General features: G+C 38.8%; 4 protein-coding genes across 4 annotated transcripts in view; 2 read left to right on the top strand and 2 right to left on the bottom strand.

Moving 5' to 3' along the window:
* The window catches only part of LOC139722782 (protein KTI12 homolog), a 10,141-nt gene extending 4,921 nt beyond the window's left edge, over positions 1-5,220 (top strand). Inside the window, exons 5-9 of the mRNA XM_071634072.1 lie at positions 325-404; positions 1,400-1,559; positions 1,962-2,024; positions 3,869-3,937; positions 5,075-5,220. Coding sequence (XP_071490173.1) covers positions 325-404; positions 1,400-1,559; positions 1,962-2,024; positions 3,869-3,937; positions 5,075-5,218 — 516 coding nt within the window. The 3' untranslated portion in view covers positions 5,219-5,220. The remainder of the gene's footprint in view (positions 1-324; positions 405-1,399; positions 1,560-1,961; positions 2,025-3,868; positions 3,938-5,074) is intronic.
* Positions 5,221-12,871: 7,651 nt separating this feature from the next.
* LOC139722781 (U4/U6 small nuclear ribonucleoprotein Prp3-like) lies at positions 12,872-25,268 on the bottom strand. Its single transcript, XM_071634071.1, has 12 exons — positions 24,968-25,268; positions 23,972-24,159; positions 23,409-23,647; positions 21,295-21,385; positions 20,083-20,274; positions 19,314-19,415; positions 18,382-18,550; positions 17,350-17,493; positions 16,647-16,746; positions 15,461-15,693; positions 13,486-13,566; positions 12,872-13,080 (listed from the first exon to the last, which is right to left on the bottom strand). Exons 1-12 carry the CDS (start codon positions 25,116-25,118, stop codon positions 12,872-12,874), a joined length of 1,899 nt encoding a protein of 632 aa, XP_071490172.1. The 5' UTR covers positions 25,119-25,268.
* Positions 25,269-28,840: 3,572 nt separating this feature from the next.
* On the top strand, positions 28,841-30,800 carry LOC139722780 (uncharacterized). The gene is made up of 2 exons (XM_071634070.1): positions 28,841-28,994; positions 30,501-30,800. The coding sequence occupies exons 1-2, from the start codon at positions 28,849-28,851 to the stop codon at positions 30,715-30,717; spliced, it is 363 nt and encodes a 120-aa protein (XP_071490171.1). The 5' UTR covers positions 28,841-28,848; the 3' UTR covers positions 30,718-30,800.
* Positions 30,801-49,118: 18,318 nt separating this feature from the next.
* LOC139722779 (isochorismatase domain-containing protein 1-like) lies at positions 49,119-60,503 on the bottom strand. The gene is made up of 5 exons (XM_071634068.1): positions 60,375-60,503; positions 59,285-59,332; positions 57,034-57,192; positions 52,928-53,044; positions 49,119-49,946 (listed from the first exon to the last, which is right to left on the bottom strand). Exons 1-5 carry the CDS (start codon positions 60,501-60,503, stop codon positions 49,800-49,802), a joined length of 600 nt encoding a protein of 199 aa, XP_071490169.1. The 3' UTR covers positions 49,119-49,799.
* Positions 60,504-72,089: the final 11,586 nt, after the last annotated feature.

Here is a 72,089-nt window from a genome sequence, read left to right as displayed (position 1 = left end):
TACTCATAATATTTCCATAGAAACTTCTGCTTGTATTAGACAATGACTAGGAGGGCAACAAAATTGACTTATTAACTTATATCATTGTTGTTTGTCAAAGTCATTATCCTTTTAATGTCACAGTGTAAAGGATTTAAAAGAAAAAAATGTGGGTTACATGGTAAATACCAGTTGTACATATTTAAGGGACCTTCCGATTTTACATTCATGTCAGTAATTATTTGAGTTTGAGTCAATTTTACACTTCCAGGTGTGTAAGAGATCCAAATTTTCATTGTTTGGGGGTGTAACCTGTGTAATTGCACTTTTACAATGTGCTGGCAGATTTTCTGCAACACTCCAGCGGAGATGACGTCAGACTGGAATGGAAGGAGACCCGAGGAAGAGAAATATTCCCAAGAGATGTAAGACTAATCACTCTTTACTTCTCTAGAGCATGGGTACTTGTTTAACCCGTTGAAGACGAGTCCCGAGTATACTCGGGCAGGTGTCTATGGGAAATGTGTGTTGTAGCAAAATCAGTCCGTCCTGAACGGGTTAATTTGACGAATGAAATTAGCGGCAACTGTATCCAGACAGCTTGTTTTGCTGTCTTTGAAGTGGCAGAATTGAGGATTATAATGTACAAGTATTCTCTTTATGTATTAGTGTGAAGTGTTCTTTTCTTCTGAATGCAGAGCAACTGTTCATCAGTGACTGAAGCCACAAAATCTTGAAACAAAGAGGCAGGATTCTTATTTACGGAATAATTGTTTTTTGGACTTATTTCAGTCCAGTCTATAATGCTAGCAGAGTGAGGGTTAGGCAGAGTTAGTATGCTGTATTTGAAACTGTTTATATTGTCTCTGTTTTGAGTGTAGCGCAGCTAGATTAGTATACAGTGTTTGTTATGAATTGTGTCAAAGTGTTCACTTGATGAGATGGGAAAGACTGTGTGATTAACCTGTTGAGGACAAGTCCTGAGTATACTCGGGCAGGGTCTATGGCAAATGGGTGTTGTAGCAAAATCAGCCTGTCCTCAACAGGTTAAGTTATATCAATATCAATGCTGCTAACTTTTTACAAATTTGTGACCTATGAATGTTTAACTCTTTTTCCTCAATGCTGCATCTGCTGATGACATTTAGATTAATATCTGCATCTGTTTATAATTGAATAACTCTGAAGGTTTCTTTCTCTTTTTCCTAAAACAGTTAACACACATGCAAGGGCTGTATTTCATATAACAGTACAGTAGCACACAGGAGGAAGTGCAGTACATCTCGTAAACCCAGTTAAATGCATTAACTGTCTGAGTTATAAGCCTGTATAATAGATTAATTTCACCTCTCTGTATAGGCTGTTCTATTCCTGGCAATGGTGTTATTATAATTATGTTCATTTTGGTTTTTATCTCTAGATTAGATGCCCTGGTAATGAGATTTGAACCTCCGGAGTCCAAAAATCGATGGGACTCCCCACTCTTCACGGTCTTGCCGACAGATGAGCTCCCTTGCTCTGCAATATGTGACGCACTCTTCCACAGAAAGGCCCCTCCCCCAAATCTATCCACAGTTTCAGTGAGTATACATCCATTGGAAAACAATATTCTGTGTGGTAATTAGAACACACAGTCATGAACTATTATCATGCTTTGTTTGCCAGTTGACATGCTTCATGTCGATGCGATGACTTGCTTTTCTTCATTGGTCACTAACCCGTTGAACACTGGTCTCAAGCATACCCGGGCAGGTGTCAATGGGAAATGAGTGTTACAGCAAAGTCAGCTCGTCCTCAACGGGGTAAGAAAGTATTATCCCAAAGGTAAGATTGTATTGAAAGCTATGAAGTAAAATGGAGCAATATGGAGGAACTAAGAGCACTCTCAATGGAGATATGATATCTCGGGAAGGGATTAAAATGCTACATATGAATGCCAATTTTGTTTCAAAAACACTTTGCTGTCTTGCCTTTTATTGCAGCAACCACTTTCAGCTACCAACTTCCTCTATGAACTCGACAAGAGGACGCAGGAGGCAGTGACGGTAAGATTTAAGCTCTTTTATCTCCAGAAGCTTATGTTGCAATTACACCATGTTCCCACCAGCCACGGCAGTCATGTTTCAGGCCACTGTGGACAGACCAAGATGGACATGAGACAACGCAGTGAGACGGGATAGGCAAACATGACAGGCCATGATTGCTGTGGATGCCAGGTCAGATTTTTAAACTGTCAAAAATGTGCCATGCCAGTCTTGGTGCTCATGAGAAACCTTGTATGTTCTAATAAAATGGGGCGAACGCAACAAAACATGGCGGCACGTAATAGACTGTAACAGAACTTCGAGGCAGTCCGTAGCAGGTGACGGAAATTATTGATAGTCTAGCCTGACCACACGCCGTGAGAACAGCATCTGATAGTTATTTGTTCACCGGGGTTTTTCTTCTTCTTGCGTATGAGGCAGTGGCAGCTAGGTAACGTCTCTCAGTTGTTCTAGCCAAGTTGCAGTCTCGGGAGTAGGGTGTGTGAGGTCCATGTTGTCGGGTGGTCGGTGATCAGGGCACTCACTCAAGATGTGTTGAGCAGTCTGTTCTGGTGCACCACACTGGCAGGCTGCTGGCGGGCATAGCCCCCACCGATGCATGGCTGCGTTGAAAGGCCCAATTCCCGTTCAAATCTGATTTAATGACACCCACTCCCTCCTTGGGAGGTTCGCACCTGGGGGGCAGATGTATTGGGCGTGATAACGAGTTGGGCAGGTCGTTGGGTGTCTTGCCAGCTTGCTCTCCATGTCTGGCAGATGTTGAAGTCTGATCCTCTCAGCATTGCGACTGCATGGTGGGAGAAAGGGCGGCGAGACTTCAGTCGCTGATGCTGACCCAGAGATAGAGAGCCCTCAACTACATCATGGAGGTTGTTCGGGTTGCTGGAGGCCTTGGTGACCAGCCTGTGGGTATGGAGTTCTCAGCGCATGGGGATGGGAGCAATGCCCGAGGACTGGGATGAACACTTTTCTGCCCTTTCTCTTGTGAGGAAGCGTAATAAAGTCTCCTGTATCGTTACAAGTCTCCTGAAAAATGTACTTGCATGTCGGTCTCTCACGCCCTGGACAGTCACTAAAAGTTCCATTTTAGGGAGCAGCACTATATCCAGAGACTCCAACCCCAAGCACCTTCTGATCTGGAGATTCTCCCGCCTGAAACCCCTTGCAAACGGGAGACTCCAAGTTGATGTGTGCGAAGTGCGAAGTTCCTAGGGTACTAGATGCTCTCTGGTGCTATCTAAGGCTTATTTTTTTAACATACGATATCAATAAGTAAGAAATCCTTTCCAACGGGAGACACAGAGCCAGGGCAGGAAAAATTAAATCTCAAGCGGGAGAATGGGATATTTTGCAAAAATGGGTTTTCGGTGGGAGATCTCCTGTTGAAAACGGGAGAGTTAGAGTCTCTGTATATCACTGAACATCACTTTCAAGTCAATGCCAACAGAGGAGCAGATGTTCTCCAATGAAACACATTATTTTATTAGCAGGGTACCCTCAGAGCATGGAGTTTTGATGGTCTTTCTCCGTTGGTGGCAGACACGTTATCATCTGCACAGTTACTTGATGGTTACTCAGTGCTAGCAATAAAAGAAAAACATTACAGAAATGGGTGATTCAATTTCCCGACAAGTCATTGTCAGTGACCATCTGAATCAATTCTTGTTGGAATATTGGACGTGTTCTAGAATTTGGTGAAATGAATATGGAGAATGAATGGGACTTGTTTTCATATATTCATGGAGTACTTTAGACTGTTTTACAGATACAATGTACTGACATGATTTCGTGTAACAGTGGATGATCTTGTTGTGTTAAATTGGATTAACTACTTTCCTCCATAGACTCTTGTGGCTGCACAGAAGACAAGTGTTCCTGGAGATGAGGTTGCTATACCTGGGGCAAAGGACCGAATATCCTTGCACATTTCAAATACCTTACTATGACGCGAGTTGTTTTGAGAGTTGCTTATTTTTCTTGGTACAAGTAATCCAGATTTATGTTGATGTTTGTAATTGTGGTGAATTGTTTTCTGGATTTTATTTGAGGACCCACAAATCTCAAATTTATAGTACCGGTATACAAAGTGTATATGAATATCGTGTGAGTGTGTGCAATAATGTGTGCTGTATAAATGTTATTACAATGATGACAATGATGAAGATGATTATGATGATGATGATGATGATGGTGATGATGATGAAGAACAGTATTTATATAGTGCCGTCTGTCTGTAGAAACATTCATAAGCCCCCAGCTCCCGCATTGTGTCACACGTCATTCACAAAGTAGTATGCATGGATGGTTGTATGTGTGTGTGTAGGAATGGGTGTATGTATGCATACCGATGGTATGTTTCTCCTGTCTTTTTATCTACCTACAACTGTATATTATTGAACATTTTCCCTTCCTGCCTATCCTGTCTCCATTGTCTTTCTTCTTTTGTCTGCATCCCTTGTTTAAAGAATCATTTGTTGTGCAAGTCCACTTTGTACCCAACACATTACCTCCATAATACGTGATGAGAATACCTGGTACATTCATATTGTACTGTGTATTTTCCAACTGTTCTCGCACTGGAATGGAACGACATCATACAGTGGAACCTCCTTATAACGAGGTCAGATGTAGTGAGATACCTGATACATGTGTATAATGCAAGGCAATTTTGCAGGTCCCATCCCTTTTATGTTCTTGTGATTTTATCCCTGATATCGCAAAATACTTGATACAGCGCACTCCTGTTAAAGCAAACATGGCTATTACAAGTATCTTGTGACATCAATGTAAAAGTTCAGGTCCAAAAATTATCATCTATATCTCTTTACATACATTACTGTTCGGCTATAACACAATTTTGATGCAATGTAAAGAAACTGCTAGTCCCAAGGACTTAGTTATGAAAGGAGTCACCTGTGTAAAGAGGCAAAATTAGTGTTGCCAAGCAGCTTGTTATAAGGAGGATCCCCTGTGTGTGCTTCCCTTTACCTTGTGCTTGCTAGAGATCAGAAAATTTGTAGTGATGTTACATCCTTAACTCTCTTTATCACGTTCATCTAGCCAGGACCATCAACAATGCTGAGCTGCAGCGGCTACGACGACAGTTTATATCATACACCAAGCTTCACCCCGTTGAGGACATCTCCCTACTGGCCAACATGTTTGTTCAGTACATCAACAACAGTATAAAATGAGACCTACCGAAGCTGTAGCTAGATATTTTATGAATATTTATTGCAGTACAGCACAAAGTATATGGTATGAAACTTCATGTTGTGTATGCAAGAAGCTGGGTTACAGAGGTCGGTTCTCACAGCGGTGGAAATAGGGAGCTATAGATTTTTGCGACGGAGACGTACAGTGGAAAAAAACATGTTCTGAGCATGCCCAAAAGCGCGCATCAAGTCGATCTATTTGTAGCTTGCATCGACTAAGTTTTTCCCTATGCGTTCTGGGCTATTTTTACGTCCGCTCAATTCACGACGTAGAGAGCTACTTCATGCACCGATCATATGGGGGCGCCATTTTATTTTTATACATTGCATCCCAGCGTAATCTAAAGCTACCTTTCAGCACGACCCAGGGGGAGAGGAGAACGTCCAACGCACTTGTTGTCTCAAACGTCCGCGCCGCAAATCTAAAGCTCCCTAATATTGTTTGGTTGGAAGACTGCTGTGGTGTTGAGAATATTATACAGTAGTTCACAAACGTGAGTACGTACTGCTAGGTGTCTTTACACAACATTCTTAATGTTCTCCATTTGCTTATGTGGCTTATGCTATTTGGTCCAGCCTTCCAGAAAGGTATTAATGTAACAATGTTAAGTCAGCATTTTGCTTCGTGTGATAATGTATGAGGGGAATGAGGCCCCAGGAGTCAATTAGGTGTCAGTATCGAATAAACATCAACTAAAGATCATCAAGTTTTAACGAAAGGAAACAAATGAGGATAGAAGTCGCTCATTTTACGTGGTGGATTCCTCAGAGTCAATTACACGATGATGCCCTTCCTTCCATGACATATGTATCCATTTTTAAATTTTTCTTTTAGTCATTGAATATCAGTAATTTTATATGTCATTGCAAATAATAAATTCAAATCATCAGGTCTCTAGATGCAATCTAACATCCTCCATTGGAAACCGATTTCTTCATTGAACTTCTGTTATTTTGAGGGGCGACACAACATTTGCTCCTGCGACAATTGCTCCGGTCTTATTTTCTCCAAAGACTTACAGTGACAGGGTTGTGATACGGTTTTAGGTTTAGTTTGATATGATGATTAGGGGTAGGCATATATTTATGGGTAGAATTTATGATTGGCTTAGCGTGAAGAAATTTCATGGGAGCAATAATTGTCGCAGGAGCAAATGTCATGGAACCATTTTGAGGAGGGGGTATTTTGGTGTAAAACTCAACCAAATGAGATATGCAGTATTGCCACAAGATCTATTTCATGATCCCAGAAAATGTCATATAAAATGTATGTGTAGAACTGTCAAAAGTATGTGTAACATCCTGTACAGATCAAAATAAAAATCACTAACATTAAAGATGTTTTTTATAATGTTTAATATGAATAAAGTCAGAAAATGTTAACATTTGGAGTAGTAAGTTTGAACATTTTGTCAGAGTTCTCACTTTCTCGCCCCCCCTCTCTCTTTGCCACACACACATATACCCCCCCCCCATGCATGCGCGCGCACACACACACACACACACACACACACACACACTCGGAAAACAAATCTCTTGGAGGTTTGTTATTGACTTCTGCCTCCAGTCAAAGGCCATCACTTGGGAAATTTAGTTCCACAAGTCAAAATAGTACTTGTATTTGTGTTACTGTCACAAAGTCATATTAGGGGCCTACATAACATACAGCAGAACTAGCCAGACTAAGTAAAGTGCATTCCCGCTATAATGAGCATGGCTGTGCTGATATTCTCGTTACAACCAAGTACGGAAATTCAGGATCCCAAAATAACTGTATCTACATATCTTTATATACTTTATTATGTGGCTGCGATGAAATTTCAATGTAGCGAAAGAAAATTACCGGTCCAAAAGACTTCGATATTATGGGAATTGCCTGTAAATACCTTTATTCATTGTTTATCTACAAAAAAAAATCGATATAATGACAGAAAATTGCTGGTTCCAAGGACTTCGTTACAACAGGAGTCGCCTGAAATGGAATTTGCTGTGTATGTTTTTGGTCATTTTTCATCACTGTCATTCAAAAAATTATACAACTACGCACCATAAAGTTTGAAATGAAGTGTGGCATCCACTGTATACGCCATATATTTCGCGAGTTTAAATTTTCGCGAATCAGAACTTCCCGATATTTCGCGAGTGGTTAAATTCGTGATTGTGGAGTCTTATACCGAACGGAAAAATGTATACGCGAACGTCACATTCATAGCGTGATTATAGAGTCAATATTTTTGCGTGTCTTTAATTTCGCAAATAGCACCTGATTTGCGAAATTCACAAAAATAAAGACCTCGCAAAATATTCGGCGTATACAGTATGTTGCAATATTGTAGCTAGAGACAGGCCTGTCTAGAGACCAGAGGACATCATCGCTTTCAATTCGGTGGAAATGGAGCTTCAAATCTTCCATGTTCAGCCTGTGAAATGAAGTGAAATTTTAAACTGATGAAATTTCTGCATCAAGTTTTTATTACATCTCACATCTGATAGACAAAGTGCCCCACATCGAAGTGAATAGTAAGTAGGCACTGTATTGATCAGCCTTTTAGTAGTAGCCATGACAAAACAAAACACGGGCATGCATACCCCACCAAGATTCAAACCCATGACCTCCTGATCACCGGACAGGTGTCTTGTTTTATTCATTTACGTTGATGTAACGCAATTTGTCAATCAGCGGAAGTGAAATTCACCAGTTTTGGAAACAATGTTTCAGGTACAATGTACAAATACACATGAGAGGTGGAGGAATTTTGTTTTGTTTTCAGTGAACATAAGTAGCATGTTTATTGCCATACTGTGATAGACACATAAATGACAAAGCAATTATATACATGTCTAAAGTTAACATTAAACAGAATTAAAGTTGTATACGTTTGTATACACTTATAAACAACAGATAACAAAGTCAAATCCTGTACAAAACAAAAGAGCAGGGCAAAAGATGTGCAATAAAAAAGTAGGTACTTGTACTGCTAGTAGCTCCAATGACAATGAACAATCCTTGATTTCTTTTCGGCACTGCTCAAAAAAAAAATATATATATACCTACATACGACTCTTCCAACAGATAGTTTATAAAGATTTGATACACTGTACGAACATACACTGTACGAACATACCTTGTAATAACTTTTCTTTTTTTTCAATGTGTCAGTTTTACAGCCTGGAAGAACATATGAAATCTGTGCTTATGTCCTGCTCCACTAAAATGCACACAATTCATCACTACCACATTTAAAGGCAGAAGTGTAACACTTCACTGAAATCATAGCAAATCACAAGTGTGTGAAAGGCTTGCAATGAAATACAGTCAATCTTGCTGAAGACGACCTCGCACAAGTCGAATATTCGCCCAAGTCGAAGGTCTTTTCAAGTCCTCTTCACTTTATATTCTATTAATTTTAAGCCCTCAGAAGTCAAATTTTCTCATAAGTCGAATCTATTTCTTCAGTCCAAATAGATTCGACTTTGGCAAAGTTGACTGTACTACAGGAAAAATGTCCAGTATCTGTAAAATTTACTCAGAAAAGTAGTCAATTTGAATATGACAACATATAAACTGCACACAAGATAGAAAAGGTAAAACTTACCACTGTATTACATAGTACAGTGTATCTTCAAATTTCAAAGTCAGTGGGTTGTGGAATCGGTAATCAAAAGAGTTGGCTAGTCTTACGATATGTCTCTGTTCTTCATTTAAAAAGAGATAATTCGTTTGCTACAGACAACGAAGGGCATGTAAATGTTCCACACACTAATGAATGGCCTTGTACTGTCAGTGGACGGTTGGCCTGCTTAATTGACCTCAATTTAAAGTGGGTCTTTCCACCTTTTGGCTGTGAGCTCATGACAAGCCTGTTGGCTCTTTCACTACCAACTGACAGACGTATTTGGGAGCAATATCACTTGTCATTCGTTATTTTGACAGATTAATTGGGACTAACTGGGCTATTGAACCATTTCCCACAGGGTTCTATTCCCTCCTCTTGCATGCATCTGGGGTTCTAATGTTTTTTTTCAAATTTGCGCTTCTCAGCCACTTTTCAACCCAAGGCCCACTTTGGCTTCTATTAATATTTTTTGGGCTAGATCAAATAAGATAAATTTAATTTTTGACCAACATCGTACCAACTATGAGAGCTTTGCAGCCCACTGGCTGACGAGCGTAGTTTTAAAACATTATTTTGAATGACATTTCAAAATGCTTAATTATTCTTCAATGCATAATATGCATATTACATGATTTTGACGACAGCCCCCCCCCCCCCAAAAAAAAAAAAAAAAAAAATCAATACAATCTCTTTTCTAGTTGATACTCGTGCAAAGATGGGTTTGTTTTGCTTTGTTCTAACGAAAGTGCTGACTTTTGGAACCATATATTCAGCATTCAACTAATCGGATCAAACATTTCCAAACTTTGCTACCCACTTTATGATACTGTGGGATACGGAGTACTCCCCCACCCCAAAAAAGTAGAATAATATAAATAATAATATGAAATACCTATACAAAAGCTGATAAAATCAAGAGTATCTATGACATCACAGCCAGCTCACCTGACAAAAATCACTTTCTGCCAAAGCAGTTTGTGCATTCAGTTAACTGTACAAGCAAGTGCTCATTGGCACTGTACACATGCAACAATGTCATAGCATCATACACTATAACAGTCGGACTTGATAGCGTCGCTCGCCCTCTTCCCCACCCCCAAAACAAAACAGAAGATTGCTGTCGCTGCAAGCACTGGCTGAATGGACGCATGCCAAACCTACCTCTGTCCTCGGGGTGTCTAGTGAGAGAGCGGCTGCAAGATATTCAGGATGGACTGGTATGCAGCACCCTGACAAAAAAGGAAGCAACCAGAGAGAAACAAAGACTTCAAAGCACACCACGTCCCAAGGAGCGTACATACACAACTTCAAACTGGCTGGCAAGTCTTCTTAAATCCAAAGGCTTCCTGCTTGCACCTTGGTACATCAGCAGTGACATACAGTTGTCAAAATGGTACAGATTATGCTTCAGCCTCATCGCCATGAAATCTTTACAATTACATGATAGACTATTATTTTCTATTAAATTTTGGAAGCATTACAGAACATCAGATATCTAGTACATGTATGATATCAGACCGTCTAACTGAGTGGTTCACACTCAAGAACAAGTACAAAATGTATGACCACTGATCACAGTATTTTTCCAGTGTGGAGATGTGAAGTACTTGCCAGTTGTTTGAAGTGGTGTACAATCTTAGCTACAAGTCCCCTCTCTCTAAATGGTTTTGTTCAGTAGTTTTCTTCGTATATTTTCAGAACAGAGATCCTTCAACATTAATTTCTATTAGGATTAACAAAGCCAGTTTGTGTACATGCTTTGCTTCTCATAGCAGGCAGACCCTTAGCCTTCCCTGGACTTTTGACTTTGAGATAAATTTGCTGAGAATAAAAATCAAAATATTAGACACTCTTCCAAAATGAAGCTGATGACAACTGGGTACTTCCAGCTATCTTCAACAAGAACTACCATGGTACATCAATACTGTGAACATTTTTTGTTTTTCCTTTTGGTTTGGTGGTTTCAATCTATATTAAATGTTCTCTGGGGGGTGTGAGCTTAAACAGCTAGTTACAACAATACTTTCATTTAACGAAGTGATGTCATTGGTCCCAAGGAATTTGTTAGAACAAAGAGCCAACTGGTATCAAACCCTTTTCATTTTCTTCACAAAACTTGTGCCTGTTCTATCATCCAAAACATGACAGCATCCAAATTTCTCTCCCATCTTTGCATGCATAGTAATATCTAAGCTACACTGATAACCCAGGAGTAGATTTGTCAATATCAGAGCAAGTTGTGGCCATGAAATGATACAGTGTACTACGTTCTCTTACCCTACATTTTAGGAGGAAATACACATTATATCACAGTCTCATGCCATATTCATATGCTTTGCTCCTAAAGTTCTATCTTTACCAATACCTTGAAACATCATCAGCTTGTACCTGACAGAAATTATGAAGAAATCATCTCACATTGCATTTAAAAGGACATTTTCTGGAGCTCTCATGGCTGAGATTAATTGCCACTGAGTTCCTTCTTTTCTCGGAGGAAAGCAATTACACAAATAATAATAATGCCACTTGGATTCTGATGTCAGAAAATAAAAGAAAACGAGAAATCACTCTTTTAAAGGACCATAAGAGATACTAGACACTTTGAGAAGTAACAGATACCACTGTCACATGCACAGGTTTGGTGATTATAGAAAAACTTGCATATTTCTTTTCATTTGACAGATGTAATCTGCATGATGTCAAAACAGTTACAATTCTTGCTTAGAACTGACTTCATACTGGATACACTGCCATCTCGCATTCATACACACATTGCAAGACACACTTCGCATATTGCCATGACAACCATAAAACTCCTTTAAATCTCAGAAATACACTCTGCAACATTGAGTGACAAGGTCACGAAAAAAAAAAAGGCTTCATACTTATTCACTGTATCTGAAGAATGGATGGGTAATGTTACCGGAGACTGTCGGACATAATCCTCAATTTTGTCTGGTTCGCCGATGCCATGTTTACGCAATCCCGTTAACAGGCTTGGGAGATACAAACAAAACAGCAATACAGCGTGAAAGAAGCTTCAAATTGGCAACTTTCAAACAAGGAATAAAAAACAGAGGGTCACTTCATGTTACATTTTTAAAAATGTGGTCAGTTGATCATTAAAACAGTTGTCACAATACACATTCAAAATCAATGAAACATCTTGCCAAAGGTATAAAGAAAAGTATACAATGCTTTTAAGACTTTTTTGTGTCTTATTGGAAATCCAATTCATCTTTCCAGCAATTATACTATGTTAAATCTGCAGAATGTGACTGGGTTGTTTTCTTTGAGTTTATCACGCCTTCAGTTTTTGTAAACAAATCCAGATAAAATGATTTTATAAAGCTGTGCACAGCGCTCTTGCTGGATTAAGGTTCCACTTTGTGACCCGACAGTTTCTTAGTCCTTGTTTTAATCATATAACATACAAATCCTAACACTTTGCTGTAAGTCTTGTGCAGAGATGCTTCTCATGGACAGAATTCCTCAGAAAATTTGGGTCATTATTTTCTGTACAAAGATGATCTCTCTGTGAAATCATTTGTCAAAATGCCTCAAGTTGTGAAGAGATCAGTTATAGTATTTGGATGGCTAATGATGGCTGGTCTTTGTAAATGGCTTTGAAACCACTTTATGCATTTGCTAAGTGCCAAAAGGTCATAACATATAGTAATGACAAGAAAAAGAAGATGCTACAATGAAAATATGGTCAAGCCACCACATGCAAATGTGGAAAAATAAAACATGATACAAATTTCCTTCCTTCCTAGTACCAAGGAAAATGCATCTTGATGAAGAAGGAGCGAGATACTTTAAAAGGTAAATGAAACAGAACCGACATTTTCTCAGCCAAGCAATGTAGCGGATAAGGTCTCTACAAGCAGTTGATGTACATGTCGTGAATGGTACATCTCCAGCTCAGTAAGGGGGGCAGAGATAGGGCCGAGTCCACAGTGTGAGGTGGTTCCAGGGTGTGAGGGGGGCCCAGACAGTCAGGCCGTCACACCCATCACGTGTCCGTTGACTCCAGAATGCTGGTGCTGTGGACTAGTGACCAGTAGTGCTCCACGTTGTGCTTCTTGAACTGCTCTCGGGCCACGGACTCTGTCGGGCACATCTTGAAGTAGAGGTCACTAAAGTTGCGCTGCTTGACCATGCCGGACCACACCAGCTGGCAGTGGTTGGATTTCTGCTCAGACTCATCACCAGAGTCTTCATCTGTAGTGGTGGAGAAGGGGGGATGGGAAGGAGGAGGGGAACAGTAGATTGCAAGAATTGACGAGGTCAATGCTATTTCGATCATGATATGTAATAGCGCGCTTTACATCTGTGACGAAAAAGCTAAGACAACGCTAATACCGCAAAAACAAGCCCCCCTCGACATGTCTTTTTGGTGATAATTTAAAAATGCAAATTTCCTTTCTGGTAAAATTTCATTACTTTTTTTCTTTTACATCTTGCCTGCATTTTGAAATCCTATTCACAAAAATCGGGGTATACTTGCCGAGATATAGCACATTTTCACGATCAATGTTACTGAAAATGGTAGTTTCCAGTCACTTTTGTATGTACAAGCTTGGGGGGGGGGGGGGGGGGGGTGTCAATAACTCAGACTAGGCTTACCTTCATCCTTGTTGGTTTTGTCCTCTCCCCATTTGATTCTGTGTAGCATTAGCCGCTTGAACTTCTTCTGCTGTTTGGGACCTGCAAGGAGTGAGACATCACACCAACCATACTTGTTACGAGGGGGTTACCTTATCTTGCAATGTAAGCATCCTGGAGTGCATTTACTTCCAATTCAGTGGGAATTACACCAATAGACCATTCCTCTAACTTCATGGACATATCTTTTCCTAGAGCCCAGCAATAAACCATTCTATTCACCTGCTCCATTCAATTAATTTTCTTTATAGGCAGGAATTCACTGAACATTCCTAAATTGTTGCCAGGTAGGAAAGCCTCTAAGTTTTGCGGTTGTTACGATAAACAATTTCTTGTGAACAATGCATGCATAAAATTTGATTACACACACACACACACACACACACACACACACACACACACACACACACAAAGTCTATTTTAGCTTACACAGTGAGTCTAAGTCCATGGTGGTCCATCAGACTCACATCTGGAATTCAAATGCAATGTTATGATCACATACTTCACAGTCATCAATAATTGATATACAGTCAACCGCTGTTAAGTTGAAACCACAGGGACCCGAGAAAATCATTCATGTTATGTGAATTTCGATTAACACGATAGAAAATTAACGCAAGTTTATACCCATATTGGAAGAATGTTTCTTTTTTACACCTTGGCAAATCTTTCAACTTAGGCGAAGTCCTGTTTACCTTTGGGAACAGTGATTTAAAAAATGTGCAAGATATCACATTTGATGCATATGTGTAGATCTGTTGTATCACAAAACATCCTACCATATAACATTTTTGCAATAAAGCTTAAAATATTAGGAGATATCAGTACTTTTCTCATTAAGCCATAACTGTAGACGGTTTGGTCTGGCAACATTTTTATTATAACCATTGTTCACATTTTGTGTCTTTAACAATACTTAACATCGATTATACGGATTCACATTTTTACAGTGGTTGTTTCTATCCCAAACTCACATTTTGGAACTATTTTAGAGCACTAATGCTGGGTTTTTGTTTCATCTGCAAATGGTAAATTGTGCCTTTAACCCTAACTAGGCCGGGCTATTTAGGTAGTTGATAGAGCCGGGGGGGGGGGGGCCTCCCAGGCCCCCCCTCCAGATCTCGGCCGTCGACGGCGCGATCGCGACGAAAATTGGCACACACACATTGCCTATGTTGTAATCTAAAATACCATGAAGTTAATTTTTCAAAAAATCATCATTTATGCTATATTATGCTAATTTATGCATGATGATGCATAAAATCAGACTATTTGGTATAAATCACAAAATAAAGCTCAAAACAGGCACATTTTTTGTGTAAATATTCTTTTTAGTGTCCTTAGCAAATGTAATAAAAAAAAATTATTTTATTGTTTTTTTGAATTTCTTATGTATTTCTTTGTTTTTTCGACTTTATGTTTTTCATTGTTTTTTCGATGAAATTTGTCCGCGACATCGCTCCGAACAAGAAAATACGTTATTCATTGATTTTAATCGATAAAACACCGAAATAATCATGCTTTTATGAAATTTGCCTGTAAGCACAGTTTGCATTGAAATTGTACGCGAATTAACGTTTTTGAGCAATTTTTGGTCTGACATGCATGTACGTATTTATGCGTAACTTCGGAACCAGCGTGCCCGGGCGCCGCAAATTTGGTGTCAAAAGATGCGGGAGACTCGAAAGAAAAAAAGTCATGAAACGTCACGGCGATAGCTTTTTGCGATTGCGATACATCGCGCGGAACGTCGAGGGGGGGGGGGCCTCGGAGGCCCCCCCCCCCCCCCCCCCTCCCCCCACCCGGCCTAGTTAGGGTTAAGTGATATTGACTGTATATTATCACTTCTCCTTGATAGGAATAACAACAATGCCCGTCTATGAAGAGCAATGCCAGTCTATGAAGAGACACACACACAAAAAAAACCTTAACTTACCGCCCTCTACGACCACAACATTCATGTCCTTGTGGACAACAGCAATGCCCGTCATTTGAAGCTGCTTTGCGTTGGCCTCCACCTTGAAGCGTTTGGCTAGGTTGTTGAGGTTCAGGACACGGTAGACGTTGACGTGAACTTCGTGAGATGTGTCCTCTCGGATCTTCCGCTCTTTCTTCTCGCGTCGCTGCTCTGCGGTGAGCTTCCTGGCGGCATTCGTCTCCTCATGGTTCCTATGGAAACACAATAATGGAATAGAAACCTGTTTTTTTCGGTAGCTTTTCACTGGCGAACAAAGTAAATCACAGGTCATTCCTAATCTAGAGTCTTGTGACACAGGGAAATATCTGATACAGGGAAGTCCCTGTATAACAAGCTTGTTTACAGCAGAATAATACTTTTAATGAGGTAAATTTGGCAGCCGTGATTTACCACTTACCGTATTTAGCTGGTGACTTTTTTAGTATGTTTACTATGAGGTACCAGTAATACTAATGTAAAATTGGCAGTCCTGGCAACCTCATTATAGCAGACTTCCCTGAATAAAACTTTGAATATTTATGAAGACAAATCTATTGCTTAGGAATGAATGCAATTAAGTCACAGATATTACTTTTATCCAGTAATCATTGTTACTGTCAATTTGCTACAAGTGTGCCAAATATTATCTACGACTACATCAATTTCCTTTCCCTGTCTTCCATTATGAATGCATATAACATAACCACTTGTGCCTGCATGGAAGGCTATCATACTTTGCCAGAAGCATAAAAGATGTTTTGAAACCAATTTTATGACAATGCCCAATGCCATGGAACCAATCTGCATGCTTATCAACATACCATGTATCTATTCCACCTTGCTCTGCTGCAAGGAGCATGCAAGTGATACATAAAATAAGTCATCAAGTCCAGACAACAGGGACGACAACATGGCAAATACGTTGTAAATACAGTATTCTGAGTGCTGACAAGTCACATTTTAAAAGAAATAATACTTTTACCTTTCCTGAAATATGCTTGTGTAATATTATTTGAAAAAAACAAACAGTATTTTCCATGAAACCTGCAGTATTCTTGGCAAAAAAAAACCAACAGTACAAAATACTGCAAAAGAATAAAGGAACAATTGGCATCTCAGCAACAGCATGCAGGTGGATATTGTGTACTAATCTAGATCCTCCAACCTCTGTCGCTTTTCCATCTGTGCTCTGACGTGGGCTTCCACCTTGGTGGGATCCTGGATTGCCTCTGTTCCCAAGACCCTCATCAAATTGGCCATGCGAACTGTGAAACAAAATAGACTACTTGTTAACATATACACGTTGGAATGTCGCTCCATTTATTTCCAGGTATAGTTAGCTGACAAGAAAGGCACAGTTCAGTGGAATAGCCACTCCATAATCATATCTTTGACTCTCTAAGAGTTGTTGTTTTCCCTTTTGCTTCTTTTTTTTCTTTATATGAGCAACAGGCCCCTTACTATTAAATCAATGATGTGAGAGTCAGGCTATGACTGCATCTTTAAGAGATTCATCACATCATGCTCTCTACCCTATGTACCAATGACCAAGAATCAATTGTAGGTAAATCTAACCATGGCACAAAACACCAATCATGTGTCAAACAAAATCTTTCAATGTTATTTTCATGCCTGGTCTAACTGAAATTGTACCACATCTCATCATCTTCATCACAATTACATTAATCACTACCACCATCAGGCATACTATCATCACCATAATACACAACCACCTGGTCATCACTATCATCATTACTTATCATCAGCTCAACCACTACTACCACCTCTAACACTCTTACCACCACCACCACCACCACCACCATCACCACCACCACCACAACAACCACTACCAGTCACACGATGGATACCTTTTGGCTCCGGTGGTGGCTCCAGCCCCATCCGAATCTTCTCCTGCATCTCCTTCAGGGTCTCCCTCCTCTTCTGCCTCCGCAGCTTCTTCCGCTCCTTCTTGGTCAGAAAGATGGGCATCTCTACATCCTCTATCACCCCACCTGGATGGAGGATGGCAGAGAAGGGAGGAGGAACATTTGAGATGATCGTCAAGAAGAGATTCAAAACTGTTCACATCTTTACATGGAATGGTGTCCTGGTTGAGAAATCCTTAACTACTCATTCTCATGGACTGTATAACAATCAAGGCTGGTACACTGTACATGTAATCATAGTTTCCTCTATTCATATATGTATCAAGTCCCCACTTCATCCTGCTCTTTATGAATGATGAAAAGGAATGTTAATGTGCTGACAAATCAGCACAGACAAATGTATTTCAGCAAGGTCTTATTTCATACAAAAAAACAATGGCACCACATAATCATTGCTATATCCTGCATAAGAGCTGGACCACACATAATCAGGTGCAAACTTTTAAACTGCTGCTGTGAAAAATGCAGTTATTGTATTTCCAAATACTGTACAATTTTGTAATTGCTCACACTTTTAAGAAACAGGTTTTTGGATCCATGTACCATAAGTACATCAAGTAGAATATATGCCATCAATCATGCTAAATTAGCAATTGTGAAAGAGTGCGAGAAATCTCTTTTGAGGTCTTTTTTTGGTTGTTTTGTTTTGTTTTGTTTTTATTGCTGGTGAAAGCTGGCCTGCAGAGCAGACAGTATGTAGAGAAGAATGACATGCATTGTGTGATACAATTACCAGCTACATGAACTAGCACATTGTGGTAGAAAGTATGCTAAAGAAAGAAGACTAGCCTGTCTCACTCATTCATAGCTGCCTTAAAGTCTCTCTCACTGATTCTTAAAGACTGAAAACCTCTAAGAATACTATGCACTGTACACATGCCATCTGTTTTCATACAATCATCAATGATTTGATGACAACCAATCTACACTTTGACAGCAATGAATCTACCAGACCTGGAGCTTCCATCTGGATGGGGTGCTCCACAAGGTTAGTGATGCCGGTGTACTTGTCTGCAGAGCGGCCGTCGCTCGTCTGCGGCACCTCCCGGTTGACGTCAGAGTACGACTCGTTTGGAAGAATGAATCCATCCCACCATTCCACCACAGGGATCTCATTCTCTCTCTACATAGGAATGACAATTTGCGACATCCATACTTAAACACAGGTATAATGGCAGTAACACAACACCCACTACAAATAACCTTAAACACAGCGCCAAAATTTGAAGAGGACTCTACATGCAAACTATTTATTCCATGCTGGATTTTGGGTGTCTGTTTGTTGTTGTTCGATTTTTTTTTCTTCTTTTTGGTAATTTCCATGCAACATTACCCACTAAAATCTAATTCACATCTAATTGCAGTCTTACTGATTATAACAGAGATATCAGAGCAAGAATATGCTAAAATCCTGATCACCTTGTTTAGTATCAATACCACAGTGTGTGATGTATTACGTACCCTACATGAAGTTACAACATTGACATTCATGCTTAACAAATGCAGAGCACACATACTAGCATCATACCAGATAAGCAACTAAGCATTGGTGTAATCTAAACATGGTACCACCTAAATAGATATCCCATTTTAAAATATATAACCCATTCGACCACATAGTCATTGAAGCAATGCCCTGAGTGCCTTTAGCAGGCATGGCAATTTGTTTTATTCACCCCACAGCCAATACCACTTGCCCCAGGAAAGTGGGCAAGTGGGTCTCTAGCAGCCTGCATAAGCACACATGCACACACACACACACACACACATAAAACCATTTATAGAGATATAAGAACATATACCATCACTAACGAAAAAGGGAAGATCAATCTGATGGAGTAGATAGGTATGATATAAACAGGTATGTATTTCATCCCCAAACTCACCAGTTCTCTCTTTGGTTGGATGAGAGCTAACTTTGTGGCAGATGTGATTCCTGTCTTCTTCGCTGCTTGGGCAATTTCATTCTGTAACCTTTCCAATTGGGACTAGACAGAGGAACATAAAGAAAAACTAAAGTATAGAACTAAAAAAAAATGTATACTTGTTTGAATTTCAATAAATATAAGGAGCAGGAGCATAGTAAAGTATACTTCTTTAATAAAAAAAAATGACAGAAAAGGATATTGATTAAGTGGAAAAGTTTTGTAACCAGTTGAATTGTCAGCATATCAGGATATGATTAGTGATGTACAATGGTGCTTTATGTGGTGTTCATTAGGGAAATAAACATGCTGATCTCAATTTAGTACCTTTGATAAATGTAGTAAAATTCTGGTTCTATTCATGGCCAAATCAATAACCCTCTAACAAGGAACTACAATGCAAAGAAAAAGTGCACGCTAGCAAACTCTGGAAAAAAAAAAAATGTCAGTAAATGTAATACAGCACCAATAAAAACTTTAGCAATGCATAGCAGTTACATGGGAAAAATCTTGTATTACATATGGTTATCATAGCACTACTTGCAACTTCACTGTAAAGAGTCATATGTTAAATGCTTCTAAGGAATATCTTTCCAAAAAGAGCTAATTGATAGACTACATCCGCATGGCACTTACTATGCCAGAGTTATCCCCATACGACGATCATCAGTTATTTTGCTTATAAAATCAAAAGCAAGTTTCTCCCCCTCAATAAAAACTCTTTCCACACCTTTGCCCGTATTCTCTGTGCAATCTGTTCAAATTTGCCCTTATCGTGAAACTTGAACACTTTTCGGCCACCCCTTGCAAGGCCTGGGGCCAGACGAGGGTCAAAAAACTTGCTGGAATCCGAGGCGAGGTCCTGGGGTTTCTCCTGCTGATTTGCCTTGAATTCTTCTCTCCTCTTGGCACGGATGTTGGCCTACAATATAAGAAAGTTAATCCATGTGAATTCAAGTCCTCTTGCTCTATGTATGTAGCTACATCTGATCCTTAAGGGTATCTTATTCCTCAAGAAAACAGATAAAGAATTTACACTCTCTGGAACTGCTGTGGTACGAATTACACAGACACAATGACAGAAATAAAAACATTTGACACACTCTACCGTATGTCCCCAAATTAATTACAACATGGGACCCTCCGCAATGATATCTTTAAAGATATTGAATCAATCTAAACACAATTCAGGGTATGAAACTATAACTCATTGCCCACATCTTACAGAAAACCCCTTTCGATTTGCTTCAGTGGTCAAAGAGAAATGAGGAATTTTGTAGAGGATGTCAGGAATCTCTTCCCTCAAAGTTCTGTCTATTGTATTCACACACAAGATTATCGAAGTGCTAAACTTGGAAGAATCAAACTCATGACATGCTTTACAACAATCCACATTTCTCTGTGACAGCTTAACCAAATTGAATGGGGTTTTCTGCAAAATAGAGCTAAAATGTTATGTTTTAAGACCCTGAAGTAGCATTTAGACAATTTAATCATGTTGGGTGTTATCAATGCAAAAATCTGATTGTAATTTTTTTGGGGGACATACACCATGTGTACTGTATAGCCGTCTACAGTAGTTCTCGAACCCTTTCACAGTTTATAATAGAAAGATATCCATTATTCCTCGATATCCAGATATTGGCATATATGTATGCCATTCTGTCATGTGCTTCACTACCATAAGTATAAAAATAAAGCAACATTGTGAACTTAGAATGCACATGGTCAACATACAACACAAGTTTTATTTGAGTCATAGACATTTGAGCAATATGCGGCAATCCAATAGCATACACGAATGTACTATGTATACTGAAGACTGAATGTTTTTATGATATTGCCAACACATACGCATTTTGAGACTGCAGACCCAAGGATAAACATTTCATTCGCATCATCGAGCTACTGAGGTCATGTGTAAAATACTCAGATCACTCACCTTTATTGTGGGTCTGTGCTGGGGAAGCTGGATTACACGTCCTGAAGTATCAATTGTCCTCCCTTGCTCATCAAGAATCAAGGGAGCAGGTCTGAGGAAAGCAATTAGGCGACACTTCATCAGAATCTGTGATTTTTGTTGGATTCTTTTCATTGACAAATACCGGGAAGGGAAGCCATCCATTTGGTCACACACTTAAAACAGAAAAGCGCATTTTGACAAACCAGTAACCACAGACATGTGTATTTCCTCTTCACAAATAACTCTTATCAATATGTTACCTAGCTCTCTTGAATTATGCAATTTGTAAACACATAAAATATCCTAATATGAACACCATTAACTAATTAGAAGTCTAGTGAGAAAATGGAAATGAATTAACTATGCTAATCCAAGAGAGGATATGAAGGTGGAATGCAATTCCATTCACCCATGACTCAGTTATATTCCACTGCAGTTTTAGAATGGAGACTTACAGTTTTGTACAGTATATCTTTTCTTGAACATGGAATGACAAAGCTTATTATCAGGGGCACCGTGGCATAGTGGATAAGACTCCCAACTCCCAATCAGATTACCCGAGTTTGATTCCCGCCCAGTGCTTACATGTATGTCATTGGACAAGATATTTTTACCCACCACATCCCTCTCGACCCAAGTGTATAAATGGGTACCTGGCAATGATAGAGTAATGATAAGGCCAAAAAAAAAAAATGGTTTGTTTGCCCTTCGCAACCGACCGAAAATCGGGGAAATTTCGGGTCAGGTTTTTGTTGTTGTTGTTGTTGTTTTTCGCTCTTTCAAGTTTTTTTTTTCCCACAAATTTCATCTTCTGCAAATTTGTGAACGGTTTTAAACCCAAAATTATCCATTTTAAGCTAAAGAAAGAATGAAAAAAAAAGTCTAAAAATGTTTTTTCATCTCATTGACCCATCGTAATCGTGTTCGGGCCGCGCGGGCCGCAGGCTACGTTTTGTAGCATGCATTGCATGCTAGCTACCTTTTTGGCTCACGTGCATAGGTAGTGCGCTAGCTAGCTACAGCTGTAGCTACCGTACCGGCCGCTGCGAAGCACAGCGTGACTGCCAAGATGGCTACTTTTGCAGCATCCATTACCAGCTGTCATGACACCAAAACTGATTGGAGTTCAGTTGCCAGCATCTCACTGGAAGGTAGTTTTTTTGGAGCTGATTTAACAAAGGCTGCGTTTATCATCTTTCCCCTGTTTGAAACGGCTTTCAAAAGCCGTTTCCAAAGCCCTTTAGAAATGGCTTCCAAAATAGTTGCGTTTATCAACTCATCACGAACACGAAAACTGGCCTTGTCACTTCGGAGCTGCATTGCGTAATTTGACTTAGAGGAGAAGGGGTCATATACTGTAACCGCAGTACAAAGCCGTTTCAAAACAGCTTTGCGTTTATCTTGCTTCAAAGGGCTTCTAGAAACAGGTTTCTGGAAACCTGTTTTGAAAACCTGTTTCTGAAGCACAAATTTGTGGCTTTCGAAAAGGCTTTCCGAACCCCATAATCAAAACAGCTTTGCATTTATCAACTCATAAAAATTCCTTGACAGCCGATTGAAAAACCTGTTTCTGCCGAGAAAAAGAGTTGATAAACGCACCCAAAGATGAACGTTATAAGTGTTTGTCAGTGAGTGTTTCTGCCTCGCCTACTGGGCCCTGGCAAGACGTAAATTTGAATGAATCCCTTGGAGTTTTGAGTGCATTAATTTTGCGCCACATCCTGTACAAAGTTGAACGAGAACTCAAAGTATTGCCAGAAGGATGAGTGTATTACGAGATGCCCTGCCAAAGTTCAAAATTACATGGGTAAAAAGGTATTTATAAAAACAAAACAAACAAAAAAATGACCTACCGACCCTCTTGGGTTTTGACAATTAAGGGCAAACAAACAATTTTTTTTTTTTGGGCCTAATGGCAGAGCCCTCTGGTAGAGCAATGGCAACACTGAAGAGGCTACCCTGGATAAAGAAGACCTTATCATTCTCCTCTCTGTAAACTCTACACTCTAAATTCTGACACAATCAAAAAGCTTCAATACCAGGAGAGAATAAATCTCTCCTACATTCTTGTACCCGTCATGTAAGAATCTTACTTAGTGAGAATCGTAGGGGCGGGTTTGGGTTCCTCTGGTTCCTGCTTGGGAGGGGGCGGTTTCGGTACTGGTGGCATCTGTGGCAGCACAGGCATGGGTGGCAGCTTCAGGCCGCCTAACCCGGCGTTCATCATGGTGGCCTGGATACGGGCTTGAATCTCTGCTGCCTTTTTTGCCTTCTCCAGCGCATCATTCCTCAGGGCCTCTGGTTGGGTGGTTGGGAGGCTGGGTTTGGGAAGCTGGAAAGTGAGGAACATGGAATTTTTTATTCACAAAGATCTTCTTACCTAAAATGTATATGCCCTGCACTGTTGGACGATACGCATGATGCATTGTAAAACTATGACAAATATATCAGATACCTTAAACTCTATTTTTGATATTGTCTTCTATATCCAAATACTTGTAAAAACAGATATTACCTTAATCAGTGTACATTGGAAAGACTGGAGTAACTGAAATACATGTGTAATCTACCAAGATTTTGCAATTTGACAGTTGCAACCTATAAAGTAACAAACTATACAACTATGACACGGCTAGGGGAAAACTGTTTAAAGCACCTTGACACCATTTTCTTCATCCCCAGGTAGGTGTGAGAGTTTGGCTCTCTTCTTGAAGCCATCGTAGCCGTCATCATCTTTGCTCGGTCGTTTTGATGTCCTGGCACTGATCTGATAAGTGGCGATGTCATTGAATAGTGTTTCCACAAATCTTTCTGCAGAGTCTTCAAGCAGTGGTTTGAGCATGTCTGAAAAAGCAAAGCATGGTGATACAATTCTTTTTTAATATCAAAGGAGGATCAATCAAGGACACATTTATAACAATAAATACAAGCATTTAGTGTCAGCACTGTTCATAATCATATTGAAGATTCCATTTCTCTCATAATGATCCTCATCTGGATTATGCATGGTGATACAATAAACACATCAAATTCAGTGCACTTTTTAACTAGACGATCTCCCTCATGCACGTAAAACATTGCACAAGTTTTCCGTTGATACTGACAAGTTATCTACAAACTAATATTGTCCTTCATTGCATCATGAATTTCAGATCAAATTGTCAAACTTCTTGTATTCAAGCTCTTGAAGAAATCATCATTACAGTCCACACCACAAAAATAAAAATAATGCTGCACTTTTGTGATTTTTCTTTACTAAATAGTAAATGATACTCTTTAGTCTTTTAAAAGACTCAAAGATCTAAATCTATGGTTACTACTTTTTATGGACGATGTTAATGTCAATGCCTGTGGTGTTACTCGTTAGGCCTATTAGTTTTACAGTTTCAGAGAGAGGAATGCTGTTACTGTTATCTCTCTGGTGGTGATGCCCATACCCAAATATGTTCACTTTTATAAATCATATTGTTCTGTTTTAGAAAAAAAGAAAGAAATGGATTAGGCCTACACTGTACTTGATGCATGATGAATGAAAAATATAAATTAACAATAAATTACACTCCGCATACTTTTTTTTAATGTTTTATTAAATCAAATCAGAATCACATTGTTTACACACAATTGGCAACAATTTTACACTCCGCATACTTACCAACAGTTTTTACTTTTGTCATTCTTTTCCCGATGCAGTTGACAGCAGCAATAACAACGGTTGGTTCACTTATTCCTAAAACTTTCAGGACGGATCCTTCGACAACCGGGCGCAGTTCGTCTAAATCTCTCTTTGACAAAGCCATGGCCATGTTCGTGTCGCCTGCCGCGTCGCCAGGCCAGACCTTTGACTCTACACAACAGAATAGAACTTCTTGCCAGCAGCAAACGGTATAGCTGGGACCACAATCAACAAATTTCCAAGTTACTTTTCGGATGGTTCAAAGATTACAAAATTTCGGCTAGCGGACGCACTCATAATGAATTTGCATCGTTGCTATTTGTCACTTAGACATAGACCATGATGGTAAGGCCTCTATTAAGGTTCTTTCAGAGCAACATTTTGAGACAAAGTTTGAGAGTTTCATATCTTACCATCCACCACCGCAGTCAACGTTGTCTCGCCGTGCGCGCGCGCTCACATAGAAAATCGACTGCACGCATAATTATGGCATGCAATTAATGTGTGCGAGATGTGCGCGCACGGCCGCTTTTTGCGCTCTAGATCTGATCTTCAACAACACAACACACAGTGCACTACGTAAAGGCAGCAACAAGTGCCAATAACAGATTTCACACTGTTGTGAACCACCAGCCGCCGGATTTTGTGGACTTCTCCTAGACCCTCCTCTCGTCTAGCTCTCTTCTAAGGAAGTGTTACAGTGTTAACATAGAGCTCCATTGCTGTGTTGTACTGTTGGTGGTGAGCTGCTGTGAGCTGTGTTCGTGGTGTTTGGTCTTGATCTTGCATATTGAGTGTTCCGAAGTAAGTGGAAAATTATTTTTGAGAGTTTGATTCAGCGGGGGATGTAAATTTACTCAATTTGCACAGAAGTTAGAACTTTTAGCAAAGTTTCACTTCAGAAGTTTTATGTTTGTAAACTAGACTTCTGACATTGCTGTGGCAAAATTGTGTTTTTTCATATTTTGGTTTGGAGTGGATAAACATTTGTAACATTTGATTGATGTTTAAGTAAATTTCCTGTAAAACTATCCAAAGTACTTCTTCTGTTCTGTTTGAGGCGTTGAGGTAAAAGAAATTGAGGCTAGTGTATCCTTGCTTTGGGGTATTTATGTGCAAACGTTTGTCAATGTCATTATATAGATCTAGGTTGACAGACAGACATTTTTATTAATGTTGTCGATTATCTTGAGTGAGGAGATGTGTGGTAATCAGCATTTTCTTTTAGTTTTACCTAACACTTAACAGCCTCTTCTACTCACTTCTAGCATCTACTAGTAGGCAGGGAGGCAGCAGTGCGACGTGGGAGAGAGGTCTCTTTCTTGTCTGTCACCTTGGCTCCCTTTTCCACTACATCAGTCCGGGAAACCTGCTCCGCTCATGAGGGGTGCTCTTCCTCATAGGGTGCGTTCGAGCGCTCTAAAGCGAACCAAAGCGAACTGAACCAAAGCGTACTGTACCGAACTGTGCCAGATTTGAAGCGTTCAAGCGCTGTGTCAAGAAAGCGTATCTCACGAGTTATTTTCAGAAAAGGTCATGCATTTTTGTAGCAAGAATGTCATCCACCTGGCGCTTGCTACTTATTTTGAAGATGTCCCGAACAAAGAGAATGATGTCTTTGCATTGTGACGTATGCCCATGATACGCGCATGCTTTACAGAGAACTTTTGGTACGCTTTTGGTACGCTTTTGGAGCACATCGGGAAGTGGTCCACTTTTGGCTCAGTACAGTACGGTACGGTACACTTTAGGAGCGTTCGAGCGCTCCTCTGGCGCGGGTACGGTACGGTACAGTTCCCTTTAGGAGAGTGCTCAAACGCATCCATAGTCATAAGGACCCCTGTGACTCATGCTCATGAGGCCCCCGCTTCACTTCTCATCAATCTCACATCTGACAGGATTAAATGAGCACAACTTCGCACGTTGATTTTTTGTTATACACACATGTCCACTCTCCATGATAAAAAGAAGAAAAAATTCTGTCAGCACTTTTTGACAGAAATCAAGTTTTAATCAGCCGATGTGCAGACAGTGCGCAAGCATTGCAGTAAAATACCATGTACAGAGCGAAATCTCTTCACAAACTCACTCTGAAAATCCCACAGTTTTGCTTGGCTTGCGTGCTGTCTGCGCTGGATGCAGTGGGATGCTACAATTTGTAGCACGAAAGGCGCCCAAAGGCTAGTGGACAGCAAAATTCAGGAAGAAAGTGAACCCGTAATACCTGCAAAGTTTACATTAGTTTGCTGACAATTATTCAAGTACCCACCTACACCATCAGTGTGGAATAGTAATTTTGAATACAAGATTAGGCTACTCGTGGTTTACTTATTCTCTTTACAAATCTTTGTAAAATGATGTCAGACTTCAGCTTCATGGGGCTAGTTTGTTCGTGGAGAGGTGAGAGCCACAGAAAAAAAGCACCGAAAATTTAAAGTCGGATCAGGCCAATAGATGCAGCAGCCCTGCATTGAGCAAACCCGCTGGCGCCCATGTTTTGATGCGTTGCCACACATCGGTTGATTAAAACTTGATTTCTGTCAAACAGAGTGGACAGAATTTTTTCTTCTTCTCTTCATGGAGAGTGGACATGTGTGTGTAACAAAAAATCACTGTGCGAAGTTGCGCCAATTTATATGTCAGATGTGAGATGGATGAGAAGTGAACCGGGGACCTCGTGACCAGCTTGCCTTGGGGTCCTGATGAGTATGGCTGGGGTGCTCATGAGGCTGAGGGATCCATATGAGCGGGAGCACCCCTCATGAGCGGGTTTCCCGGACTGACATGTACAGTTGTGTAGTAAATACAGCTGTGATGTAGGCTTCCAAACATTGTTATGATTGCTTGGAGGAGGGGGTATGTTATCAGTACCCTTAGTCACATACCATGTTAGATGTGAAATCACACTCACAGGAGCAGGTGACTCACCAGTAGCTGTGGTGTGGTAACACTGGCAAAACATTGCAAAGTTTGATTCAAGTCCTCTGAGTTTTGCCAGTGTGACCGAAAGCTTCCCCAAAACTTCTTTCGAAAATTCCCACTCAAACTGGTTAGAGAAATTTTCTGCATCCTGCAAATCTTCTCAAAGTGTGTGCAGCTTCAATGCTTGTGGCTGAAACTTTGTGAAAATTTTTCCCATGACCAGCCTAAATTGTATTTGTGGTGCCGTTGCAGCTCACGCTAATTGGGCTCTATGTGTGCACTCCAATCATTAGTTGTCAGACGTGTGCAATTTCTTCTTTGTTGAGCATGCACACCAGTCACCCTAACTTGGAGAACTAAAGCTTCAAGAAGTTTGGCTGCCAGTGTGAACAGACAAGCAAACTTCACAAAAAGTTCTTAAAGTTAAACTCAGAGAACTTTTGCCATTGTTACTGTGGCTGTTGAGGTTCTGTTATCAAGTGAATAGAATCCAAGAGTAGAATTTGTGCTTGAGCCAAAAGCAAACGGGCCATCCACAACTTGTACGGACATACCATGTAGATCTGGAGATGTAATGACCTACTAATAGGATGCCAAAGTTGAATCGATAAATGCTAATTTAAATGTTAGTGTGCAGAATCAAATTCTCACACGTTTTGAACAACTTCCCCACTTTTAATATGTCTTGTCAGCAGATCATCTACATTTTACAATCCTACTTGTAGGGTTGAGAATGACATTTCTGTCATAAACATTGCTGGATACATATCAAATGACATATGGTACTTCTCCCTCATTAGACCATACTCTACATGTGCGAAGGCACACAGTCTGTTGAAATTACTGTGAATTGACAGGGTACAATGTATGTTTATTTATACATTATGTTCATATTTCCCTGTTTTACCACCCGTTTCTCTACAGGACAAAGAGTCAAGATGGATATGGTAGGGAAGGCTATGTTCTCTCAGCAGGTCAGCAAGCTAAAGGAAGACTTTGGCTTCAAGGATGAGGAGGAAAAAGAAGAGAGTAACTATGACCCAGTGAAGGCAGCAGAGGAAGAGGCCAAGGATGCAGAACTGAGGTAATAGATGAGTTAACTTTTTTTTTCAGGGGCTTTAGGAAGAGCAAATAATGAGAAATTGACTACACTGTACATTGGACTCCCATTATAACGAATGAGACCAGCTGTTTTCTTTTGTTATATAATATCGAAATTTCGTTATGACCGAACAGTTGAACAATAGAAATACATAGAGCGGATAATGCTGCAGTCTGAATTTCATTATTATAACCGTGTTCGTTATAACAGGAGTGCACAGTACATGTATGTGTTATCATGACACTGTACACTATTTGATGACCTTGTGACTTCGTCTTTCTTTCTTTTTTAATTTAAGGTTTTTGCCCGCATCAATATCATTTTAACGCAAATGGAAAGCTATTCATTTACTCTAACCCTTGATATGGCCAGGCACGTACCCTATCCTCTTTCATCAACATCACTAGGCCAACCAAACTTTACCTCATTGTAAACTTAAAGTCCATCAAAGTGTAGTGTGTCTCAAACCAAAGAAAGGTCATGGTCAAACAACAGGGATTAGGGGGATTAGATAATCTCTATTCATTGACAATTGTGTTTAGACATCTGTGCTGATCTGCAACGAAAGCACTCTAGTATGTGTGCCAATCAGTTGAACAAGGCACAGTTAGAGTTTAAGTGTACCAAAACCCTGGAAACCGAATATGTGGACAGATAGAATACACAAAAGACTGCCATAATTCATCTGTGATAGCCCCTGAAATTAGAAAAAAAAAAAACTCAATAAATCAGATCCTTTCTGTATAACAATGTAGCACTTGTGCTCGGCGCGTTTAAGTTCTGCTTCGTAAGCGCCAGTACTGATGTGTGTGAGTTCTAGTTATGCGTGTATGTTTTGTGCAAATAATATCGAGATTCCACGTTGCAGTAAGTGAGGTATCAATTGAAGCAAATACACACATGCATATTACTATCGTTCAAGACATCTGATTTGGAGAAAAAAAAAAGTATAGATAGTGAAAGAATTGAGTGATCGACTAGTCTATTTCAAGCGGGTTTTGTTTTTGTATACAAATTTACTCTGTAAAATTTACATTTAAATCCCAATAAATAAAATCAGAGAGACAAAAATTCTAATATTTTGCAGAGGGCATGTCTCAAGTATATTCTACAAAATAGCAAACATAATACTGTAAAAGTGGATATTTTCGCGTGACTAATTTTTCGTGCTTGGCCGGGCAAGAAGAGTTTCACATGTTTTTAATTCCGCGGAATCAAGACATCACGCACAGGAACATATATATGGCAAGCAAAGATATTTGCGTGCTTTTATTTTCGCGCTAGTTTTTGGATGCGTGAAATGTGTGAATATTTCAACACCGCGAAAATTTCCACTTTTACAGTACTCGGGGTGTTGGTACACTTAACCCATTGAGGACAGACTGATTTTGCTACAACACGCATTTCCCATAGACACTTGTCCGAGCATACTCAGAACTCGTCCTCAACGGGTTAAATCAAGTCTTGCATCTTCCTATCATTGTGTAGAGCCAAGAGGAAAGAAGAGCACGGCAAGAGACAGGCAGAGAGAGCAGCCAACCGTAACAAGATCCGGGAAAAGTACGGCCTCAAGGAGAACAAGCGAGACCAGAATCTGATCAATCAGCAGGAAAAGACGTCACTCTCCTCACAAAACAGCTCGGGTTCACTACCAAAGAGGTCTCCCTCTGAGGAGAAAAAGGATGAGAAATGTAGCGTCATGTGAGCACACCACATGCAAACTGCTTGATTGGACCTCAAGGTGGACTCTTGAAAGGCGGGTGATGAATTCTGTCCACCCTGGGCATGATGAGGGATCATTGTCTGCATTCCAATAAGGTGCCTTATTCTGGAGAATGATTCATTACAAGCTTCCGACATGATTAATAGTGCCTTGAGCTGCCTTGATGTGCTGCTGTAATTTGTTTTTTTATGTGTTGTTCAATGCTATCGTGGAATAATCCACAAAACAGGCGGACTATTTTATGGCATATGGTTAATTTTGTCCACCCTGAACATAATGAGGGATCACATTCTAATAAGGTGCCTTATTCTTGAAAGTGATTTCTTCTAAGCGTCCAGTGTGATATTCATTGATTTGAGCTGCCTTGATTTGCTACTGTGATTTTTTATTTTTTTATTATTTTTTTTAATGTGTTGTCCAATGCTATCCTGGAATAATCCATGAAATGAGAATGATATCAAAATATCCTCATTCAAATGAGGTACATTGCAAATTATTTCATACAGGGTATAATGCTGTAGTAACCGTGCAAGTTTGTGATCAAGTACTTTAGTCTCTTAAGCTTTCTCTGCTCTGAATTCTATCACAATTGGGGGGAAAAAAGAAAAGACTGCAAGAAATTGTGTTCAAAATATGAAAAATAATAGTGCTTGCAAATTTTATGCAAAACAGTGGAACATTTGAGGAAGTCAGTATTTATATGCAAATCTATGTAGCCTTAAATAATGATAATAGCTTGTAGTCATTTTCTACAGGGACTTCTAGTTTTTACTATCAATTTTGTGAGCATTTTAAGTGAATCATTTCAAGATGATATCTCATTCATTCTCTGCACATGAACAAGGATGATGACACGGCAGCCTCACCATAAGAATGCATGAGTTGGGGCTCAAGGAAGCAGAACAAAAGAAGGCATACATAGATTCTACAGTATGTCCCTCCAAAAAATTACAATCAGATTTTCGCATTGATAACACCCAGTATGATTAACTTGTCTAAATGCTACGTCAGGGTCTTAAAATAAAACGTCTTAGCTCTATTTTGCAGAAAACCCCATTCAATTTGGTTAAGCGGTCACAGAGAAATGTGGATTGTTGTGAAGTATGTCATGAGTCTGATTCTTCCAAATTTAGCACTTGGATGCTCTTGTGTGTGAACACAATAGACAGACCTTGGAGGAAAGAGATTCCCGACATGCTCTACAAAATTCCTAATTTCTCTTGACCACTGAAGCAAATCGAATGGGGTTTTGTGTAAGATGTGGGCAATGAGTTATAGTTTCGTACCCCGAAATTGTATTTGGATTGATTCACAGAGGGTCCCGTTGTAATTTTAATATTTTACAACCTATAGAAAGGTTAATATCTACCACCGGAAACAAAATTTGTGGCCGCTGTCCACGTTAGACAGGTGGCCGCTATACACAGGGTCAGGATGACGTTCCACTGTACCAGTTTGTCTATGATCCATCAAGTGCAGTTATTTCACCTGAAACAATGCTTGTTGGTTTCTTCCTGTACAATCATCAAACATTTCCAGTCACAAAGGAGTCTACAATTTTTGCTTTTCTTAGACCCCGTTTACAGTGCGAGGCTCGGCCAAGCCCCGCTTCAGTGTAGACGCGCAAAAGGCCAAATGCGAGGCCAAAATTGGCCTCGTATTTGGCCTTGCTCTGGAGGTGGTCTCGCTCGGCCACGGCCGAGCCCGGCCTTTTCTCAGTGTAAACGTAAACTGGGCCAAATGCGCGGCCAATTTTAGTCTGGTTTCCAAACCCTCTGCCTGTACTATTTCGCAGTTCAGGATATTAACCCCCTAAACGTTGAAAACTAGTATAGTTCTTCGGCAAAGGCCTTTGCCAGAACGGCGACTTCGTCGCCACGGAATTCAGTTGGCAAAGGGTCTGAAAACCAGACAATACCAAATTGCGTTTGTTTACAAGCAGAGCGCCACTACGACAAAATATTGAAAGGTTTGAATCAAAAGCGCGGCCGAGCCCAGCAGTGTAAACAGACAAAATTGCGAGGCTCGGCCGCGCAATTGAGGCCGGGCTCGGCCTCAGGCCGAGCTGCGTCCGAGCCCGGCCCCGCACTGTAAACAGGGTCAAAAAGACCTAGTATTGTCTCTTCTGTATATTGCTTTGTGAATATGACAAGTGTTCTCATATTTGTATGGTGTGAATAGTTATGTGTGTGTATGTGTAGTGTGTGTGTGTGTGTGTGTGTGTGTGTGTGTTCTTTGAAGACAAACATTCTTGGTTTTAATTGATCAAATGTAGATTGTAAAAAAATCCTAATGAAATGATATGAAGTGAATAGTAGTCTTCCATCAAGGTACAGTGTATTGTTATTTTACAGTATGTTAGTAGTAAATTAGTGTCTAGGATGTAAATGATCATTTCTAAATCTCTCATTTTTATCATCAGTTTCAGACATGTGATTAGCATTAATTACATTGTACTTCTCAAAATTGTCACTTGCCAGTTCCAGTTAAGAAGAAAAGATATCATTGTGATGTATGAGCTAGAAAGAGCTTGCAAATCACATTTGCAAACTATGCGTGAATATCTTCCAATCACATTGATGAAATTGATTCATTACCAGTGCCTTTCTTTGCATCAAACATTTTTTTGATTACCACGGTATGTCTTCATCACTGTGTGCACGTATATGGTAGATGGTGTCGCCATCAACAAGGCAGAAATATCGGTTTATCCTTCTCATCACAGTTGTATGCAAAAATTGCCATTATCAAAGCCTTTTGTGTGTGTCTCACTTTAACACATGGAAAGCAATTGACTTGCACACTCTTCATTATGCATTACCAATGTGCAACATATGAAAATGTACTGGTAAAGTATATATCATATGTGCTAAATCAAGCAGTTACTTTTTGTCAAAGTTCCATATCTTTTGTATGTATAAAAAAATCTTTATTTACTTTAAATATACATTTTCATCAACCAGGTATTAAGAATTAGTTTGTATTGGTGATGCAAAATATGTAGAAAGAAAATATTTCATTATATCGTCGGCCTTATGCCAAAAGCCCTTAACACATCTGACTTTGTACACTGTTAAGGGCCTCTTGGCATAAGGTCGACGATATACAAAGTGTACAATGCATATGTAATGGGATGCACACACAATTGTTACCAACGTGCCTTTTTATGTTTTATGCAAGTTCTGCACGTGATCATAGATGGCTGTTAAACACAAAGATGTAACAGGAACCTACCGGTACATATTTTTAGGGGTATGCTACAAGCCCAATGAACCATAATGTATGCATTATATTCTCATGGTCGGATATACAGTGTGCCCATCATTTCCAGTATAACTTCAGTGAAAACAAACATCGCACATGTACAGTAGATATGTGCGGAACCGGAGTGTGAATTGGTACAGTGTGAATGCTGTGCATGCACAAGCGTACAGTGTACGAATCTACATGGTGATACCGACGACACTGTGTTGGTGTTCAGAATCATTGATCTACTGTTCTTTTTATAGATTTATCAATAACATTTCCTGTGGCAGAAATGTTAAGATGGACCATATCTGACAGCTTCTTTTGATTTCAAAGTCAATCATACAGTACGCGCAATAGAAAACGCCCGACGAAAGTGCGTCCAAATTTCGTCCCAACGCTTTTTTCGTTGTTGATTTCGTCGGGGACGTTTTCAACGCTTTTTGCGTCCAGACTTCATGGACGGATTTTGGACGAATTCAACGAATTCAACGAAATCCCCGAACGCTTTTCCGAAGCTGTGGACGCATTCAACGCTTTCAGCGCTTTCAACGCTTTCAACCCTTTACACGCGATCACACACACACAGGAAAGTTAGCTCTAATCGCGAATTGCTAGCTCTTCTTTCGTCGAAGTTCTCTAGGTTTCCCGTCCATTTCTCTCATTTTCTCTCTTTTGCTTTCGTATCATTGTATCCCTTTCTTTTCAGAGTACAATCATACTTTAGAGAGTATTTTTTCTCATTTTTATTAAGTGATTACCGTGTTTGCCACAATTTGGGGTGAGTTTTTGTTCGAGTGTTTGTTGAGTTTTTCGATTGAACGATGTGTCGATTATCTTCGTGTGTGCGAGAATATCGTACCCACTCGTTTGTTTCCGTGTAAGTATTTTTACCGTAAAGTGTCTTCATCGTTCGTCTTCACGCATCGGGTTTTCACCCTAGTTTTCCTCATCGTAGTTTTCCACATCCATTTTTTTTTCCGGTGCAAGATACTCTGTGTATTTTCTGCTACGGTAAAATGCCATCGTCGATATTCTTTGTGTATTCATCGTAGTTTTCCACCTCCATTTCATTTTTGTGTGCAAGATGTGTAGCTAGGTCTGCGATGTCTGAATCGTTTACAGATGTGTTTTGTGAGAGTATTAACCACGATGATTTTGAGGATTTTGAGGGTTTCGCGGTGGATGAGATCGACTGGAATGATAGTGATAATGATAATGAATCTACACTATCTAGTGGTGTTGATATAAGAGCTCTTATGATGATGCAATTAGGTGTTCCATTCTATCCTTTCAGTTATCTTTCTATCACTTTCTTCTTTTGACCCTGGATGAAAAAGAAAAAACCCTATCTTGCCATGTAAAGACAGAACACATACCATCATGAAATATCATGACATTACTAAAGTAATAAAAGAAATAAGTAAGCGATGAAAATTCTTGTTTGTAAAATCATAAATCAAAGGTGATTTCATATGAACCAGCTCTTTGAAACGTATTTAATTTGCCTATTGATACTTGCTTTGCAAGTATACATTTTCTCTCCCATGGACTTTGTGTCCCCCCTTTTTTATGTGCTTTAATGATTATTCTAATTTGTTTTGTCAATATCATCATTATTGCTGTATTAATATTACCGTACTTTGATATGGTTAATTGCATTTGTTGATTGACTCTAACTTTCATTTTGTTGCCTCCTCTTGGTACTTGTACAGATCCTTTCTAGGGCTTGCTGTTTGCTCACCCCCCCCCCCCCCCCCCCTTTGCTGTTGCTATTTCACTCTTTACCTTTCTTTGTCTCTCTGTTGTTCCTTATCTTGTTTGATGTTGCCTCCATATTCATCCTTTTCCTTCAATGGTTGCCCCCTGGCCCTCACGACCATTACTAACCTTCCCCTGCCTTTTGTCTGTCCATCCTCCTGCTCTAATCCCCCTCCCTTTACCTGTTGGGCTCCTTGCCCATGACATCCTACCCTCTCCTTTTGTTTTCTTTGTTCCTTGTCCCTTGCCTGTTCTTGTTGTGTGAAGTCGCTTTACATGTGTGTGGTTGCTTTTTCTGCCTATTTGCCATTTTGCTTCTGACGAAGATTCTGCTATGATCGAAAACTTAGGTCCCTTTTGACTCTATCCTAAAAACATTCATGTACACTCCCAAAACTTGCTGGGCTAGTAATGAAAACTTCCATTATCTAGCAGGGGAGAGGGAATGCTTTCATTTTCTCAAGAGAGCTTTTGTGTGAGAGAATGCAAAACTTGATTGAGTGTTGCCAAGTTGTTTTCAAACTTCTTCATTTTATTTGATCTTAAGCATAATCACTTTCGTGAGTACATGTACAGTATTACGATTTCTTCTCCCCTGACTGTAATCGGAAAGTTTGCCATAAGGACGATCGCTAATGTGTTTGGATGTGCCGATATGCGAAACACGTGGTTCAAAAGAATGCACCATGTGCTACTTACAGTTGTACTGCCTTAAAGGTTACTGCAAGTTGAATGGATCGAATGCGCCATAGGCTTAGTTACGGTAAACAGTTTACGTTCGATGCGAATAATTATTACGTCTTTCAGGATCGAGGAATAATACACACAAAACATGCAAACAAACAAATCCACGAACGAGTGTTGATAACCAAAATTCATATGAAAAGTAATAGGCAGTTTTGATGAGCGTGAAATTTTATTGTCATGATTTTGCCGTTTAATCGGGTGGTGGCTGCATCACATAGGACATCTCAGTGAATTTGTCTAGGCATATGAGACTTTTCATATAAATCTGTGATTGCATTTTTGAGTGATTAATCAATTCCTTTTTACAGTTCGGGAACCAGAACATCAGAACATCTTTGCAATGATTCCTTTAACTCAACTCACCCGCGAGTTCTTCGATCGATATACTACACCAAATGCGCGCATTCTTTCGTCTGGCACCTGGGGTCTGGCACGCACCTGGTTTTGTGGAAATTTCCACAAAGGGAGAGGGTGGGGTTTTTCCAATCCCGCATTATACACAAGAAGACAATCTCGTCGCTTCTATCATTTTCCGTCACTCGTGTTTTCCCCTTATTCTTTGCTAATAATGAACATTTCGATTGAACTTAACGATGGTTGTTCACACGTGGTTCCTTTTGTTGTGAGGTGTAGGTATTTTCTTTTTTTATCATTCTTGGGAGGGGAAAGAAGAGTAAAAGAGGGAAAACTTATTTAAATAAACGAAGGGCACGTACGCTCAGCATCCACAGCAAGCCGTCTTTTACATCAGCATCGTTGATTATCATCACTTGCACTATCATCAGGCATCACTCGGATAATTTTGTCCTTTTTTTTTATAAACATTTAGAAACACGATCACCATCACTCGAGATAAACACGTAGCAGTGGCAGATCCAGAGGGGGCGCATGAGGCGCACGCCCCCTTTATTTATCGTGGAAAAAAAAATAGAAGTGAAACCCGGAAGTGGCACCAGAAATATTAGTTGCGCCCCTCCCCCCTCCTGTACAGAATTCCTGGATCCGCCCATGCCTGTACGAAAATAAATGTCAACAGACAAAGTATCAACAACCTCCCTGACAACTACATAAACATTACCACAGAGCACACCGAAGCGGCTGGCATCAAACACCCTTCGAAATACTGCAGCAAAGCGCGAAATCGCCGTTACGAAAATGCATGTATATATACACAGTGCGAGGCAATTGAAAGATTACCTTTAAATATTTCAGAATATGAAAGGAACAAATAAAGTGATATGAAACGAAAGAAATCGTACACCAAACGAAAGGTATAACGACCTCCAATAGGCCCTTAGCCGCAGCATATCAATAAACATGACGTATAAGCACACGGAATATGCGTGTTTCGGATTCCTCCCTTCTATATTTCTTTCCTGAACTATTCCCAATTCCCGAATAAAATAATGACTAGTTTGTTACACTGATTTCTTCTTCTGAGGTAAGGAAGTTCGTTCGTCCGAAAACAAAAGGATTGACACTCCGAAGGTTTGCTAATCGGGCAATGCCCCCCCCCCCAAAAAAAAAAAAAAAAAAAAAAACAGCCCACAAAATGCTCGTTAATCAAAACATTGGTTAATAATTTTAAAGACGATAATAATAATAATAATAAAAATAATGATAATAATAATAATAATAATAATGATAATAATGATAATAATAATATAACAATAGACAGAAATAAAACAATATATGGCCCCCTATAGCAATTACCCGCAGCATGATTACATTCTCGAATCAACAAACATGGATAGGCACAAGGAATATGCGTGTTTCGGATTCGAAATAACGCCGTAACCATCGGAATAGCGCACCCGTTTTCTTTTTTTCGGAATAATGAACACCACGGAAATGAATAAATGATTTCAAACTAAGAATCCATCGTAATTCTTGCCTTAAAGATTTTCCTCCCTTCTATATTTTATTCCTGAACTATTCCCAATGCCCGAATAAAATAATGACTAGTTTGTTACTCTGAAACATGGTGTTGTGAGTTAAGGAAGTTCGTTTATCCGAAAACGAAAGGATTGACACTCCGAAGTTTGCTATACCCATCGAACAATGGCCCGGGGAAACAAAATAATAGTAATACATTTTATTTTCACACTAGGTACGAACATCTACAAGGTGTAAGGAATTTGCGTGTTACGGAACATTTTATCACTTTCGCATCAGCGAACTTTACGTGCATTGGGTACTACAAAAATGCCTCCCCCCCCCCCCAAAAAAAAAAAATGTATATATAATTACACCAACGCTTGAGCATAACAACAAACAAGCAATCAAACAAACAAATAAACAACTTAAGATTTAATCTCATAGCTGCTTTGAATATTTCACGTTTCGTCTGCATGACTGTATATATACTTCTTTTCAGAATTATCTCTCGCTTCCCGCTTCACAACTAGGAAATAAACGATGTCAAACTACAGGTATATAAGAATTAAACTTATTGTCTTACTCTGAATATAAAATTCATTATTTCAAAAGTTCGTTTATCCTTGAATACAACAGGCTCGATACTACAGTACTCCGAAGGTTTGCTAATCCGACAATAACGCACCTATCCAATCACAAACATTCGTGCATTTTCGAATTATGAATCATAATTTGACTATCACATTTACGAACATCTATTTTTCGTGTAGGGAAGTCGCGTGTATCTGAATGTTTCATTTTCGTCCTAATGAACCTTATGGGTGCATGGGTACAACGAACATGAACCTCAAACCCCCCCCCCCCCCCCCAAAAAAAAAAATAAATAAAAAAAGAAAGAAAGAAAGAGCCAAGTCAAACTAAGAATCAGTCTGAATTAGTCGCTTTGAAAATTCCACGTACCGTCTGAATTATCTCTCTGTCCAATAAAGAAATAAACGATATCAAACTAAGAATTAAACTTATTGTCTTGTTTTGAATATTACTTTTTTTTTTTTTGCTTTTCTGGGGCCCGTTGCATAAAACTTACCATTGAATTTCAATAGTAACTACCGTCAGCATCAATGATTATAAAATTTACCGCTGATTTAAGACTTACCGCATAGAAAGGAGCGGTAAGTCCAGCGGTAAGGGTTTTATGCAACAGGGCCCTGATTCAATAAAAAAACGGGCAATGTAACGCGCAATTGCTGAAGAAAGAAAATATATTTAATGACCAAATAACGGCGAACAAATCCTTCTAATTTCTTTTTTCCTCTTTTTGGGGGTTAATTTTCTTTCTATACTCAAATGGATTTTACGTACACGCAATTTTAGTGAAACCATTTTCTTTTTGGTCGGCATTCTACGATAAGGTTCCTGTGGGTTCCTGTGGGTTCACCCTCGCCAAAATTGCGTGATTTCTCTTAAATACTATGAACCCGAATGATCTCTGATTGGTAATTTAGTCTATTTCATGATGAACAGTTTATTTTCTGCTTGTAAAAAAACAAAAAACAACACGTGAACAATTAGTAGGCCTTATACTGGGTCTTGTCATGTATCGTACATCTCTGTTTCGTTCAGCCGAGCGAGCCATGCCATGGCAATTGCGACGCACATACGGCGCACTCGCCTTTCCCACACGTGCACATTCCCTGGTTACATGCAGCCCGCATACCAACATGTGATGTATCAGGTGACTTACAAATGCAGTGAATAATCTGCTAACGGTGCCGTACTTACAGCTAGGGTAAGGGAAACTAAAACTTTTACAAATTGCTTCAATGAAAACGGCATCGATGTATGTATACATGTTACCATTCTTAATAGTATTATGTGAATCAGGTGAATTCCACGCCTGTCTACTGTTCTCATTCCCGACCGCTGTGCTACTACTAGTATAGCCAGGTGCCCGCACCTCGTCAGGGGCCCGAATACCGTCACCCCGCTTAAAATCGTTTTGAGCGCACTGAACAAAAATGTATGCCCGGGACTGTGTTCTGTACGCTTGAAACTTGGCAGGACTACCACAACCAAGCAAATTGTGGTGAAAACCGAACAGTTTTTCGCGAAAATCTGAAATTTTAATAGGGCTATAGGAATACGTGTTATATGTCACCCGCACGCATCTTTTACGTGTATGTCTATGGGAACATTACGGTCATCGCACACGTCTTTTACGTGCTAAGTCTATGGGAGAGCGGGTGACGAGTTGCGGGCCCCTTCCTTAGCGCGCAACTTTTTCGCATCGTTCGCCTTTGACGACGATAGCTGCAAATTTTCAATATCGATCAGTGAACTTGTGATTCCATTGGAATTTTCAGCATTTTTCCTGTATGTGAGTTGGATTTCAAAGAATTTCAGTGGCCAAATGTGATTCAATTATGGGCAAACATTAACTATGACGAGGTGCGGGTCACCCAAGTATACTTGTTGAGTCTAATCTTGCAGTGATTCTTGCCGGCTAGCGGCTGTGGATGTGGCCACTACACACACACACGTGTGTACTGTATTCCATGTGCGCCTTGGATCACGGACGCTTTTAACGAAATTTGGACGAAACTGCCGAGCTCCGAACACGCATTTTCCGAACGAGCAACGCATTTGCCGAACGAAATTGAGCGGGCGGTCGTGCGTGAAATGCGTCCACAAAGCGTCAGAATCGTTGCTACTGGATCGATAACGAAATTTCGTCCAAATTTCGTCCAAATTTCGTTGCTACTCGATCGATAACGAACTTTCGTTGGAAAACGAAATTGACGGAGGCGTTTCTTATTGCGCGTACTGTAGAAGAAAAGTAGAAAATTTCATCTAAAAAATATGGCGAACATGGCATGGGTTTGTTTTCACTCCAGCCGCCACTTAATACCCGCATGTCCAACCATGAGAATAGTTTTCCACTGGTTGCAAGATTAGCTGTTTAGCTGTTTGAAGTTGTATGTTGTGAAACAAGAACAAGGAAAAGATGATTCCTATTAAATTACTCTTAGTAAGCACACTTGCTCTTTCTCAATTCCTTGGCATTCAGGCCCTGAAAACGTGGTCAAAAGCACCATCACAATGTGTGTGACTATCTGCAAGACTGCAAGAAAGTGTATCATTACTGCAATGGTAGTTGTGTGACATATCAATTCAGTTTTTAAGAGCAAACATTGTTTCCATGCCGACACTAATCTGCATGTTTATGACATGATCTTCTGTAGGAGTGGACTAGTAAAAGCATGGTTCTGATGTCTACTATTAATGTACTTACTTCATAACTTTTCCGTGCCAAGTCTGTTTTTTGCAGATACAGTGTATACATGTATAACTACGTGTATGTGAGATCAGCCTAGGATGCAACTGGCCTTACGTGATGAACCAAACAAGACGTGCAACTATGGTTTTTGATAACTTTATACCAAGGTATGCAAGTTATGCAAGTTTTTGATTAGTTTAGATATTCTTCTATATGCATTGATGTCCAGTTCTGTACGTTGATATGACATAAGTTACGGTCAGTTTAATGTAAATTGCTTAGTGTGCCCAAAGAAATTACCCCTTCAAAAACTAATGATCTTTAGACTGCATTCAAGATACACTATACTTCATATATTCAGTGAGTCTTATTTTTTGCAAATTGAAACTTCCAAACATTTTTAAAAGTGGTTAAATTTTTAATCGTGGAGCACAGCAATGGACACAAAAATGTACTCACACAGGTCGCATTCATGTTGGGATCGGAGTTGATATTTTCATGTGTTAATAAATTTGCAAATAGTGCATGACTCACAAAATTTGTGGAAATAAAAACCCTGTAAAATATATGGCATAAACAGTAATTGATTCAGAATGCAGTATCTTATTTCATGGGGCCCATACTGAGTTAACTATTGTAGAGCTTGACTTTTACAGTGGTTTGTACCACCAGGTGATATGAATGGTATATGAACTGAGACATGTGAAAGTAAAAGTGTCTATGACAATCACTTTACATAGTTGTGTCATATTTTAGCAGAAATGTATATTCAAGCTGTCTATTGCACGCTCTTCAAACTTATGTAAAACATGTATCAGTTGTAAATGCCATGAATTTCATGACATTTCCATTGATTCTGAATGCGGACAAAGCCTTCAATTGCTTTTTGTTTTAAAGGGTGTGCTTGTTCAGTGATATCGGGTCAGAAAAGCAAGGTTTCATCATATGGTAATGTTGCAAATGTTTCAGCCTAATGACATGATAGCAAACTTTTCAGTTATGTTGCCCTTTCTTCTATCAGATCTCCAGAAGTAAAATGCAGATTTCATATCCATGTACATTGTATAAGTACTGTATTTCTTTTTAATCTTTCCTCTTGATAGTCTGCACATACAGCACATACTTATTGCATGTCAATTCATATGGTCTACTTTGAATGCAGAAGTTGTTGCTATGTGGGGCAAGATTTACAGTTGTCAGGAACAACCTTTTATATTGATATGCATGAAATGTTACTATTATAAAGCTGGTCTGCTTGCTTGCACAGCATTTATCATGTTCTATGCCCCTTAAAGGGATGGTACAGTATTGGTGGAGATGAGAATTGGGCTTTTTAACTTTTTACGAGATACCAAGAAAACACTTATAATATAGTACAGAGCATACCATTTTAAGAGGAATTCAAAGTTTATTTGATGAAAATTGGGTTTGGAATGACTGAAACATCCAAAAACAAAGTAAAACAAAGCAACGTGATAAAGTATGGGTCCCTAACTTTATTAGACTTGCTCTTATCTCAGCAATTTCAAAACCAATTTTCATCAAATAAATGTTCAATTCCTCATAGAATTACATGCTCTTTCATATTTCATAAGAGATTTCTCATTATCTCACAAAAAAAAATGTAAGAAACCTGTAATTAGGTCTCAACCAAAACTATACGATTCCTTTAATGTGATGCAAATGAGGGCAATTATCTATTATCATTCTGTTACTCAATCTAGCAAACCATAGTGTAACATGTTGGATTGGCTTATCACACTGTGTCTATGATGGCGTAGTAGAGATTTACAATGTTATGATTTTTCTTGTATTTTTTTGTCTTTATGCCAGACAATTGTGCTCAGCTATTAAGAATTAAAGTTACAGAGAGTGATAATGCCTTCATGTGTGTATTGTTGGGCGTCTTGAAATTTCGCTCATTGTATCAAAGATTCCTTGTAATGGTTGTAATGGGCAAATGTTGTAAGGCCAAATAATGACCAGGATAAAGGATTAAACTAGGTGACATTTTTAAAGTTATTGCGTGGTACAGGGGAACCTCGTTATGAGGACCTGAAATCATGATTACCTCATTATATAAGATATCTCACCATATTGGGGTCACAAAAACAAAGAAATTTATACAACACTTAATTAGAATTTAGCTATCCAATTGGGCGATTGTCCATCGAGTGGCATTTACATATGTAGTTAAAAGTTCCATGGCACGCTATGGCTGTCAGCCGTGCAATTTTATTTCAGCAAAAATGGATAGGGAATGGCTGACGTCACCCATTTCCATTGACCCCCGTGTTAAACTCATGATTGACTCAAAGTTTTGGTTCCATCGCACGGCTCTGATGTCACAATAAACAAACATTTGCTGTGCACACTCAACAATTACAAGCATGCTAAGCATGCTTACAAGCGCGTACTTTTGTCACTCATTTTTATAAGTAACTTGAACAACCAATCGGCTTCGCGTACGTACGTACGCGGTGACTGTGACTGTGTGGCTACTCATTCGTCCTTCACAGAAAATGGTTGCCATTTCTGTGCTAAATTCAAGAATTTGTGTGGACCACATCTTTTGACGTTTGAGGTGTTCAGTTATATAGAACAAATAGTGTATGGTCTTCACTTGTGCAATGGAACAAGATTTCGCACTCGTGACCATTCACTATTTGTATAATAGAGTTGGGACCTGCAAAATCATTTTGTTATAGGAGGGTATTGTTACATCTGACCTCTTCTTATCGAGGTCCCATTGTACGTAATGTGGTAAATTTTGATTTGTAGTCCTATTCCCTGCTTTATATTGTTCATCAAAATGGAGACCAGGTTTTGGAGTTTAAAAACATTTACTCTAGTAAAAGAAAATGGCTGTTTGATTGTCACTATAACAGTCAATTAGGAGTGGAATGTTTTATATGAATTTGACCCCTATAGCAAATTGTTTGTAACATTCGAACACAAATTAGCAACAAGGTAAATTGGACAAGATGAATTTGTGTTCAGCATGTTGATAACTGCACGAATACAATGTGTGTATGGGCATGTGTATTGTTAATGCCACTTTATTATCCTCAACAGGAAGATAATATACATTTATGTGGTTTCTTTCATTATCAGTAGCAATAAACAGCCAAACTGAAACCAAAAGTCAATGTGATTTTGGCAGGGGCGGATCCAGGAATTCTGTAAAGGGGGGGGGGGGGCGTGACTAATATTTCTGGTGCCACTTCCGGGTTTCATTTCATTTTTTTCTTTTTATTTCTTTTGTTTTTAACAAAAAATAAAGAGGGGGGGGCGTGCGCCGGTTGCGCCCCCCTCTGGATCCGCCACTGTTTGGTATAGCTACAATTTATTTAACACTACATTAAAACCTACTTATTTCCTTGGCCACAAAGTCATTTATTCTCAAACAGTGTTTATCAAGGAATATTCATGTCTGCTTCCTTGTGGTATGCTGATGTTCTGTGTCACTTTCAGTTTGTAAAGCCCTACATACTCCCCATTTCTGGTGCCTTGTCACAGATGTTGTTAATCACCAAGAGGGGGCAATACATGTGTGCCATTTGAGAAAAACTTTGCTCTTCAGTGAATTTAAGATGTTGAGCATGCAGCAATGCACAACATGAAGGGCATCGTTGGTCAGTTAGAGGTGAGATGAAAGTGGGGAATTTTACATCATGTCTGCATAGAATACTGTCAATAGGCTAAGAAAAAATTATTGTCCATGGCTTGTCAATTGTTACTGTAATCTGTACATATGAAACAAAATTGCTTCCTCAAGTTTAAATCTAAAGGTTTTTTTTTTGTCATTTATAATGTCCTTGTCTGTACAATACAATTTATGCTAAATAAATTCTATTTAATGAAAAAAAAATGGCAAGAAAAAGCTGAAATTACTGTGTCATTCTTGTTTTCAATGTGCTTGTACAGTGCAGTTTGTGCTTAAGTTCAAGTTTGTGAAAAATACCCTCCAAAAAGGTTCTGTCAATCGTGTGTCAATGTGTCTTGGTAATGCATTTATAGTAAATAAAATATTTTTTTAATAAAAGATAGCTCTCTACAAGAAGTAAAATTATCTACTTCCCTGTTTCTATTCTCTATCTCACTATCTCTTCCTCCTCCTCTTCTCTCTCCATACTCTCTCCCTCTCTCTCCCTCTCTCTCTCTCATTCTCTCTCTTTCTTTCTCTTTCTTTTTTCTTTTTTCTTTTCTCCCAGTACACGTACTACATGTAATAACATTGTTACTGTAAAGCAGGATATGCACGAAATTTTCACGAATTGGAGCCAACATCCTTTTTCGCCGCAGGAATTTTTTGTGAATTGCCGTTGGCATTCAATGCATGTAGTGTAGACAAGAACATTCGTGTGCATTTTGATTTCACGAATCTCGGCTCTCGCAAAATTACCGAAATCAAAATGCACATGAGCATTTCTTGTTCTACAGTACATGTACATGTGCAATGAAATTTATTCTACATGTACTTGACACTATGTTTCAGTCATGGGACAACAATATCAAACAGATCACAGGACAGGCTTCATCTCCACTAGACCACCGAGCTTTCGTCCAACAGCAAGTGTTGGCTTTAATAATCCCTTTAGCATGCAGATTAGAAGGATTAGAAGAATTAGAACCAACACTTGCTGTCAGGCGAAAGCTTGGTGGTCTAGTGGAGATGGCGCCTGTCTGGTGATCAGAAGGTCGTAGGTTCAAATCCTGCTCAAGTATGTACGCCCATGATTTTTTATCATGGCTACTACTAAAACACTGATCAATTCAGTGTTTATTTACGTTGATGTAGGGCAATTTGTCAGTAAGTTGCAATGAAAACATCTCGACGGAAGAATTTCATGAATTTGAATATCAAATAGTTTTCCAAGGCAAGAAGGGCATTTGTGTGCACTTTATCAAGAATGAGGAGATACTTGACTCCTTGGGGTGTAACACTGAAACAAACAAACAATAGTCTGTCACACAATATTGGTCTCATAAGATATCTTTCATACACTTTGTATTCATGTTTATTGTATGCTTACAAATGCAATGTACCATTTGATACTTGTATGACAATCATAATTACCGGTATGTACAGTTTTTCCAAATCATTTACGAAAAAAAAATCATGCAAAATGATTTGATAATGATAATGACAATATCTTTATCACTTACTGTAAAAATCTAGGCTGAAACATGGCCGCACATTCTCTACAGGTCTCATCATTAGCCTTTTTGCATGATACATGTAGATAATACAGTACACCAAATCAGTAACCACACTTCTGCTCTTGTTAGCTGACTGTCCATTTTTCATTCTTGCCTATTACAGCTGGAATGCATACAGTAGATCACCAAAGAGTTACATTATTCTTAAAGTCCATATCTGGGAACATACACTGTACTGCAAAAGTTTGCCTGTAATACTCTGCAGTTGGAAAAAGAAAATTACAGCCCCCCCCCCCCCCCCCCCCCAAAAAAAAAAAAAAAAAAAAAAAACTCTGTTCAACACTAAACATGCAGGAAAAAAGTGGGGGGGCGGTCCTTAAAATTCTTAATGATGCGTAAGGAGAAAGAGCTATTTTTGTATGACCATTTTTACATCACTAACTTTCATTGAAGAATACAGTGTCAAGCCACACACTTAGACCAGCCTTCCTTATTTTCCCTGGATTACATAAGTTACAAATATGCCAGATATAAAGAAGTACCTGGTAGCTTTGTAATTCCTTTTGCAAAATCTGGATTTCCTGTAAAACATATACAGTATGTGTATTTTTTTAGTCAAAAAGTACTGAAATTGTGGTCTATCTTAAATTGATACACACTATATCACATTTTTCATCACAAAAAACGAGAATATGACCAGTGACAAATAGAGCTGTTGGTAATTCTTGCATTCATTATTGTGACGATTGTCTAAAATCATTTGAAACAACTAGGATCCTTTTTCTTCCTCCTTGCAATGAAAGCTTGGCCTACATGCTAAAGGTCAATTCTCAAATGCACATATTTTGGTATTAAGGATGAACAAAGTAGCTAAATAAAGATGCATTCTTTCAATTATGACACTACATGTAATAGAAAGTATGGTATTAAATGTTTGTTCTCATCAATTAGGCAGAATAACACAAACACCATTCCACTAATAGCACAAGTCATATCTATTGAAGCTGGAGAATGAGCTCCATTATTTTTTTATGGACACATACTTTTTATACTTTGGTCTGAGCATCTGACTGTTTTGTGTTTGGCTGTACATGTTTTTGAACATGGGGCAAACACAACGCAATAAGTAGGCCTATACAGTGAATATTTTTCCCCTTGCAGCTATAAAGTGAGTTGTAAAGTGGTATTTGCAAGGGTTCATGGGCAATTATCCCCTGGACAATTACCCAGACCCTTCCCCTGACCCTACCCCTAATCCTAATCCTAATCCTGAACCTAATCCTAACCCTAACCCTAATCTTTACTCTAGACTTATCACTAGCATGATCTGCTGGCTTGACCTCTGAACACTGCCATGGCAATGGCAGAAAAGACATTTTACCATTCATTACATAAAATTTATTGCATATTTGCAAAGAAGGAAAACTCCAGACCTGATGTACAGGATACTTCAAATAACTGTTGTTGATTATAATTTTCAGAAAGAATGCAAGTGAATCAAATTGCTTGTAATGCATACAAGCAATTCTAGAGGTATCATTTGTGACCGTGCATCACAAAACGGACAAAAAGTTGCATCCCTTGATTTTGCACGACTGAAAAAAGAGAATCGGGTCAACTGAGTCAATCTTGACTTTTTCATATTTCCTGAAAGAGCTATCCTTCTTCTACATTATTCTTCAATATGGGAAAGTGTGTTTTCAGCAATTTTTCTACAACCTTTTTTTGGGAGAATAGAATGATCAGGTATGTCTTAGAGTCCCATTTTCATTTCTTGAAATCCCTTACACACTCCTCACTTTCAAGTCTAATAAATTTTGAAAGGATAATTCTGCTGCTTTGAAAGTTGGCATTAATCATAGACAGAATGTGTTAATAAACATAATCAATTTTAGCTTAATCTGATAATCCCTTCATTGTTGTTGCTTGGGCTGTTTACATCCTGTGTTTTGTCCCTCTCATCACACAGCTAGCACAGCTTGGTAAATATTAAACGCTTGAATAGCCCTGTACTTCAGAGCCTCTTTTGTCAGTTCACAGTTTTCCAGAGTGTGTGCTTTCTTTTCAATATTTAGATAGGTTAGGGGAGTCAATTTGAATTGAGTCATACATCATTTTAAAGCTTAGAGTTTGCTCTTTAAGAATCTGCCCTTAACTAAAAATTCATGTCTGGCGACTTTTTGTTGGTTTTGTGGTGCAGGGTCATATTCATTAATTACACTAATTTTTAAATTTATTAACTACAATGTATCTTGGCATTCTTGACAATAGAAGTGGACCATATTACTGTGGTTTCACTGGTCCCAAGAAATTTGTTAGAAAGAGAGATTTTTGCAATGTAGGAGTGTACCTGAATAGGTATGTATGACTTTGACAGTATCGTCACAACAGATGTTCAACTGCTCACTTGAAAATGCCTTAATTTCTCTCTTTGAAGTCATTCACCCATGTTCACAGTACTTATTAGACGTTTTATGGGGGTTAGATTTTTGTACATAAGGTGAACTTGTTTTCAATAAGATCATGCACATTTACATCAACATCCCTTTTCATTACCCTGCACCAACATTTCTTTTTAAAAAAAATCCACAGCGATCATATCAAATCAGATTTTTTTTTAAATTGTCTATTGATGAAATCATTAGGCTCATGAAATCACCATCCTCACTTTGTTCACAAGTATGACTTATTATAAATGTATAGCCCTAAACAATCCATAAACCGAATAGCCAGCATTCATCTCCACATACATACGTAAACAGAGTTTCCTACCCTGTTTTGTGTTAGAATATTTTTAAAACATCACCATGCCTTTCAGATACACTATATTCCATGACATATAAAACAATCATCTTGGCAGAACCAATGATTCCTCTCATTTTGAGATTCAATTTCTCACTTTCAGTTTAACAGAGTAATAATGAGTATGTGAATCACTCTCAACTTTGTAGAAAAGATAAAAGATAAGCATTCTAGTACATTTATTGGCACGTCACATGTTTGAGACAAGGCCTGAAACAGGGGCACTTGTCTTTACCAACGCTTGGACCTCCTTGAATTTGGGATGATTCTTGTCGCCTAGCAACTGGAAGAGCACCGACTCACTCGTTGTGATGATTGCTCCAAACTGGCGTAATCTCTGACAAAGAGGACGAGACAGAACGAAGGATAAAACAAATCAGGAAATGAAAACATCAACTCTGTCACTTACAAATATCTCTTACTTACGGTCACATGTTCACATGCAAAAACTAATAGGATTTAAATAGCTCATTCAAATATCAGAGTCACCATACCAGCCAAATATACAGGTAGATATAATCTGTGAACAAGTTTCAGAGGTAAATAAAAGAGGTCTGAATCCCATTCCATTTACAGCTAAGAAACACAGCAATTTTAGTACAATTGCAGCACTGTAATCTTGAATACAGTCACTGAGTATAAAAGAGTTTGTTTGCTTCATCAACAATCATCAGTAATGAAGACAAATAAGACTACCCACTGATGGCATTACTGTTTAGAGAAATAATGTTGGTAAATTAACCCATTCCTCCCGCAATTCTCCAAGAGCTTCCAATGTCCCCATCAAACGGGATTCTTTTTGCCCAGCAACAAAGAACATGTTGGTAATCCACTGTGTGAAAGCAGTCGAGTAGTATATGTATCCCCTTTTCATGGTCATCTGCATGTGCCATCGAGCAACGGAATATATCGATCAGACGTGAGGTTATGAATGGAGTGTGTGCTGATGGGCTCGCAGACTCTTTTATTATACACTATGAGGGCACCCAAATGGGGTCAGCGAAAGTCAAAATATAGTGAGTCCAGCCTTGATGGCTATGTACGTCTTCATACAAGTTTTACAGCAAAACGTGTATTACTACGCTGGAAAAAGGTAAATTCTAAAACAGAAATACACAAAGTTTTGATACAGAAAAAGAACAGATATTGATAGAAGAAACTCTAATCTTTCAACAGAAGTCATTTATCTGGTCAGTATAAAACAAACAAACATGAATATATGCCACAAATGCAGACACTCTTGTCAACATTTTGGGAACCTGGTGTACCATGATCCCATAATTATGACTTGGCGCCATGGGAAACTGGAATACCAGGTTCCCGTAAGAAACAGGTTAGAATGGCATTAAAAACTTTACAGGAGCTCCTCAGATATCAATAAAACAAGAGACCCATGGGTCTCGCACTAACCTGAGTATCGCAAGTTCACATTCCATGCATTCTTACAGACCCCTGAACTACAGTATAATGTACATAATGTAGTATTAACTTAGCGCTATCACTTCTGGTTCTGGAGAAGATTTCTAAAGATTCTTGAATCCTTAATTCCTTTTTTTTTTTTTTTTTTTTTTTTTTTTTTTTGGGGGGGGGGTCTCTTGGAGGCCCCCTGGGGAGCATGCTGCCCATTTGAACAATTGATATTCTATCCCCCTAGGGATGTTACTTGCCAGTTTGGTGAAAATCCATCATGGGGGCACCCCTGGATCTGCCATGAGCAAACTTGAAATTACAGTTATCAATGTACTTATCCATAGTATTCTCTTAACTCTGTCACTTTTGGTTCTCAAGAAGAAGATTTGTAAAGATTCCTTAATTGGGGGGGGGGGGGGGCAGGGGAAGCATGGTGCCCATTAGAAAAATTGAGATCCTATCACCCTGGGGATGATGCTACCTGCCAAGTTTGGTGAAAATCCATCACAGGGTTTTTAAGAAGAAGATGAAAATGTAAAAAGTTTATGCAGGAAGCATGATGGACAACAGACAACAGACGACAGAGAACAGATGGCACACAATGCACTCCGAATGCTGGACAAAAGCAATCGCGACAGCTCACTTGAGCCTTTGTCTTAGGTGAGTTAAAGAGGTCTGGGGATGGGGGTATCAAGGGCTATAATACACTCAGCAAAAAAAGAAAGTAAACACTTTTTCAAGTCCCTATTTTTCATAGAAGATTTTGATGAAAATCAATGTATTATATACCGTATTAAAGATAATTTAATTGGCTATCAAGGTTGTAGGGTAATACAAAAAATAAATTGTATGCATTCCGAGTGAACACATTTGTTTTCGTCCTCCAAGGCCCAAAAGTAAAAATTGCAAAAATTGACATGTTATCTTTCATTTGCAAATGCCCTTCTCGATAGCAATGACAACAAAAGACCAGTCTAACACAATGAGAGACATGAATAAAATAGCAAAAATAAGTTTTTGTTCTCTTTATCTCTTTATAACTTCTAACAAAAACAAAGTCGGAAACTAAAGGGGGAAAAGAATTTTCTGTCAACTCAATCTTCAAATGACATAGGGAGTAATACGAATAAAGATGATTAGATAAACAGAAATTCCTTATTTCATTCTTTTGATTTAGCAATTCAGTAATTTATAAAACAAATTCAAGAACCAAACATAATTTACAATTTCAAAATTTGGAGAAAAACAACTCAAATTTCTACCATTTTTGTTAATTATTGCTTCTTCTCATATTTCCATTGAATTTAGATTTGACCGAAGATTCTTTATTTTCCTCCATGATTTTTAGACTTCTTTGATCTTTTGGGCTTTAAAGATATCATAAAGATCATAGTTTTATTTTCGAAACTTAATTCAGGTTTTCTTTTTGTGTGAGATTTGTTGTTCCTTCCTATTGTTATATGGGAGAGCACCTACTCGTGAATGACAACTTGTTCAGTTTTGCAATTTTTACTTTTGTGCTCTGGAAGAGAAAAACAAAGGTGTTCACTCATGCATAAAGTTTCCCTTTCTGTTGACCTACCAGATTGATAGCCAATTCAATGACCTTTAACCCGTTGAGGACGGTTTGATTTTGCTACAACATGCAATTCCCATAGACACCTGCCCGAGTATACTCGGGACTCGTCCTCAACGGGTTAATATGATATATAATGCATTAACTTTTTAAATAGCAAAATGTTCTATGATAAATATATACTTGAAAAAGTGTTTACTTTCTATATTTCCTGAGTGTACAACTTGAAAACAATTCCTTTGACTAAATGTAGGGCATGGTATACAAGAGACATTACTGCACAGATGACCACTGGAACAGAAATGACAGGAAAGGATCCTGGATTTACAAACCTCGTAGGCAAACTGGCGATCCATCATGCTCCTGGCCGAGACAGCGTCGGCTACGATGTGGACGTCGTACCCCTTGGCAAGGAGATCAAGAGCAGTCTGCTGAATGCACACATGGGCCTACAAGAAAGTCAGTTCAATTCAAGAGTCTTTATCATCACAGGCTTGATTTGTTTTTCTGCACAAAACTATAATGTAACAATATCAGACATTAACAATTTGACCTCTGAACAGTCAAATTACCCACATTCAAAACTCGGATTTGAGGGTTTGTCTAATCATTAACATTTTAATGTGAGACCTGAGGGAAGAGAGGTCTATAGTACCACCATGTGTAAGTAGTCCTTGAAAAAATTGTCCTTTGGTGAAAGAAGAACCTGGAGAGGAGAGTGGACTCTATTCATTTGGTGTTTAATACTGCAAACATCTCTTCCTCATTTACATCAGCATGCAAACTTTCACACAACACAAGTGTGTTGTGTGGATGACCTACCAACAATTTTGAGGAGCCATTTTTGCAATGATATTGAACTTTGATATTCAAGCAAATGCCAAAAAAAAAAAGCAGATATTCAATCAGCCTCTTCCTCTTTCAACTGTCTGTTCATGAATTGGGTATCAATTTTGGTTAAAGAAGAAACCGAACAACAAGAAAATGCAACAGCCTGAAGAATGAGCAGATTCATGGAATGGCTGCTTAAAAAACAAGAGACCCGCGGGTCTAGCGCTCACCTGAGTATCGCAAGTTCACCTTTCACGCAGTCACTAATCTAAATTATTCACAGCTCTACCAAAATTTGACGAGGCATTCTCAAGTGGAAGATGAAAATGTACAATAAGGGCCCAATTTTTTCAAGATTCCTTAATTTGGGGGAATTGGGGCCCCCTGGGGCCCTCTGGGTGGGGCATGGTGCCCAGTTTGATAAATTGAGATCCTGACCACCTAGGGATGCTACCTGCCAAGTTTGACAAAAATCCATCATGAGGTTTTCAGGAAGAAGATGAAAATGTACAATTCAGGCCTCCATTTGGACCCTTCCAACCACCCCCCCCCCCCACCCCCAAGAGGGGCACCCCTGGATCTCCTAGGAACAAACTTGAAACTACAGTCATTACTGTACTCACTCATAGTATTATCTCAGCTCTATAACTTCTGATTCTAGAGAAGATTTTTAAAGATTCCTTCATTTGGGGGGTTTGGGCCCCCTGGGGGCCCCCTGGGCGGGGCATGGTGCCCATTTTAACAAATTGAGATCCTAACCCCCTAGGGATGCTACCTGCCAAGTTTGGTGAAAATGGGTCATGGGGTTCTCAAGAAGAAGATAAAAATGTACAATTTAGGCCCCATTAGGACCCCTCCTCACCCCCACCCCCCCCCCCCCCCTGGGTCCAAAGGGGGGCACCCCTGATTCTGCCATGAACAAACTTGAAACTACAGTCATCAATGTGCTAACTCATAGTATTAACCTAGCTCTATCACTTCTGGTTCTAGAGAAGAAGATTTTTGCGGATTCCTTAATTTTGGGGGGTTTGGGCCCCCTGGGGGCCCCCTGGGTGGGTCATGGTGCCCATTTTAACAAATGGAGTTCCTAACCCCCTAGGGATGCTACCTGCCAAGTTTGGTGAAAATGGGTCATGGAGTTCTCAAGAAGAAGATGAAAATGTACAATTTAGGCCCCATTAGAACCCTTCCCCACCCCCCTCCCCTGGGTCCCAAGGGGGGCACCCCTGATTCTGCCATGAACAAACTTGAAACTACAGTCATCAATGTACTAACTCATATTATTAACTTAGCTCTATCACTTCTGGTTCTAGAGAAGAAGATTTTTACAGATTCCTTAATTTTTGGGGGTTTGGGCCCCCCTGGGGGCCCCCTGGGTGGGGCATGGTGCCCATTTTAACAAATTGAGTTCCTAACCCCCTAGGGATGCTACCTGCCAAGTTTGATGAAAATCGGTCTTGGGGTTCTCAAGAAGAAGATAAAAATGTACAATTTAGGCCCCATTAGGACCCCTCCTCACCCCCCCCCCCCCCCCCTGGGTCCAAAGGGGGGCACCCCTGATTCTGCCATGAACAAACTTGAAACTACAGTCATCAATGTGCTAACTCATAGTATTAACCTAGCTCTATCACTTCTGGTTCTAGAGAAGAAGATTTTTGCGGATTCCTTAATTTTGGGGGGTTTGGGCCCCCTGGGGGCCCCCTGGGTGGGTCATGGTGCCCATTTTAACAAATGGAGTTCCTAACCCCCTAGGGATGCTACTTGCCAAGTTTGGTGAAAATGGGTCATGGAGTTCTCAAGAAGAAGATGAAAATGTACAATTTAGGCCCCATTAGAACCCTTCCCCACCCCCCTCCCCTGGGTCCCAAGGGGGGCACCCCTGACTCTGCCATGAACAAACTTGAAACTACAGTCATCAATGTACTAACTCATATTATTAACTTAGCTCTATCACTTCTGGTTCTAGAGAAGAAGATTTTTACAGATTCCTTAATTTTGGGGGGTTTGGGCCCCCCTGGGGGCCCCCTGGGTGGGGCATGGTGCCCATTTTAACAAATTGAGTTCCTAACCCCCTAGGGATGCTACCTGCCAAGTTTGATGAAAATCGGTCTTGGGGTTTTCAAGAAGAAGATGAAAATGTAAAAAGTTTACGCACGACGCACGACGGACGACGGACGACGGACGACGGACGACGGACGACGGACGACGGACGACGGACGACGCACGACGCACGACGCACGACGGACGCCGGACGAAGGGCGATCGCAATAGCTCACTTGAGCCTTTGGCTCAGGTGAGCTAAAAATGCTAATAATTATGCTGACTTAAAGCATGGCCTAAATGACAGACAATCATCAAGCAAGACAAATACTTGCACTTTATATGTGGTATTTCAGGGTGTTTCTGTTTTCACAAATTCTTAGTCAACAGATATAAGTTGTGAAATTAAAAAAAACATTAATTATTGTCTTCTGTATCAAACACATGCAATTTTATATATCACATCTCTATGGAGTAAAATTGCTAACATTTCTCAAGGGAAAAGTGATAACACTTCTTTCTCTTTTCATCCATGTAAATCGTAATTCTCGATTGCAAATTTAACCACTCATAAATTGCTTTACAAGTCCCAATTCACACACACACACACAAAATCATGCTAGCCAAATATATCAATGGCAAATACAGAATTTAGCTTGAAATAGAACAAAGCAATTTTCTTCTCTCCTTTGAGAGCACTTGATGTAAACCCATTATAGGACAAATCCACCTTAATGTACATGTGGATTGAGTGAATGCAGCAATATTAGTAGAACACATCAGTGAAAGTTTGGGGAAAATCGGACGATCCATTCAAAAGTTATGAATTTGTGAAATATCTGCACAGTTACTGCTGTATGAAAAGACTACTACAGTGTCTGATGTCATATGCATACAACAATATTTAAGGAAAATATAAAGAGAATTTCACAAAATGTTATGTTTTGAAAAAAGTGCACATTTCCATGACTAGTAAGTGATGTAGGTCAAGGGTAATATCTTTCCCCTTTGCCTTCTCAAAGAGGGAAGTTAAGTGTTCTTTTATTATGCGTGAAAAGTGAAAATATCATGAATTTTCTTTATATTTTCTTTATATTGTTGTATGCATGTGACATCACAAGCTGTAGTAGTCTTTTCATCCAGCAGAAATTTCAAAAATTCATAATTTTTAAATGGATTGTCTGATTTTCTTCAAACTCTTGCTCACGTGTTCCATCAATATTGCTGCATTCACTCAATCCACATGTCTATGAAGGTGAACATGTACTTCTTGAGGACTTGTGCCAAGTTTACTCAGGCAGGTGCCAGTGGGAAATGATTGTTATAGCAATATTAGCTTACTGTAAAATGAGGAATGCTCGCGTGCATTTTGATTTCGCGAATTTTGTGGCAGCCAAGATTCACGAAATTAAAATGCACACGAAAGCTTTAGTCTACACTATATGCATTGAGTGTTAGAGGCAACTCGCAAAAATTTCATGCCACGAAAAAGGCCATCGGCTCCAATTCGCAAAAATTTCATGCCATGAAAATATCATGTTTTAGAGTAGCCTCAAGACTGACTCACCTCAATTCCAACCAGAATGATTGATTTGACTTCAGGAAGTTCGTCCAGTTTCTGTACCACTTCAGGAATGACCATGGAGAACTTCGTCTTTGAAAACACTACTGATTTGTTGACATCTAGTTCCAGTTCCCCAACAGTGTGACCGAGTCCACTAGGATACTTGGGTGGAGATATCATGCAAGAAACAATAACACTTTTTTTTTTTTTCAAAGCACATGGATGACGGTATAATGTAGGATGATAGATTTATTTAGAAGATTATTACAAATTATTTAGTCTTCTTTCTTGACTGCATTACAATTATCTACTTGTGTAATATTCTGCCCTGTGTCTTCCTGTGCTGTGATCATTTACAGAATTATAGGTCATTACTATTTCACGTCACTTTTGTACTAAGATATTACTCCTACATGTCAAACTGCATCACAAACCAACAAAAGGTCGCCAGACATGGATTTTTAGTTAAGGGAAGATTCTGAAAGAGCAGACTCTAAACTTTAAAATGATGTATTTATAACTCAGCTCAAAAGGACCCCCTTACCTATCTATATGATACTGGAAAGGAAGCATACACTGGAAAAGTGTGAACTGAGAAAAGAGGCTCTGAAGTACAGGGACTATTCATGTGCTTAATCTTTACCAAGCCGTGATAGCTGTGCGATGAAAGGGACAAAACACAGGATGTAAACCACTGGAGCAACAACAATGAAAGGATTATCAGATTACGCTGAAATTAGGCATGCTCTATTAACACATTCTGTCCATGATTAATGTCAACTTTCATAGCAGTAGCAGTATCCATTCAAAAGTTATTGGACTTGAAAGTGAAGAGTGTGCAAACGACTCCATGAAGTAAAAAGGGGCCTCAAAAGCCGGCCGCACACTATACAACTCACGACCTTACAAGTGACAGACTTTGGATCTTAAATAAAAAAGCGGTGTTTATTCTGAGGTTATTGTGAATTATTTCGAATCCAAAATCTGTCAGTCGTAAGATCATGAGTCGTATAGTGTGCGGCCGGCTTAAGACATATCTGATCATTCTACTCCCCCCCCCCCCCAAAAAAAAGAATGTTGTAGAAAAACTGCTGAAAACACAGTTTCCCATTCATGTTATGATCCCAAACTAAAGAATAATGTAGAAGGATAGCTCTTTGTCTGTTTTGTGATGCACGGTCACCATGCATTTGTGACCCTGCACCTCAAAACAAACAAAAAGTCGCCAGACATGAATTTTTATTTAAGTCCATATTCTGAAAGAGCAGACTTTAAGCTTTAAAATGATGTATAATTCAAATCAAATGGACTCTTCTAACCTATCTAAATATTGGAAAGAAAGCACAAACTAAGGAAAAGTGTGAACTGAAAAAAGAGGCTCTGAAGTACAGTGTCTATTCAAGCGCTTAATCTTTACCAAACCGTGCTGGCTGTGCGATGAATGGGACAACAAACAGGAAGTAAACCACCAGAGTAACAACAATGAGGGGATTATCAGATTGAACTGAAAATAAGCATGCCTCATCAACACATTCTGTCCATAATTTATGCCAACTTTCAGAGCAGTAGCCCTATAATTTCAAAAGTTATCAGAGTTAAAAGTGAAGAGTGTGGACAAGGTTTTTCAGAAATGAAAAAGGGATTCTAAAGACACACCTAATCATACTATTCTACCAAAAATGTTCGAGATAAACTGATTAAAAACACACTTTCCTGCCCGTTTTATGATACCAAATTTTAGCATAATGTAAAAGAAGACCCGCTCTTTCAGAAAATATGAAAAAGTCAAGTTCGGCTAGGTTGACCCATTTCACTTATTTTCAGTCCTCACGCAAAATCAGTGTGTGCGACTTTATGTTCGTTTTGAGGTGCACGGTCACATTTAATGAAGTATATATATTTTTTTATTTTTCAGCTGGCTCCTCTTATACTTGCCACTGTATCTTAGCTTTAATATCTGTTACTTGAAATATACAGTTTGCATTTAAGCACCACATGTTTGAGTTGTCCTGCAAAGAAAACTATGAATAATGATGAGAATCAACTGGTCAACAAGGTACATTGTACTATCTTTTTTGCAATGCAAGCCTTTAATGTAACAGTCTGGTACCAGTAATCAAAATATCTGGTACCGGTAACTTAGGTTTTCCATCAGAAGTTCAATCACTAGTTGGTCATATTTGGTAAGTTTTTAAGCACTTAGTGACTATTCTAACTTAAGTACATCGTGAATGGAAAGAGAGCAAAGACTTACCTGCTCAGTTACAATAACTGGTATGTCCAGGATATATGCACCTTTAATCTGTAAAGACAAATCAAAAATGTTTCATTTTTAAACAAAAATGTCTCTGACAAATCTAGATATTCAAATTCATGAAATTCTTCTGTCGAGATGTTTTCATTGCAACTGATTGACAAATTGCCTACATCGACATAAATAAGCACTGAATTGATCAGTGTTTTAGAAGTAGCCATGATAAAAATCATGGGCGTACATACTCGAGCAGGATTCGAATCCACGACCTCCTGGTCACCGGACAGGCGTCATCTCCACCAGACCACCGAGCTTTTGCCTGACAGCAAGCGTTGGTTCTAATCCTTATAGCATGCAGCAAGTACTGCGTAATTATTAAAATTCATGAAATTCTTACATCGAGATGTTTTCATTGCAACTGCTAACTGATTGACAAATTACCCAAAATCGACGTCGCTGTATGGCAATTTGTCAAGCAGTTGCAAATCTAGGTATGATTTTACAAATTCATAGATATCGATACGACCAACAATTTAATACCATGAATAGATCTATATGATTTATTTGTACACAATTATAATTTCTTTCTTTCATTTTCTTTTTAACCTGTTGAACACTTGTCTCAAGTATATGCAGGCAGATGTCTATGAGAAACAATGGTGTTAAAAGCCAAATCATTATGTTTATCATCAGTGCAGTGCCCAGTGGGGATTTTGAAGCACGATGAAACTGCAGTGCGCCTATCATAAATACAGCGACTACCGTGAGTATCGACTAGTTCTATATGGGCTGTGTATAGTTACGCCTCACGGTGCGCAGTGCTACTGCTAGAAAGTAGAATATCTTCTTGGGGTTGGGGTTGTTATTTTTTCATCAGTCTCACAGACCTAGACGTCTATAAAAGTTGTCTGTGTATGAAGAACAGAACTATAACTGTTAAATGAACACACACGCTCTTTATCGCCAAATCATCCAACCCGCTGCTGCTGCGGGGCAATCACTAGTCACTATACTCAGTCCCACATGCTGCAATCAATGTGGGTTACAGACAATCACGCTATCTGAACAGCTCAACAAGCAGTCTACTTACCAACCGTTTGGTCACGACAGTGATTTCATCGAAGTATTTTATGGCTGGTTTAAACTTTTCTTGCATGTCACACACGAATAAGGCCGCAGTTTGTGGAGAAATATTGCCATATGATCGATCTTGAGCCATTTTGATAGGTTCGGATACAGTATGTTCTTCTCCCCTAGCACGGCAAGGTTCCAAGGTTTTACACAAGGACAATGGAACGGGGCTTGCCTGCCAATCGCCGATCGCGCTCCGCTGCTCAGGGTGTACAGCTAGCTGTACGTGCATGTACACATTCGGGGAATCCCATCAAGGCAGGTGGGCGGGGCCGCAGGAGACTCTCTCCCACCCCCACGATGATGATGATGATGATGATGATGATGATGATGATGATGATGATGATGATGATGATGATGATGATGATGATGATGATGATGATGATGATGATGATGATGATGATGATGATGATGATGATGATGATGATGGTGGTGGTGGTGGTGGTGGTGATGATGATGATGATGGTGGTGGTGATGATGATGATTGATGATGATGATGATTCTGGTGTATGTAAAACATGATATATTCGCGGTATGAAAATTTCGCGAATCGGAGCCGACGGCCTTTTTCGTGGCATGAAATTTTGCGAATTGCCACTGGCGTTCAATGCATACAGTGTAGGCCTAAACAAGAACTTTCGCGTGCATTTTATTTTCGCGTATCTTGGCCCTCGCGAAATTCGCGAAATTAGAATGCACGCGAACATTCCTCGTTTTACAAATTTTCTCGACTTGCCACTGACACCCAATGCATGTTGTCAGTGATCATTGTGAAGTCAAGAACTCTCACGTGCATTTTAATTTCGCGAATGTTGCCACTCTCGAAATTCGCGAAATTAAAATGTACGCGAACAATCCTCGTTTTACAGTAATAATCATTGTGGTCTATTACATGTTATGTTATGTTATGTTATGTTGTGTTATGTTATGTTATGTTATGTTATGTTATGTTATGTTATGTTATGTTATGTTATGTTATGTTATGTTATGTATATATATATATATATATATATATATATATATATATGTGTTATGTTATGTTATGTCATGTTATGTTATGTTAGGTCACGTCACGTTGCGTTGAAATTCAGTTCATTGTTCTCAACCTTGTGCCTGTGGAGTTGCAAGGAATATTATTCTCACATACTAGTATCTCAAAACAGCATCATAGGATCCTACGCCATTAAAGGGTGTGTACAGTTCTGGTCGAGGTGAGGATTTAGCTTTTAACGTTTTGCGAGATATTCAGAAACCACTCTATGAGATGCCAAAGAGCATGCGATTCTAAGGGGTATCAAAAGTTTATTCGATGAAAATCGGTTTTGAAATGGCTGAGATATCCAAAAACAATGTGAAACAAAGAGATCCTAATAAAGTTGTGGCATGTCGCCTTTTATTATTATCACTTTTTTGGATATCTCCGAGTCAGCCATTTGAAAACAAATTTTTATCAAATAAACGTTGAATCCTTCTTAAGATTACATGCGCTTTCATATTTCATAAGAGGTTTCTCATTATCTCACTTAAGAATGTTCAAAACGTGAATCCCCACCTCAACCAGTACTGTACAGTCCCTTTAAACTGACTTTCACTGGATTTAATTTGAAGTTCAAAAACCAAATGGGGCAAATATTATAAATTTAGATTAAACGAAGTAGAATGCTAAAATCGCCTAACTTTCAATCTGATTTTACGTCTGATTTTTGATGGAAATTTTTTTTTTCTATTCTGTTCTTTACGTGATTCATCATGATTTACTTAAACTCGAGATGAATAATCAAACTTTATTTGAATTTCGATTGTTCGCATGCATACAGTGATATCTGCTTGGTGTGCTTGCGTGGTCTCTTGCTGATAGTGTATGTCTTTATGTTTAATCAGCGTAACCGATTAAAGTTTCTATTATAAATTTCTTCATCTTATTCACTGTGACAATCTTATGCAATGGTTAATCAAAATTCTGCACGTGTCTCTTAGGAATGAGTGTGTTTAAAGCAGGCAGACCCAAGATGGGTATATAAAAGTTTGTAATAACCATCCTCTGGCGCTCCACCAGTGCAAATGCGTTGTGGAAGTAATAGTTCGGTTCAGTTCAGTTTATTTCTGCATTCCGTTTTCATTACGATGTAAAATTTGTATAACAAAATTTGACGGTATGTTATAAATTCCGTTTAATTCAATTCAATTCAATTCATTTCAATTTAATTCAATTCAGTTATTTTCATTCTTCTTTTTCTCCAACAAAACATAACACAGAATAAATCAGGAATTATATCATTAACATATTATACATAAATCATATGAATTGTTCCAACGCATTACCTTTACAGATTATGGGGGACGATTTATATGTACATATATATATATATATATATATATATATATATATATATATATATATATATATATATATAATCATATAAAGTTGGAAATGGAGAGGACCATCTTCATAAGTAAAGATTGACTAGTGCACGCCTGTCGATACATAGTAAACTAACGGCAGTGTGGTATCCTGACTGTATCTGTTGGTATATGTTTTAGGTATCCTCTAAAATCTATGGGTATAATAGTGTATCTACGAAGGACTATAAGTATTAATAGGTTTAGGCAGGGAGGTGGCCCACCTCCCTGGTTTAGGCCTTCATACTTCGATGAATGCAACGTGGTGATGTCATGAATTCTCGAGGGCGCCCCCAGTGCCTGTACAAAATAGTCATGCACTTGCTTGAGTTCGATCCCTACATTGTTTTCACTTCGCATGTTTTAGACTTTATACCTAATTGCTCTAGTAGTCTCTGGGTTGATGTTACAATCTAGTGTCAAATAGCTGTGATTTAGTTGGTTATTCTGTTTCAAGAATAGCAATAGTTATGATGAATGAATTTGGTATTTTTAAGGTGAAACAGCCGAGTTAGAAAAAAAAATATAAAGCTGATGAAACTTTCTCGTCGTTCAATAATGTGAAGATGTCTTGTAAACAAAATGCGATTATGAAGTGACATAGAGTTCCTTTACATTTTCAGGACAATGTAGACAGAATCAAACGAAAATGACAGTCTTCATTACATAATGATAAGTTAAAAATATTACCAAAAAAAGAAAGAAAAAAAGAAACATAGTTGTCTCTATGTACTAAACTGTAAAGAGATGCGGTATATAGACGCTCATCCACATTCATGATTGCGTTGTACTAATGTCCTCGTCCAAATGAAATGCGCTCACAACGATTGTTTCACGCAATTTTATGTTCACAAATAGCTGCCTTTAATTTTTCTATTATGTGAAGAGCGAAACTCTGTATTCACAAATGGTCGTAGGAAGCTCGGCATATCGTTTGGGGATTTTGCTAATAACTGTATGAATTCTTAATAATTATCCCGGACTCGTGCCACGAAATGCCGTTCAATAATTCAAATTTGATATTCTTATTTGATATATCCATGGCAACCGAACAATTGAGAATAACTTACTAAGCATTAAAATGCATGAATCACAACGCAAAGATAACAATATTGGGATTGGAAGTTCAATGTCAAATTCTAATGTACAAGTATAGATAATGAATAGCATGGTGTTATTGTTTTGTTTTTCTCGTACCCATGCGTAGTATTTGTATTTGTATTCATGTATTCACCACTCATGGGATGGATAGCCCTTCCAGCAAATTGCTCTTTTTCGAAGGGATCCAACCAAAGTAAAAACAACATAATAATATACACAAATTGAGTAGGGGAGAGTAGAAAAAAAAACAAGCAAAAATGACTAAACAAGAAATACGCAAATTGAACTGAAACAGTAAGCAAATAACAGCATACGACATGTACATGTAGGTCAAAGAAATCAAACAATATTGAGTAAAAAAACAACAACTCAGAAGTATAAAGCTAGAGCAAAAAACAAGAGCCAAACAAAGATAGTATATATAACTCATACATCAATACCAAATCAAACTGCCATAAACTCAATAATGTAAGACATTCAGTGCAATTGGATTGGTATTAATATGACGTTTGAAACTCTGGACTGAAGCAAATTCACCAATACTAACGTCCAGGTTATTCCATAGTTTTGCGCCACGATAAGTTGAAGATAGTTTACCATAATTAGTTTGGGGATGAGTGAGTTTGAGTTTGTGTTTGCCAGATCTCGTCAAATATATGGAGTTTCATGCACACAAAACATACTGCTTAAATATGATAGACAGAGATTATGGGTTGTTCGACACATGGGACATGCTGATTGCTTTTTCCAACGTATACTAAGTCTATCTAATTTGAATACATCATACAAATTTTGCGGAGGAAATACATAGTCCACATTCAATGCAACCCGAAGTGCCCGATTTTGTAATATATACTTGCAACTCTTTAAGATATGACCAGTATAACCAGATATGAATTTGAACAAAAATTATGAAAAGTTATTTACATTACAAAAATATTTAAGTTGAATCGAACTTTTTAGTAGAGTAGATATTCAACGACATTTCAAATTAAGCTCAAGTTTTATTGAACATTAAGAAGTGCTGAATGATAGGCCTATCTAACTAAACAAGCAAAACTGCAAAGCTTGACTGGGACACAGCTGCTAGGAGGTAGGGCCTACTTATCACGATTTGGAAATGTGACGTCATCAGAAACACTGATGAACATCCATCATGATACTGTTTAGTTATAGGCCTAAGGGTCCAAAATTGGCAACGCACTGGCCCGAATTTGCAAAAGCGCTTTTGAAATCTGTCCGTCTATAGGTTTTTATTGTCAAAGAACCGTGAAAACACTGGAAATATATACGTGTCTCGCACATGCGCGTATAGGCGTGCCTTCATTATTGCTGGATGTCTGTTGAAGTAATAGACGTTATACGCGCAGTTACACTATCAAAATTTACAAATTTTATGGACTATGCTTTAACTATACCTTTGTGAATTAGGGTGAACAACTCCTGGCATTAATGAATTTTTCCAGTGACTTATTCCACATATAGCTTTGAATAATGCTCCGAGACTGGGGAATCTTATACATTAATGTAATGTGAAGAAAATGCAAGTGAAAGGACGCGTGCAAGACGAAGTATGAAACGTGCATTAATTTCTTTGAGATCTCACAGCCATTCTACTCTCACACAGACCTCACAACCATTCTACTCTCCCAAAGTATATCATCAATCACACATTCTTCTGATCTCCTCTAGATATTGCATGATGATACATTTCAACGTTAAATAGCTGTTGCTTTCGATGGAGTTCAGGAAATGTTAAATACATATTCCTGGTAGATTCTATAAGAGCATAAGTTACTGTGAAGGATTGCCTTTTTTGTGGAACATCCCCACAGCACTTCAGAGCTATATTTCGTCTCTTAGTAACAATAAGAGTGCAATCTATCATCAGCGGCCTTGTTTTATTCCTGACTGTTACAAAGTAATCATTCCAACACGTATACACAGGAAACTCTGTGAAAAAAAGAGTCATCGGATCCAGGAAATCAATCTTGGTTATCATAAATAATCCATTGCAATTATTTTGTCATTTGTTCCAGTAACCATGGTAAAAAAAGGAAAACATAAATAGAAATTCGTTCGAATAGGGCAAACACCTGCACGAATTTGTAACTATGTTTCAGTGAACCCATTCTTCATTATAAAGTGAGTCACGATGCGTTTATCTTCTCCCCAATTATCAACAAACGTAATAATACTAATCAGTTCTTAGAACGCATAATACCACAAGAAAGTCTCTATGAGTGTATACACGGAACAAAATCTTTCAAATATTTCTATATTCACATAATTAACAATTATCAAAAAGATGAGTTTTTAACAAAGATTTGAATTTATCAAAATCTGTAATGCAACAACTATCTGACTTTTTCAATCTACCACATGCATAATCACACACTTGATTTGATCACCTTGTGTGGTATTTCATAAAGAACATGAACCTTTTTATCGTTTAACAATGGTTAAACGATGCAATATAGACGGTTGATCCACAAACAGCAGCGGGTCAAATTTCAAATGGGTCTTCAATACTCTTACTAGTTATTCATTAAAACCATCCAGAGACACAGAATAACAAGTTTTAGCTGACGACTTCGTAATTTTATGGCATTTAAAAGTGCAATGAATCACATTCATCTGATTATAAGAGACATTTTTTTTCACGAAAACGAAAAATGTTCAACAATGGAATACACGTATTGCTGTAGTACTGCAAAGCACATTGCTGATGATCATTAAGTGCAAAGATTCAGCAAAGTTTATTATTTTCACGTAATATAGCCCATCTAAATCATCAATTTTCCCTTTTTTCCTCAGGCCTTAATACTTGTTCTGCTCACATGTTTGTTTTCTTGATATTTCCCTCGTTATCTCGCTGTTGTTAAAAGTTTCTCCTTCTCTTGAATTGAATTGATATGACTTATGCCTCTTAATTTCAGTGTATTAAGCAGAACACATTGACAGACATACAAGCAATTAGACACTGAGTTTAATGCAATATTAAAAGAAAAGACACCGGTATGTATATCCAATGTCATATGGGTATACGTATACAAGCAAAAACATACACAGTCTGCACACACGCACACAAAAACACACAGACATACACACACACACACACACACACACACACACAGACGCCAGACACACACACACACACACTGACGCACACACACATATATAGGCCCTAAATCTCTCTCTCTCTCTCCCTTTCTCTCTCTCTCTCTCTCTCTCTATTTTACACATAAGCGAGAGAGAAGAATAGAGAAGAGAGAATGTATGTATTCATGTATGTATTCTGACCCACACACACAACACACACATACACATACACACACACACAAATATATATATATATATATATATATATATATATATATATATATATATATATATATATAAATTTATGTATACATGTGCATATACATATAAGCGAGAGAGAGGAATAGACGAGGAGAAGAGAGTATATGTATTCATGTTAAAAAAAAACGTTCCGTCGCAACTTCGTCCTGAGATGTGAACACACCGTAGATGCATTCGGGGCGAGGTTCGACGGCGGTTCCGATCGCTTTGCTTATAAATTCAATGGCAACGAAGGCACAGCGAAGCGACTCGGACGCGCCTCCGAATGTTCCCCCTGACCCAACGACTCGCCGTCCCCTGCTGAGCCCCATGAGCTTGATGACACCGATCATGACGTTTTACTGATAGCGCTCATCAAACCAACCTCGGACAGCTGTCGGTGGCTCTGAAGATGCTCCGATTCTTGGGTGATCATCATATAGTGTATTATACTCTGGATTCAAGTCGAGCAGTCGCATCAATGCTTCGAGTCCAATATCATAACCATTCAAAAAATAAATTCGTCAGCTTGAAGAGGAAGTTACAATCAGCAGTTTTATTACAATAATGATACTAAAACGATAATGATACTAAAACAATTACTTATTTTGGCTTTGTATTACACATACGATATACATGTATATAAGTGGCCATTCATTTTTACACAAGCACATGTTTGCATAAAATGCAAGCGTGCAGTAGGATATGATTGTCTCTAGTCTTTATAATAATGTGTATGTATACATTATAATTATGTGTTTGTGTTTGTTTGTTTATGTATATGTGTGTGTATCTTTACACCTCGCACTATAGTCATATACACACTAATTCAGAAGGAAAGAGAAACACCTCATGATCATGATGATAGAATAAAAAACAGCGTAGAAGACGAAGTTGAGATTCAGCTATCACACTACAAACATAGAAAGGATAATGATGAGAAACCTACAAAATGATAATGATTATAAGATCTCGTCTAGAAATATCTCTCAGATTTCTACTATTCCTCACCTTTTACTGTAGTACAACTTGCAGCGTCAGTTTAGAGCCATCGAAGAAGACGCTCAAATAGCATTGGCGATGACAGTCAAGATATGATAGCAAAAAACCGAAACGTCTGAGAATCATGCACAACCCTAATTCAGAGAACACAGATCCACTTGTAATACTTCAACGCAAATCACGGAATGGTCAAAAACTTTTGAATGCAATCCAAATATATCTATTTCGGTGAATATTTTTTTTTCGTAAATATTTGATGATTATTTGTCTCTTTTTTGCAGGGACTGTGGGCAAAATGTCAAATTTCCATCGCTGTGCAGGGGCACAGATGATCAAATATTAATGACATCTCTGCAGCGTGATGTAATGTATGGTTTCAAGAGAGGGAGAGATTTTAGCGTTAATGGCCAGGACAATTATTTTCAGCAATCTAGTGTAACAAATCTGCGAAATCAAAAGATTCGCCGAGATGATTTATATCATTAATCAGAGCCGCTGTGGCAGGATTCCGACTTTGATTTTTTTCATTTCTTTTTTTTTCTTTTATTCTATTTTGCTTTTGCCTTTTGCTCTTTACAACTTCAGCAGACCAATCGCAATGCCTTCATGTTTTGTCAATAAGTCATTATCAAGCGCAGTGTAGCGTTAAGCGTCAATCAATATACAAGTGCGCCCCCATTCATTACGTCGCGAGGAGAGACAATTAAAAAGACACCCATTTACACGGTTGGGTGAGTAGCAGGCTTGCCCCCGTAACAGAGCATTTGTCACTCATCCGATTATGATGCCTTCTATCGGGAAATCGCTCTAATCGTGACTTGGTCCTCGTTTTACGCTTCATTTTGCCTGGATGATTAATCTTACTAGGAATTTGACGCTATCCATTTGTTAGGAAAGTGGCATGGATTCGTACTGCTAACCACACAAATATAATGTACACACACACACACACATATACCTATAGTATAAAGTCAAGTGCGTTTAATACGTATTTGTGTTGTGTGTGAGGGTGCGTGTGTGTGTGTGTGTGTGTGTGTGTGTATGTGTGTGTGCTTCCTGCGTACGTATCTAGCGTCAATCTGCAAACTATCACCATTAGTTATGTGGAGAAGGGAAAATAAAAAAAGTGTATATTCAAAGCCATGATTTTAGAACTTTTCATGTTGTATTACGTAACACAATGGGTAAACAAAGCAATATGATATAATCAGTCAGAACATTATTCATGTTGAGAACAACAATACTACATTTCCTAAAGCAGTCTCTCTATATAGTTATAAGGATGATATGAAATATAACAAATAAATTCATACTTGAAAAAGAAAGGAAATTATTGAGAAAAACGAGACCATTGTGCCAGCACGTTTACTTCTCGTTTTGATTGTTTCGTAGAAACCCAGGGAAAACCCCAACGCTTGTATATTGCAGATCCTATTCATAAAAAAATCGACGTAATTTCATAGAAACAAGAAACAGAAAAAGCAAGAAAAAAGCGGGATATACATCTACCGAGTATGGATACACAGGCATTCATTCATCTCCATATATCAATACATAATACCACGTAAGGCTCCACACCGCACTAAGCTCAGCTAAACACACGTTCCCAAACTTATCGTCTACGTCTATACGAACACATCCACGTGTAAACTGCGTTGCCATGTAAGCAATGTTATGTGCTATAACGTCATTAAGCCCAGTTTTTTGTTGTTTTTTTTTTGTTCTGGCAAAGATCCTTGAAGGGGAAAACTAGCTGGGGCACGGAACGAGCACTTGTCTATATACTCGCCCAGAGGCAGGGCATGGAAGAAAGCCATGTTGCCTTACCCTTAGACTGTGCTAATTTGGTAGCCGATTGGCTTTCACGCTGAAGTGCCTTCTCCGCAGTGATTGACATGTACAGATGTCTAGTAACTATAGTTGTCAATGAACAGAGTGGTAACCCTAATCCCTATTGAGTCACCGTGGCAGTCTTGTTAAGGCATATTTAATTTTAATTCTGTGGAGGCTTGCCAATCTACAACTATAGGTCAAGTTTAGATCTGTCACTGTATGATAAATGAATGGCTTGACAAGATAATTGCCCCAGCTGATCATAAAGAGTTAACAATACTCTTTGTTAAGAAAATAGGGCCTAATTATGTACTTTTCATGATAAATGAAGATTTTCCTTCCATCATGTACATCATGTGTAACTACACTATACTGTCACATCAAGAATGTCACGAGTTCCGATCTGAAGGCGGCACATGGAATTAACCCAAAATTTAATAATTCCTTACGTTTAAAAGGATCGGCGATTTTCCTCCAACTTCCAAGAATGTGCTTCACTAGCTTTTCTGCAAGCACAAAATCCACATATTCGAAAAAAATTCCCCTTTAACCCTAGCGAAGGTTAGGACGTGAGGACAAATTGTTGAGAGAATCCTGTGGGACTGAGATGGTTAACTTGTATACACGCTGGGACGACAAGGTGTGGTGTATGAGAAGATGCTCTTGTGTATGATACAAGGTACTCTGGTGTATGTTGGAAGGTGCTCTGGTGTATGTTGGAAGGTGTTTTGGTGTGTGATACAAGGTGCTCTGTGATACAGGGTGTTCTGGTGTGTGATACAAGATGCTCTTTAGTATGATACAAGGTTATCTGGTGTATGATATAGTGCGCTCTATAGTGTGTAGTGCAAGGTGCTGCTCTGGTGTGACATGATACATTTATTTACACCTAAACCCGGAAAGCAGTTTACGTATTTCAAGATTCAAGATTCAAGATTCAAGATAATTTATTGTCATGTATAAAATATACATAAAATTTGTTTTCGGACATACATAAAGATAGAGGTGCATAACTGAAGAATATAAGTCATGAAATAACTTAACATGAGTTTTATACCATACATACATTTAAATACATACATTTAATACAAAAAAATGAAATATTGCAGGAGAAAATAAGCGTATATAAAGTATGCATTTTTTTTTCCTTCGCCCCATTCGCCCCATCCAGGCACTTCCATATGCCGGAGCACTCCTCCAGTTGAGACTTTAACACATGTTCCCTACACACCACCACTACCCCCCCCCCCCACTCTCACAGAGTACACTTCCACATACACACCCACACACACACGCACACACACATACCCCACACCCGCGAGTTACACCCCTATAAACTTATACATACACACACACATACACCAAAACTATCACCTATAATCAACGTGAAAGAGCGCTCCAGCGCACAAAAAGCCTGGGCAAGGATAGGAGACAGTAAATTATCTCAAAGAGAATTTGCTGCGTGACAAAGGCTATAAAAAGACAGAGACATTCATACAACATACTAAAATATAGCAGGCAGCTTCTTTGGAAGCTTTCATTTTCTGTGATCTTTCCCTGATGTTAAAGTACTGATTTAGTAATTATAGTTAATTATTGCCCATTTTCGTCTTCTTGCGTTTGCTAGGAGCAAAATGTCAATACCAGAGACTGCTATAACAAGACCTGAAAAAAAAAATTCTAACCAGTCCTGCTCCAAGTTGCAAAACATTCATGCCCGATCATCACGTAAATACATTTTTTTTTTTGAGATGCAAGGATGGAATGTGTGATAGGAATTTGAGTACGCTGTTTCTTTTGTCTTTCTTGTTTTTCCCCCGCATTATATTGCTTCATAATTATGATATGAATGCACTTGACGCTGGATTGCAATCGAAACAATCTAATTGTTTTCACTTTCATTGTTCCTCGGCAGCCATCTGCAGTCTATGAAGCGTTTACACCGAGCACGGCACGCGCGACGGGCCGGGTTTTTGCTATGGTACGCCAAAAGGAA

The sequence above is a fragment of the Diadema antillarum genome, unplaced genomic scaffold (assembly GCF_040938485.1).
Source record: "Diadema antillarum isolate AM-2024a unplaced genomic scaffold, OU_Dant_1.0 scf00000172, whole genome shotgun sequence".
NCBI lineage: Eukaryota > Metazoa > Echinodermata > Echinoidea > Diadematoida > Diadematidae > Diadema > Diadema antillarum.
This window is presented reverse-complemented; position numbering and strand designations above follow the sequence as displayed.

Excerpts from the sequence above, each read along its gene's own strand:
- LOC139722781 (XM_071634071.1), bottom strand. The coding sequence starts at position 25,118 with ATGGCCATGGCTTTGTCAAAGAGAGATTTAGACGAACTGCGCCCGGTT. Across the intron at positions 20,275-21,294 it reads AGCACAGACCCACAATAAAG|GCCAACATCCGTGCCAAGAG; the intron begins GTGAGTGATCTG and ends CTTATATTGTAG. Across the intron at positions 15,694-16,646 it reads CAGATGGAAAAGCGACAGAG|GAACCATGAGGAGACGAATG; the intron begins GTTGGAGGATCT and ends GTGTTTCCATAG.
- LOC139722780 (XM_071634070.1), top strand. The coding sequence starts at position 28,849 with ATGGATATGGTAGGGAAGGCTATGTTCTCTCAGCAGGTCAGCAAGCTA. Across the intron at positions 28,995-30,500 it reads GCCAAGGATGCAGAACTGAG|AGCCAAGAGGAAAGAAGAGC; the intron begins GTAATAGATGAG and ends ATCATTGTGTAG.
- LOC139722779 (XM_071634068.1), bottom strand. The coding sequence starts at position 60,503 with ATGGCTCAAGATCGATCATATGGCAATATTTCTCCACAAACTGCGGCC. Across the intron at positions 57,193-59,284 it reads CAGTTATTGTAACTGAGCAG|TATCCTAGTGGACTCGGTCA; the intron begins GTAAGTCTTTGC and ends TCTCCACCCAAG. Across the intron at positions 49,947-52,927 it reads ATCGCCAGTTTGCCTACGAG|AGATTACGCCAGTTTGGAGC; the intron begins GTTTGTAAATCC and ends CCTCTTTGTCAG.